The sequence below is a fragment of the Carassius gibelio genome, chromosome A22, assembly GCF_023724105.1.
Source record: "Carassius gibelio isolate Cgi1373 ecotype wild population from Czech Republic chromosome A22, carGib1.2-hapl.c, whole genome shotgun sequence".
NCBI classification, from domain to species: Eukaryota; Metazoa; Chordata; class Actinopteri; order Cypriniformes; family Cyprinidae; genus Carassius; species Carassius gibelio.
Genome location: NC_068392.1, coordinates 956,998 through 1,012,331, shown reverse-complemented (window position 1 = coordinate 1,012,331; position 55,334 = coordinate 956,998). Strand labels below are relative to the sequence as shown.

The following is a 55,334-nucleotide window of genomic DNA, read 5'->3' as shown; positions in this document are numbered from 1 at the left end:
TTTATATTTAATCAAATCAAAAATGTATAAAATGTTACAGCTATTTAAACATGGCATTAGCAAGTTTATTTAGCTTATGTACGAATCCAGTGCTATTAACCGTCCGCTTATAGTATAAAGTGATTTAGTTTGTGTGCTGCAATTCTGGTAAATTAAGTTATGCCTGGTTCAGATTAATTTACAAGATTTTTGTGTCAGTTATGATAGTCACGGTGTCTCGCCCACACACACTGTCGCTCACTCACTCGCGCACACACACACACACACTCACTCGCTGTTGCTCGCTCACATACTCACTCACTCTTGACAGAACCGTCGTGGATGACCGTTAAAAATTAAACATGCTAGTCGTGATGTCGTGAAGCATCGCACTCGCGACATTGTTTGTCGCCTATTATGAAAGTGACGTGACATTCAGTATGGTGACCCATGCTCAGAATTCGTGCTCTGCATTTAACCCATCCGAAGTGCGCGCACACACAGAGCAGTGAACACACACACACACTGTGAACACACACCCGGAGCAGTGGGCAGTTATGACACACTATACGAGATGAAACTATTGAATCTTGCGTCCCGATGCCCGTTGTGGTTTATGAATCCCCACGACACCCTGCGTCAAACTGATCTGTTAAATGTTATCGTGTAATCTGAACCAGGCGTTAATTTAACGTTTGACATTCGTTACACATACGGTTTCGTGCCTATTAAACTCTGTGCATTTCATGTTTTCAGCCCAAACCCAACTCCGATATACAAATAACGTCCGTCTTGTGCATGTTCAAAAAGTATATATCTTGCAAAAGTCCAGACAAACTTGTGACGTGTGTTCTTTGTGTTCTGCCCATCACTCTTTCCCTGTGTTTAAAATAGTGTGATTAACGTTGCCTGATTCTGCCCTATCTATAAGTCATATACATTTCATTCATTGTAAGTTTTTTGAAACTTAGCAAATGTCTCTTTGACTCTTAGATTTTGAAGTTGATGGGGAAACTGTCAGTGCTGGTCTCACGGATCACATGATAGCACAACTTTTTGAGAAGTCTTTTAAGAAGCAAGTTAAATTTATCAAACTTATCCAACAACTTGAAGAGAACCAGCGTGAAGAACCGTCTGAAAGTCTGACTACACCTTCAGCTTTGAGGCAAGTATTAGTATTGTTTTATTTATGTTCCCTTATATTTTCTTCTGATTGACTGATTTTCTTTAAGTCCTTAAATTTTGTATTAATTTTTTTGCCAGAATGACATTGATGTCAGTCTTGATAAAGCACAGTAAAACTGCACTTCAAAGTCTGAAAGATTTCACAGAAGTAACTTTATTAGAAGTCTATTAACCCAAAACTCTGATGCTTCAAAACTTCAATAAAGAGATCGTAAAATAAGTCCAAATGAATTAAGTCGGTTAATTAATTTGTTTATTTAAAATCTGGCCATCATTTTATGTTACAAAAAGTGCATAATGCTGCTTATTTTTGTTGGTTTCGACATATAACTCTGTGAAGTGATTTCAGTATATGTGAGTACTTTTTGAACATTCCAGAACATTTTATCAATAGCTGCATTTACATGGACACTTGTAATTTAATTGATGGCTCAAACGGACTAAAAAACCTTCATGTAAACACCTTAATCAATCTGATTTAGCTTGATCCGGATGAAATTTAGATCGGATTGAAATGGGCGGTTTATCCCTTTTGTAATCCGATCGAGAGAACCGGATTGAAAAACGAAACTGAAAGGACTGTGCAATGACGTTAAATAGCGTAATGACGTATGATGCGTGGAACGAGCTGTTCTTCCTGTTGAATAAAGTGTCATATTAATACGTTTCCCGTCATTCTAAAATCCTAATTTCACTTGCGTCTCTGTGAAGTGAAGCAGGACAACGTCCCACCAGTCCTTGTTTTGGATTCTTATCCAAAGATGTCTGGTTTTGGCCGTGGTGAGGGGCATTTTTCCTGCGTGATCAATAAGCAGCACGGCAAAACGGTTAATCTGCTCTAAATTATGACCAGAGACAAATTAATATTATGTCTGCTGTTTAAAACAAATAAATAACCAATAGAGGAGAATATTTATGCGCGAACAGCCGGAAACTCTGTATATTTGTGCAGTGTGCGCATGTCAAAACATCAAATCCGATTTGAAACTTGTGACACATAAACGCGCACATCAACCCGATTACTTTATTTATCATTCATGTAAACACCTTGTTCGGATTCATCAATTGTATTTATTTCATTCTGTTTATTTCCATGTAAACGTAGCTAATGCTGTTAAAATTCAGAGATCATTTTGGTCACTATAATCGTGATATGAACATTTTTATACTCTTTCATCTCTATTCTGTCTCATTCCTCTGTCTAAACAGCCAAGAGCAAAGAATTTCAGCCCCATTTCTCGTCTTCTCACTACCAAATTCCCAAAGGATGTTCAGTTAAAATTGGATAACAAAGAATCATGTCATAAGATCAGCACTTACCGGCATAAAATTGTACGAGTGCTGCACGAGACTATGGCTCAGCACACACTGTAAGTTTAATAAACACTATTTTGTTTTTTAAATTCCAAACCCTGGTAAACATTTGTAGTAAATTTGCGCACTTTTTTTAATCTTCTGATAGATATCCTTCAAACAGTGACTATGTTTGTGCAGTCAAGGCTCTTATCTCCAAATACCCTTACCTGAGAGATGCAGAGGGAAATGGATATGTAAGTCAACTGTTTAATATTTATTTTTTAGACATTGAAGTAATATACAATTTATAGACATGCTTAAAAGGTCATGAAACCTGCTGTTTCAGCACCAGTTGGTTCTTGCTACAGTTAAAAAAAATTTTTTTAATTCTATTATGGCAATATTCACTAGTTCAGTGCTGAAAAATAGTTTAAAGTTCCCATTAGAGCATGGTGTGTGAACTGTTGCTTTATACTATGGTGAGAAAAGAAATAACATTAATTTAAATTAATTGTTTTTTTTTGTTTTTTTTTTCGTATTTGTATTTGTTATTCCAGGAAATGGGTCGAATGCATGCCGTAAATTTAAGCCGGTGTTTCCAGGATTCCTTCAGCAAAATTGTGTCCAATGTTTTGAGTTTGGCTAAGGGGAAATCCGTTATAGAAGCACACTACATGGATGCCAGAAGAGAAGCTGTTGCAGAGAGTCTTTGTGGTATGCATGTTTTCCGTTTAGACAGCTTGTATTGAAAATACAAATTGAATATTGTACGTCTTTATACAGGCTGTAAGCTGCCTGGGGGGCGGGATGTTAAATCATTAATTCGAGAGTAAAACGTTCACATTTTTTAAATAAGAAATTAATAATTATTTTTTAAAAAGTAGTTTTCGGCCAAGTGCATCTAGAAGTTTTGGCCCTGAATTTATTCGGTGCATCCCTGAAAGTAAGATGATATAAAAACTATTCTGGCTTAAGTGTAGATAGACAGTTGTAACTAGTCATTGGGAATATGAATTTAATCCAGATTTACTTTTGATGTTTGTAATATTGTTTTTTCCATTCTGTTTAGGAAGAACCAGCCACACCATATCCCACTGTACAGATTTTGGGAGCGTCTAACTGGAAACAGGTCTTCAGCGAGAAGAGAATTTTCAGCACTGTGAAAATGAAGGGATCTTTGCTGAGCAGTTGGGGTGGAGGACGGTGTTCTCTCTGCTTTTTGCACGTATTTTGTATTCAACCTTTCGTCCCTCATACAACAGGAACACACTACTCTTTCTCCAAAGGCATGTGTTGAAGCTAACTGCACCTGGTGACAAACCATTGCCAACTGCTGTTGTCAGGATTATTTTATCTTAGACTGAGAGGATGCCACGACCCTATGCATGTCCAAATTGTTCCTCACAGACATTCATGAATATTGCTGCTTCCTTAAGCAAAAGACACCAATTCAAACAGTGTTGGGAGTTTTCATCAGAAAGCATGTTGAGTGATTATGAAAAAGTGACTGGAACAAGCATACGCACTCCATTTACATCTTTACCCAGAGAGCTTCAAAATACACTTAAATGTCACAAAAGTTGTCAAGCCATAGATTTTGCAGGTAAAACACTTCAACGTGTAAATAATGCAAAGTACAGCACCAAAGATGTGTTTGTTATTGATGTTGTGCATACAGAGGAAGTTCCTTTATTCTTTCAGGTTAAGTACGTTTTCAGTGTAGATACATTGTGGATACTGTGTGGGAAACTGTTGCTCCCACAATCGTTTGACTCTCATTTCAATGCATTTCGTGTTTCAAATGATAAGGATTGGTTTTGTGTGATGCCAGCAGAGGAACTTGACCAACAGGCACTTGACCTTTATGTGGTTGATGACCATTTGTATGTAAGAGCCAGATATGCATAGTCACACACCTACAAAACATTAGGTTTACATCTCATTAAAATGTTTATAATGCTATACATAATTTAATTACTCCTTTAAAACTGTTAATGTTATGTAAATTCAAGGCTATTGTGTGGAAGTTAAAAATTTAAAAGTCTTAAGTTGTATTGTGAATAGCTTGTGAATTTTTATTGTAGATTGGAAAATGAAATTGACATTTTAGTGAAATATTTTATATTATAAATGGAGAAATGTTTTTATGTTCTGTTAAAATTTTTTAAATCTTCATTGTAAAGTGTACAGATGTATTTACAAAACAAGAAATATTTGAACCTGTAACAAAGTATTCAAACATGTATTTATGTGTATTGTGAATAGCTTATTTTTTTTGTAGATGGGAAAATGAAATTGACATATTGTGACATTTTAGTGAAATATTTTGTAGCAAATGGAGAAATGTCCTGTTAAAAATGTTTGAAATCTTCATTGTAAACTGCAGAGATGTATTTTACAAAATAACCTGTAACAAAGTATTCAAATACAATGTATTTATGTGTATTGTTTCTCATATTAAATTGATTTTATTCAATAGAAAAATGGCCTTTAATAGTTCTTGAAGGAACATATTTGACACGGTTAAGGTACAAAAGGGCTTGTCACTGGGGTGGTACCTTAAAGGATCAAATTTGTACCTTAGATAAAGGTACAATATTGTACCAGTAAGTAAAAAAAAAAAAAGGTACATTTTGGTTTTCCATGGTACAAATAATGTCCTTAAAGGTACAAACTATAATGGTACAAATTTGTTACTTCACATTAAGGTACAATTTTGTACCAGTAAAAGGTACCGCCCCAGTGACAAGGGTTTGTACCTTCTTTGGTACAAAATTGTACCTTTTTTTCCGAGAGTGTAATATAAGAATAAATTATTTTCTGTTTCTTTGGTTTTTAAAGGATTTTAATCACATTTTTGTACAAAGCATCTTGAAGAAATGTTGAAAATGGCCTGTCCCTCAGTAAGATTTTTCTACTTCTACTTGCTATCGAGGCCAAAAAAGTCAAACTATCATAAAAAAACATATACTTGTATAAAGCCTTAAGTGTCAGTTCATTAGTCATAAATGGATTTTATTCTTAACGTGTCAAATAAAATAAAAAAACACACAATTTAGTCGGGTCCCTAGGTTCTCGTCAACCCTGTTACTTTTTATAAAAACACCTCTTTAAAGATAATGGACTGTTCCAAAAGTTGCATCAGTTCCAGGAAGTGACATTATCTGACTTTCATGAAGTTGATGGTAGAAGACAAGTAAGTGTTCTCTTCTTTTTAATGAATTTTCTTTGAGGTTATGTAATGTCTGAAAGACAGGGACACGCTCATTGTGTCAGCCCTGTTACCAGAAAAGCATATGTTAAAAAGTTTTTTGTACATATTTAAAAATTTACATATATGATAATATTTAAGCCTCTCATTAAGGCACGTAATGTAGTGTCATTACCTATACCTCATGGCTAGTAATGGCCGGCAATAACCTTTTTCGTCAACCCTGTTACCGTCAACCCTGTAACCATTCCAGGGTAAGAGGGTTGACCCAAGTACGCTTTTGTGTGTCTTACCCATGTTGTATACACAAGAAGGGTTAAATCAAGGGCAACTGGACTAGGTACGTCCATATTTGAAGCTATTGCCTCTCATCCAAGGGGTTTCTTCATTTCTAAATGACTGATGGGGAGTGCCAGGCATTTAACCTCTGTGGGGTTGTCACCCCTGAGCCAACCCTTCTTGGATAACTATGACCTGGATGACTGAGAATTTTAACAGACATACTTTTCTTACAAATAGTATACATAATATACATGTTTTTACAGTTTTTATCCCTAAAAATCATGTTTTTTTATTTATTCTACTGATAGATAGGCTAAAATATGTTGAGGTTACTGATCTATACTGATACACACAAGTGCATTGGGTTTTATAAATGTGCTTTATAAATCAAAAGTCATTATTTTTTTTATTATGAGAAGTCAATAAATTAACAAGCTTTTCAGTTTGCATTTGGGATACTCTCCATACATGCACTCCATCCAAATAGTTTGAAAAAGTTTTCTTGTCAAAAAATAAATCAAGCTTGTGTGACTTGTATGATTATTTGATGGCATGTGAACTACTTACATTTACAGTATGCTACACAATCATAAATAATCAGGGCTGGGGTGTAACGAAATACATGTAACAGCGTTACGTATGTAAAATACAAAATATGAGTAACTGTATTTCGTTAAAATTACATTTTAAATAAGGGGTAATCAGATTACAGTAACATCTGAAAACTATTTTAGATTACCAGTGATTACTTTTATTTTGATGTAATTTATTAATTTAATATTTAAGTTTGGGGATTTCAAACAATACCGCGACTGATTTTTTCCCGTTACAAGCACATAACGACACAAACATTCTCCTAGAAATCACACTATGCATTCAGTCAACAGATCCATACGAAGCATGCATAAAATAAAGGTTTATGAAGTCAAACAATAGCTTTATGTGGTTTACAGATGAACTTCTTTATTCATTCGAAATGTTCAGTATCATCTTTGGCTCGGTAATGCAAGTTCACGATTCAATTCGTGAACAGATGATTCTTATTCGTGAATCTTTTAAAATAATAATTTCCTTTATTTATTTAATGAAACCAGTGTGGAAACCAATGCTTCACTAACGGGATAGATCTGGGTCAGGGTATATTCTGGCAAACCGTTTACCAATCAAGTTTCTCAATTGGCAAAGCAAACTGTGGTACACGCCACTACCAACACAGAATGGGTAAATCTGTGTTTTCTCAGCACAATATCATAGAAAGTATGAGGTTTGAGAAGTAGAAGGCGGGGCAACAGTTAAAACATTTTAAAGTTAAAGTTCATGCAAACAGATACGTTTCGGTTTTTCATCATTTTTATGCTAAAATATCTCAATAGAGCCGTCTACATAATATGCTGATTAGTCATGTTGAATTAAAGGTTTATGAATGTCCAATTAAGACTCCATTACAACCATAATTGTAACTCAAACAAGCAGTATAATCAATACGGTAGCTGTTGTCAACCCTGTAACTGATGTGTCAACCCTGTTACTTGTATAATATTCTAATATAACTTAAAAAATGTAAATAAAAATGTAATCAATTAATTGTAAATGTTTAGTAAGAGAGGCTAATAATCCACTCAAAATTGAATTGAGGTGTTTAATTTTTGTTTCCATACATTTTTCTTAAAACAGAAGATGCTGGGATAGTGTAATTTGGAAATGAACGTATTCATCCCCTTAAAAAAATAAAACTTTCAATATTCTCAATTCACAAACACTCTTAATGTAACAAGGGGGAGTATATCTTCCACAGTATATCAGATTTGTTCTATACATGTATTTAAAACCTTTTCAAAAAGTAATTAATATGTTGGTAACAGGGTTGACCAAAAACACACATTTAAATTAGTTAAATGAAAAAAATGAAAAAAATAAGATAGCCTGAGATGGCACGGCACATTTTCCTGAGAGGTAAGGATCTACTTAATCCAAATATTCCTGAATATGTAGGCATTCCCAAAATATATGATAATGGTTTGCTTCATTGCATCCACAGTTTCGCCAACATTTTGAAGTGTTATTACTGTATTTGGCTGTTTGTATTGGTGTTATAAAATATCTAATAATGTTTTTCCAACAATACTCCTTCCAATCGCGAATCAGTTGAGTCAGTTCGCGTGTTCATAGCGGGATCGCGAATCAGTTGAGTCAGTTCGCGAGTTCATAGCGGGATCGCGAATCATTTGAGTCAGTTTGTCCAGTGTTGGGCAGTAACGTGTTATTAGTAAAAATAATTAATTTTGACTGAAGTGCAGCCTAACTTGCAGCAGCGACGCATTGTAGGATTGGTGGATGCCATATGTATGTACAGTACAGACCAAAAGTTTGGAAACATGACTTTTTTTTTTATGTGTTTGAAAGAAGTTTCTTCTGGTCATCAAGCCTCATTTATTTGATCAAAAATACAGAAAAAAATGTAATATTGTGATTATATTATTACAATTTAAAATCATTTTTTTTAATTTATTATACTTTAAATTGTCATTTATTTCTGTGATGCAAAGCTGAATTTTTAGGATCGTTATCACATGATCCTTTAGAATTTATTCTAATATGATGATTGATTATCAAAGCTTAATATTTTTTCTGAACATGTGATACTTTTTGTAGGATACTTTGAATAAAAAGTAAAAAAAAAAAAAAAAGCTGTGTTTTTAAAATATAAATATTTTGTAATAACAATATATACTACTGATCAGTAATTTGGGGTCAGTAATTTTTTCTTTTTAAATAAAATCAATACTTTTATTCAGCAAGGATGTGTTAAATTGATAAAGTGATAGTAAAGAAAATATATTATTAGAATATATATTAGAATTTTACCTTTTTTATTTTGAATAAATGCAGTTCTTTTTAACCTTTTATTCAAATATATTAGACAGCAGAACTGTTTCCAACACTCATAATAAATCAGAATATTAGAATGATTTCTAAATGATCATGTGATAGACTGATGTTACATGTGACACTGAAGTAGTGATGGGAAGTTCGGATCATTTTACCGACTCGGACTTTTGAGTCTCGTTCAGCAAAATGAACGAATCTTTTTTCGAGTCATTTCGTTCATTTTAGCAAAATGTTATTAAAATATTAAGTGCTACCTCCCCAACACATCTAGTACTTACGCAAACGTTGATCACACTACAAACAATACAAAACTAAAATGCTATAAGATAAAGAAAAAAAGATTCATTCTTTACCTGGGTCTTCAGTCTGTGATTAGCTCACCTCACCTCTTATCTGACAAGAAGTCTTCGGGTTTAAGTTATTCCTTAATCACGTGACGGACCCATACGCAAAACCAACGCGGTCTCGAGCCGGAAAGAGAATTGATTAGTTCATCTCATGAGTCTTTCGGGTCGAGTTTGACTCGTTCCTTAATCACGTGACAGACCCATGCGCTATTTCTGACATTTCTGTCACTGTGTTTTTGTTACTGTTTGTTGAGGATCTGTGGTTTGTTATTATTTTATAAATAAATAAAACCCTGTTATAAATAAAATTTTGATTAATTTGTCTTCTTGACTGTCTATCGGTAAATAAACACTAGGCTATATAATAATATAATAATCCAAGCTTACAATAAAAAAGTATTTATAGACTAGTTTGTTCATTTTTACTCCAATTTTGAGTTTGCTGGTATAATAATTGCTTTTCCTAGGCAGACTTGACATATTGGTGTAATATATGTATAAGAAGATTGCTCAAAAAAGGACATAATGACATACATTAAAAGCAAATAACATTTTGAATTTGAATTATTAATGTTAGTTTAAGACATTAAGGTTATGATAACTTCAGCTTTAACAGTTTTAACCCAGCTCAGAGTGAGGAGTTTCAGATCCTGGTGCGCTGCCAGTGCAGGGCCATGTTTTGGGAAGACTTTGACGAGAGGTTAAGTTTGAGCCTTCTGCTACCTCTTCTGAGACCTCAGATGCTATGATGGAGATGCCAACCTTGCAGAGCCACTCTTACCCCACACATCAGACCCTCTGGCCTGGTGGAGGAGATGTTCACCAGTATACACAAGCCTTTCTGAAGTCACAAAGACAAGACTTTGCATTGTGGCCACATCCGTGCCATCTGAAAATGTTTTTTCTAAAACTGGGCAGATTATCTCAGACAGAAGAACTCACAGACTCAGCCCATCCAAGGTCAGGGAGCTTGTTTTTTTTATTTTTATAATGCAAACATGCCTTAAAGCAAGTCCTAAAAATATAGCCACAGTGTGTTATTTATTTTAAAGCTTATTTATTTTTATTTATTTAGAAAAAGACTAGCTTGTTGTGCAATATTTTTGTTGTGATTTTAAAGGTAATTTGTTATTGTTATAAGGCTCCGTAGCTTTAGTATCTCTTAATTTTCATTTATTTTTTATTCAAATGGTTTAAAATTATTTTGGGAATAGTTATCCTCTTTGATATAAAGTTTTTATTTTGGCACAAAAGTGTTATTTATTTTAAAACGCATTCATTTAAAATTATTATGTAAAAAAAGCAAAGCTTGTTGTGCAATATTTAGTTTTTCTTTTTTTTATATTGTACTTTTAAAGTTCATTTGTTAAGGTTATTAGACCCTGTGGCTTTATTATCTTTTATCTTTACATTTTTATTTTAATTTATTTTGGAATAGTTGTCCTCTTTGTTACAAAGCTTTTCTGGCACAAAAACAACAATTGAAAAGTATGTACAGTGTTTTTAATGTTTATAAAGTGTCATATGTTACAAAAGTATGGTTTACACAGATAATCTGATTTAATAACTGCACAACTAAACAAAAACAAACAAACAAACAGAAAAAAAGATCAACATTTTAAGCATAACCAACTCTTTATTTCCACATTCAGTGTTATGGAAAAGTACCACCATGACAGAAATTAAAAGCAACAATTTGAAACCAGAAATGCATCACGTTACTGTAAGAGTAAATAATACTAATAATAAATAAGTACTACGCACCCATTTTGTAAGGAAAGTTGTAAATGAACTAATTACTCTAGCCAATGTTGTCACATCGCGGGACAAAAGAACGAAAAACCCGAAGAACAGAAAGATGAACTATTCAATTCTCTGCATTATTTTACGGTCTATGGTTTTAGCGCATGGGTCTGTCACGTGATTAAGGAATGACTCGACCCGAAGACTCATGAGATGAACTAATCAATTCTCTTTCCGGCTCATGCTGCATTGGGTTTAATGTATTGGGCTGTCACGTGATTGAGGAACGAGTCAAAAACCCGATAGACCAGAACTATGAACTAATCAATTCTCTTTCCGGCTCAAGACTGCATTGACTGACAGGTGAATTACTACGACTAGAACAGAACCCATGGAATAATGCGCATGCGCGACTGAACGAATCACTCCCCGAGACGACTCGTTCTTCCCGAATCACACTAAAGATTCGTTCAAAATGAACGAATCGTTCAAGAACGACACATCACGCTGGAGTAATGATGCTGAAAATTCAGCTTTTTGTCACAGGAATCAATTAGGAATCAATTATTTTTTAAAGTATATTCAAATAAATTTTTTATTCAAATAAAAAACTATTATTTTAAGTTATAATAATATTTCACAATATTACTGTTTTTTCTGTATTTTTGATCAAATAAATGCAGGATTGATGAACAGAAGAAACTTCTTTCAAAAACATGAAAAATGGTAATGTTTCCAAACTTTTGGTCTGTACTGTATGTATGTATGTATGTATGTATGTACCCAGCCGGCATTTCAACCTTGATTCAACGTTGAAACAACATCAGGTACCTTGCTTGAATCAACGTTGAATTACCTTTCGATTTTGCAAATTGGATTCACAGTTGAAATCGTGACGCTGTTTCACCGTCTTACCTGCATCACGGGTGAATTATGGTCGTTCTGCAGACCTTGGATTAACGCTGAATGAGGTGTTGATTTTGAAAAGTTACTCAACGTTGATGACACGATGTTGTTTCACCGTCGTACCTGGCACCATGTATAAATACACACTTGTATGTTCAATTAGATCCTAGTTTGCATTTAGATCAACAGTACATGATAAAGACTAACAATCAAATGACTGGCAGCAATGGCTTTACAATCAACTTCAATAAACTATCAAATGCTCACAACTGTAAAACAGTAGTTTTATTTTGGAAACATACTGTATAAAACAGATGAAAATAATCCCAAACTTTATGATGCAGAATATGCACGGATGTATTGATAAAAACATGTAGTAGAACAATCCAAATAGTCCAGGAAAAGATCCGTGAGAGTGATTGTGAACTTCTTTGGGATGGCACCACAAGGAGTCGTTCACTTGCAGAGCGCAAACTTCTGGAGGACACATAAGATTTAACCAGTGAGTTTAGGCATGTTCACAACGTTTCACAATAACTTGAAAGTTTACAATTCACAAATTATTCATAAGCAGTGTTTTCAGAGCCCCCAGTTACACTGTTTTAATCAGAACACTAACATTACAGTGTAGAAAAACAAGTCAAATCAAATTAAGTACATTTTTATTAAACGAAGTACAATCAAAACCTATCACAAAAGGTCAAAGCATCTCTAGCAGAAGTGACAGTGCAATGTAGCAGATGAACAATTTCTTACCAATGTTTCAAGAATAAACTGGATCCTCGATGACTCTACAAGGGGAAAGAAGAAATGGTTTACTGAAAAGTTCTTAAAAAGCAGGATTTCATTTTATACCATTTCTTTAAACCATTGGTTCTCAAACTTTCTATACCAAATACCACTTCAGAAAATATTTGTTATTAAATATTAAGTTCCACCATAATGACCAACATTAAATTTCAGCAGCGTAGTAGGCCAAACTATTCAGCTACAGCTCTACCGTTAAAAAACGTGGCAGTTTTATTCTAATAAGAATATTTATTGTTGTCGGCCACTTTACCATGGTAAATACAGTTTGAACATTAACACTACACTGTGCTTACGTACAGGTAAATAAACTTAGTTTAAATTAAAATGTGTTATAATAAACCACTAGAGAGGGTCTTACACTGAGAACCACTGCTTTAAACAATCCTCATTTTTAAATTCATTTTCATTAATTCATTAAAATTGTACCGACATTTGCACTTGCATGTTTCAGAAAACACTTTGAAACTATTATTAGAATAAAAACATATATAACACACCTAATGCATGGGATTCATATCAGGAAAATGTGGGAAAATCTCTAAAAGACAGACATTAACGCATAACTTTCCAGCAAGACAGTAGGTGAGCATCTAACTTGATCATCTGTGATAAAGCAATGCAAAATACACACACGGGTATTTATTTATCTTCTGCAGGTTACATGTCCTTTATGCTACCCATTTGTAAACTCTGGTTATACTTTACTATTTTCAAAAGATAATAAAGATGGCGATTTCCTTACCTCATTTTGCCAGTATGTTTGCAGGACCTCGCAGAACACATCTGACCCTTCTTGTGTTCACAGCTTTTGTTCTCCTTTGACATGTCACGACTCAAATTCGCTCAAAAAAAAAAAAAAAAATTAACAGGCAAATATTAAATAATTCGGGACCGACTGAGTGGTCAGTTATAACGAGCAGCAGCTGAGCTCCGCCTCACTCACAGAAACACGACAATCGCGAATCATTTGAGTCGGTTCGCGAGTTCATAGCGGGATCGCGAATCATTTCACTCAGTTCGCGAGTTCATAGCGGGATCACGAATCATTTGAGTCGGTTCGAGAGTTCATAGCGGGATCGCGAATCAATTGAGTCAGTTCGCGAGTTCATAGCGGGATCGCGAATCATTTGAGTCGGTTCGAGAGTTCATAGCGGGATCGCGAATCATTTGAGTCAGTTCGCGAGTTCATAGCGGGATCGCGAATCATTTGAGTCGGTTCGAGAGTTCATAGCGGGATCGCGAATCATTTCACTCAGTTCGCGAGTTCATAGCGGGATCGCGAATCATTTCACTCAGTTCGCGAGTTCATAGCGGGATCGCGAATCATTTGAGTCGGTTCGAGAGTTCATAGCGGGATCGCGAATCATATTTGACTCAGTTCGGGAGTTCATACCAATAGAGTCTGGCTGCAGACATGATGCACTCTCAGCCGCGCATGCGCACTTAACACGCATGCACTGTCAGCCTCACGCATGCGCTTTGAGGACATGCACGCTCAGGCACACGCATTCAAAAGTAAATAAAAAGTTTTTCACGAGGTGAAATCCTATTTTAAAAAGGTGGAGACTAATTTTTTTAAGAGTACCATTAAGTCTGGTGGCTAGGTCACGGCTCGGATTTATATAAAATTAAGACTTTGTTGAACAACTACACTAAAAATGTCCGATTGCTTTGCATATGTAACGTTACCTACATAGATGGTCCGCATATTGGCAAGATACATTATTAATGGAAATACATTATTAAAAACTTATTCCGACCTGAAATGAATTGCAATTACATAGTAATTAAACTGAAATCAAAAAGGGAAAAAAATGCCTATTTATATTTCTTAATTGTAGGAATGACAAATTTTATGTCATTGTAAAACTTTATATTGAATTATTAAATTACTGATTAACAAGCACCTGTTTATATTCCTTCATTGTAAAATGAAAGATGTATATAACATTTAATAATGAATTATTAAATCATCAATTAACAAGTCTCTTAGTCACAGCCAATGATAATATTCTTTCCAAAACTGACACACCATAAAATAAGACACACACAGCAGTTGGTGATTGTTGACTTTAATAAATAATAAAACATAAAAACATGGTGTTGCATGTGGGTTTTTCACATTTACTGTAGTTGAATAATTTTACTACGTAAAATAAATGAAATGTTACGGACTATACAAATATAAAACGGTCTTTCAATTTTGTGTTCGACAAAAAATTTGCAGATGCATTTTGTCCACCACATTCTCTAAAAATGCATGCATGTCTTGCATAAATTCAAAAACAAATGTCAGTGGCTCTACAAGATCGTCCTTGCTGAACTCGTCACAGAACAATGGTTCCAAGGCCTCAGCAGCTTCATCCTCCATGCACAGTATACCAGGAAGCTGAACTGATCCGAGAAGATCCCTAGAGTTCTCTATGCACCACTGACTGGCAGTTTTAAGATCCGTCATGACACGCACCTAAGAAACGCCATTGCAAAAGAGGATAAATAAAAATATGCTGAACAATAATGGCTGTAACCCCTCTAACAATACCTACTTTTCGTGGAGACTGAACCACCTGCTTCTTTGATGCAAATTCAGGGGTGAAAAGATCAGTTTCATCTACCTGAAAAACACAAATTCTGAGTTTGAGCCATTACCTTTAGTACTACCTTTTTAAGGTAACTGGTAATTTTCCTGAGGGGCTGCTAAAAGATAACATATGTTACCTGTACGTGGAAAGGCTCTTCCTGTTATTGGTAAAAATACAGCACAGGTTTACCTGGTTTGTCATGATAACATGCCATTTTAACCTTATGATGATTCCCAAGTATTAGCTTTTACCTGAGAGATTTCTTCAAACCTCCTTTTTCGCAACCTAAATACAGGCTGCTGCTCACCTCTCAGGAAGGCTTTGGACTCCTCAGCATAGTGGACAAACAATTTTCCATGTCTGGAAAATAGTGATTGAATATTACATAATTACTTTCTCATGAAAGCTTTAAATATTCAAATCCAAAAAAGAACTTACTGTTCCAGTCTGAAGTTCTCCATTAACATGACGCACCACCATTTCCTCAGCTCTGCCATGTCCAGCTCCTCAAAACATAAAAAATGTAATGCTCTTTGGAAGTTACATTGTCTCAAAGTTACTGAAAACTATTCTAATACTTACAATTGTGTAGTCAAATGGGGCATCCAGCACTATGTACAATGCAGACTTTAAATGAAAAACAAGTCAGTATTTCGACAAAAACAATATAAATTAACCAAAAAAAAACATAATACAGATCTTACCATCAACATAAATATACCACAGTCGTTTCCATATGGTTGTCCTGGAAAACCCTTAATTATATTGAAAGGCGGGAATAAGCACAATTTCATAGATGGATAGATTACAGATAGATAGAAGGAAAGATTAGATAGACAGCCAACCAGTAAATCAAGGCCTGTTTTTTCAGTCCATTTTCCCGGTATAATCCTACATGCAATTTCCCTGTCAAGAATGCAAAAGGACAAATACATGAATAACTGCAGTGACAAAATCTAAAGGTTGTTCAAGCGTATATATGCGCAAGGTTATTGAATATATGAATAGATAATCAGAATAGTCTTAATATTCTCTCTCTCTATCACATACAAGCATACATACAGTACATGCATGAATGCATACACAAGTTTTGGTGTAAAAATAACCTTTCTGCATACAACATCTACAGCGGTGCGTCTCATATGGGGGGCCTGTTTCAGATAGACAGGGCATCCATAATCTTTGAGAACAGTGTTATTTTGTTTCTCTGCCTTGGTAAGTCACCAACACAAAGTGATAAATCCAGAATTAAACAGAGACCCCCAGTATGAGAAACCTGCTCTAGAAATGCTCGCAAAAGAAACAAACTTTCAAGCTCCAGCAAACAAACAATGGAACTCTCATTTACAAATCAACTTGCAGAAGAAAGACTGGTCAAAAGAAACGGACCAGCTCTAAACAGCAGAACCAACATCTAAAGCAGGGGAGAACAAACTCCGTTCCTAGATGGCCACTGCCCTGCAGTGTTTTGCTTCAACCATAATTAAACAAATCACGTCCTTCAGGCTTATTTAAAAACTACATTGTTTGTGTGTTGGAGAAGGGTTGGAACTAAGATCTGCAGGGCTGAAGTCCTCCAGGAACTGAGTTGACAGTTCTCAGACCATAAGCAGAAGCTTACAAAAGTTTGTTTTTTCTCAAGTCTGCAAAAAATTGCTCAGCAATTTGGCTGTTCAGCCAACCCTGTAGTTCTGGCACCAGACTGATTTTTCTGAGAACATCCTGTGGGTCTCTTGTGTTGGATTCATGCAATTTGTCATATAAAACATAGTGTTGCGATGATCCAGTGATTGGATGTCCTTCCGAATTTAGATTAGTCTTCTCAATCAACCAAGGAAGAGATACATTGAGTTTTCCCTGTTTCGCTTTGTTAATATTCTCAGGTGTTGAGACTGCCAGCCTTCCTTCAAACGGTTGAAATGGAAGAGACGAAGGTACACGTAAATTGGCATGTGTGGCCAAGCCTCGAGCAAAGTCATATATAGTCACGTTAGGCATGTGTTGCCATGACAAATGGCATCTGCATAATCTTTTATCTAGAATTTATAAACAATAAAAAATACAATTTAAACAGAACAGTTAGATCCGACAAAGATTAAATAGCCCAAACTTCTGTTAGTATATGAGACATATTTCATACTTTGCTCTCATACATGCTATCAATCTTTCTCTCATTCGCAAGTATACTAGATCACACATTATCAAAGCTAATTTCACACATGCTCTATCAAACTCTCGCACACACTACCAAACTTATTCAGTCCGTGCATTATGTACAAATTTTACAAATTTTATACTGAAAGTCCTTTCATTTTCTCAAAAAAAAAAAAAAATTACGTTTCATTTTGTGTTTAGAAGTAAAATGAATACATACATTGAATATAAAAAACATAACGAAAAACACAATGATCAGATGATACACGGACTGAATGAGTTTGGTAGTGTGCATGTGAAAGCTTTGATTCTGTTTGAGAGACATTAATTATAGTGGTTCATGAAAGAGTGTTTGATAGTGTGTACAAGAGTAAGTTTGAAATGTCTTGAATGGTCTTCTCATACATATAGAACCTTTTTGAAGTGCTTCAAAAAGACAAATTGTAATAATTTTAAAATACACTAATCTTACCTTGGAATATGATCGCATTTTTTAAATGGACTTCCCAGTGAGCCTGGACTCTCTTTTTAATCATTGGCTTCAGTGTAGGGCACAAGGGGCAATGATACAATATGCAACAAGATGTGCACTTTGGTATCAGGTGCTTTACACCTGCCAAGACTGCTGATTGATGCATTTGTAAGCATAAATTTAGGAGACATAAGTTAAAATAAATCTGATGTGTATAATTTTCCTTTTGTCAAAGAGTCGTATTCTATATGTCACTCATTTTAAAGAACCATCGTTAACAACATTAAAATTACTTGTTATTTTAAAGATTCCATTTTCATAATAAATAATGTAACGGAACACCTCACCCAAAGTCAGTAAAACACTTTTTCCCCCAACAAATTGAATTTAGATAGTAGCGGGATCGCGAATCATATTTGACTCCGTTCGGGAGTTCATAGCGGGATCGCGAATCATTTGAGTCAGTTCGCGAGTTCATAGCGGGATCGCGAATCATTTGAGTCAGTTCGCGAGTTCGTAGCGAGATCGCAAATCATTTGAGTCAGTTCGCGAGTTCATAGCGGGATCGCGAATCATTTGAGTCAGTTTGTCCAGTGTTGGGCAGTAACGTATTATTAGTAAAAATAATTAATTTTGACTGAAGTGCAGCCTAACTTCCAGCAGCGACGCATTGTAGGATTGGTGGATGCCATATAAATAAATGTATATGTACAGTACAGACCAAAAGTTTGCAAACATTACTTTTTTTTTAAATGTGTTTGAAAGAAGTTTCGAAGAACTTTTGGTCTGTACTGTATGTATGTAAGTATGTACCCAGCCGGCATTTCGACCTTGATTCAACGTTGAAACAACGTCAGCTACCACGGTTGAATCAACGTTGAATTACCTTTCGATTTTGCAAATTGGATTCACAGTTGAAATCGTGACGCTGTTTCACCGTCTTACCTGCATCACGGGTGAATTATGGTCGTTCTGCAGACCTTGGATTAACGCTGAATGAGGTGTTGATTTTGAATAGTTACTCAACGTTGATGACACGATGTTGTTTCACCGTCATACCTGGCACCATGTATAAATACACACTTGTATGTTCAATTAGATCCTAGTTTGCATTTAGATCAACAGTACATGATAAAGGCTAACAATCAAATGACTGGCAGCAATGGCTTTACAATCAACTTCAATAAACTATCACATGCTCACAACTGTAAAACAGTAGTTTTATTTTGGAAACATACTGTATAAAACAGATGAAAATAATCCCAAACTTTATGATGCAGAATATGCACGGATGTATTGTTAAAAACATGTAGTAGAACAATCCAAATAGTCCAGGAAAAGATCCGTGAGAGTGATTGTGAACTTCTTTGGGATGGCACCACAAGGAGTCGTTCACTTGCAGAGCGCAAACTTCTGGAGGACACATAAGATTTAACCAGTGAGTTTAGGCATGTTCACAACGTTTCACAATAACTTTGATATTGTCAAAAATATTTAACTGAAAACTGAATGCAAAATAAATCACACAATATTTTCACTTTACAGTTCAGTAACAGTGGAGTTGGAAACAAAGTGGACAACACTATTCATTAAACATTTATTAAATGTATTCAGATGAAAGTTTACATTTCACAAATTATTCATAAGCAGTGTTTTCAGAGCCCCCAGTTACACTGTTTTAATCAGAACACTAACATTACAGTGTAGAAAAACAAGTCAAATCAAATGAAGTACATTTTTATTAAACGAAGTACAATCAAAACCGATCACGAAAGGTCAAAGCATCTGTGATGGAAACGAACTACAAAGCCCAAAATGCAATGCATCAAGTGGAAGGAGTCAGTCAGCTGGAGGAAATGGAGTAATCAAATCCATTTAAAACAGGTGATCGTGAGTGTTGAGTGTTTGTCTGCTGAATCGATGGTCAGAAGTTTGAACTGCCTGGAGATAGATGTTTAAAATCTGCAAAACAGGAAGAAACCAATGAGAGATGACTGTCTTAAGTAAGCTTCGTTTGCTGCGCTATGGAGGAGTGCCTGGGTTCTACAATTCCTGCAAGCTGCTCCTTTCCTCGTGGTGTCTGGGCCGTATGAAAGCTGAATTAGCAGACAGTAGGTGCTGTGAAGTAAAGCCGCTGACAATGAAACTACAAGCTTGAAGTCTACGGTGTTACAGAAGTTTCTCTGGCTGCACAGTGGACGAGTGTTCAGATGTTTGGTATGCCATTCGTTTAGGAGCTGTGTTTGAACTACGCCGGATTGGAACGCTGTAACTTTGAGTGAGTTTGTGCTGTTTCGGCTGGACTGCAAATCCCCTGATTGTGCATTGGACTCCAGGTAGGCCTTGAAAAGTTCATTATCTCCAATAAGTTAATTAATCATCAATGACTCTGGAAAAAGATGGGTCTACTGGACATCTAACTCTCTCTCACACACACACACACACACACACACACACACACACACATCAATCATTTCCACTTTAAACTCTTCATTTAAGAACACACTCATTCAAAAGAGTCATCAGAACTGTTGAGAGAACCTTCTGTAGATGAATGAATGTGATCTGAGTTGATGGGTTATGTTTGGTTCACTCATGGACTTGATGCACTGAAGTAATGTTATTGTGTGAAGATTTATTGATGTTGTCTTGAGTCATTGACCCGGGAATTATTCTCACTCATTTGAAAGACAAACGATCCCTTGATGCTGTCCTATATGGTGAATTAATTCATGAGATGGTTTTATTTATTTATGATATTTATTTATCTTCTGCAGGTTACATGTCCTTTATGCTACCCATTTGTAAACTCTGGTTATACTTTACTATTTTCAAAAGATAATAAAGATAGCGATTTCCTTACCTCATTTTGCCAGTATGTTTGCAGGACCTCGCAGAACACATCTGACCCTTCTTGTGTTCACAGCTTTTGTTCTCCTTTGACATGTCACGACTCAAATTTGCTCAAAATAAAAAAAAACTAACAGGCAAATATTAAATAATTCTGGACCGACTGAGTGGTCAGTTATAACGAGCAGCAGCTGAGCTCCGCCTCACTCACAGAAACAGACAATCGCGAATCATTTGAGTCGGTTCGGGAGTTCATAGCGGGATCGCGAATCATTTGACACATTTCGGGAGTTCAGAGCGGGATTCGCGAATCATTTGACACATTTCGGGAGTTCAGAGCGGGATTCGCGAATCATTTGACACATTTCGGGAGTTCAGAGCGGGATTCGCGAATCATTTGACACATTTCGGGAGTTCAGAGCGGGATTCGCGAATCATTTGACACATTTCGGGAGTTCTGCCATTTATATTTCAATTAATTTATCACAAAATACTACAATTAATACTTCTAAAGCGTCACTTTGGAAACTTAACAATTCTCTTCTTAAATTTGAAAAGGTTAAAGAGCAGATTGTTGAGTTAATCCAAACTTACTGGGAAAGAGCTGAATTAGAAAAATCTTATGGACGGAATTGGGAGCTTCTTAAATATGAATTAGGGAAATTCTTAAGAAAATTTGGAAGTAATATAGCAAAACAAAACAGATTAATTGAAGATGAAGTTCTTTCACAGCTTTCTTCTTTATCAGTTGGGGAACCATTGACAGAGACTCAAAACACTGAATACTCTAATCTACAGAATAGATTAGATGACCTGTACAGATCCAAAGCTAAGGGAGCATATGTTAGATCCAGGAAAAAATGGCTGGAAGAAGGAGAACAGAACTCAGCCTATTTCTTTAGGTTGGAAAGATCCAATGCTATGAATGTCTCTATAGATCGTCTCCAAACAAATGATAGAGTTCTTGATAATCCTAAAGAAATAGCTACTTATTGTTCCAAATTCTATAATAACTTATATACATCAAGATATTGTGATAATTCAGCCAAATTGTTTTTTGATTCTGTCAATCAAATTAAAGTTATTTCATTAGACGAAAAAGAAGCTTGTGATGGTGATATAGCTCAATCAGAAATTGAACAGGCAATTAAGAATTTAAAACATAATAAAAGTCCAGGCAGTGATGGTCTAACCGCTGAGCTATATAAGATGTTTGTTAAAAATGTATCCCCTTTCTTATTAAAAGTGTTCGAAGAAAGTCTTGAATTGGAAGCACTTCCACCAACCATGACACAAGGAGTCATCACCCTGATACCCAAACCCAACAAAGATAAAGAGTGTCTAGAAAACTGGCGGCCAATCACCCTCTTAAATAATGATTACAAAATTTTAGCTTCAGTTTTAGCAATAAGAATTAGAGACGTCCTTAACTCTATTATCGATGAATCGCAATCAGGTTTTATGGAGAAACGTCATATTACAAATAACATAAGATTAATCTTAGATCTTCTAGATTACGAGAATCTCATTCCTAATAACAGTTTCATGCTTTTCTTAGACTTCTACAAAGCCTTTGATTCGCTTGAGCACAAGTTCATATTTCAAGCTCTTGACAAATTTGGGTTTGGAGATCATTTCTGCAAAGCCATCAGGACATTATACAGAAATAATAATAGTGTTATTAAGTTAAAATTTGGAACCTCACCAAGATTCAATTTGTCACGTGGAGTAAGACAAGGCTGTCCTATATCTCCATATTTATTCTTACTTGCCTCTCAGTTTTTAGCTCTGCATATCTCTACTAATAATTTGCGAGGTATCACAATTGACGATAGACAAATTATTATTAGCCAGCTGGCTGATGACACTACTTTATTTCTGAATGACGCCTCTCAGATACCTTTAGCTCTAAAATTGATTGAGTCCTTTTCCAGAGCTTCAGGTCTCTGCTTAAATATCAACAAGTGTGAGTTAATGTCAATCAAACGCTGTGATCTTCCATTTATTTGTAACATTCCTGTGAAAGATCAAGTTACATACTTAGGAATTTTAATTAATAAAGACCAAAAAACAAGATGTAAAATAAATTTCGACCCTTTAATAGTGAAAACCCAAAGAAAACTCAACTCGTGGCTGCAGAGAGATTTGTCAATAAGAGGAAGAATTTTACTCTCTAAAGCCGAAGGATTGTCTCGACTGACTTATGCTGCTCTTTCCTTGGAGGTTGATAAAGGAACATTGAAAAAAATTGATAGCATGTTAAACAATTTTGTTTGGAAAAATAAAACTCACTATATTAAGAAATCTGTAATAATGAACCAAACTAAATGGGGGGGACTGGATTTTGTAGATTTTACTACCCTAAATAATACTTTTAAAATTAATTGGCTCAAGAATTTTCTTAAAAATCCCCGCTCACTTTGGAATATTATCCCTTTTTATATTTTCTCTAAAGTTGGTGGCCTGAATTTCCTTTTACTTTGTAATTATAATGTTTTAAAAATCCCTATCAAACTTTCTAATTTCCATAAGCAGATGCTCTTGGCCTGGTCCTTAATATACAAACATAACTTTTCTCCGCACAGATATTATTTATGGAACAATAAGGATATTCTTTACAAGAATAAATCACTTTTCTTTGACAACTGGTTTGAAAACAATCTTCTTTTAGTTGGACAGCTTTTTAATTCACAAGGCAGACTTTACAATTACTCAGATTTCTCACAGAAATATAATATTCCTGTATCTGCTGATGAATAAGCTGTTGTTTTCAATGCCATTCCATCTGGTGTGTCTTTTCTGTTCCAAGGTACTACTTTTCCATGGCCATGTACTTACACTCTGAATTTAACTGACACAATGATCGGAAATGTTTGCTTTTCTGCAGATCAACAAAAAAATAACTATAAAATTAGAGCTCTTTTTCAGAGAGAGATAATAACAATTCCTTACATAATACCTTATTGGAATGGCATTGTGGAGAATATACCTTGGGAGAAAGTATGGACCTTGCCTCATAGATATCTGCTTACCAATAAAGTAAAAGAAATAACATTTAAGTTAATTCACAAATGTTACCCAACTAAAGCCTTTCTTAGGAAATATAAGTCAGACATTGACGTGAGTTGCTGTTTTTGTCATTCTCCTGAAGAAGACTTTATTCATTTATTTTGGCAATGCTCCTACACTGAAAAATTTTGGTCAGACTTTTTGGCATTTATTCAGTGTAATTTTGTAAGTGACTTCTCTTTTTGCTTTCATGATGCTTTCTTTGGATTGTTTGACTACTCAAAAGAGAATACTGGAAAATATTACATAATTAATTTATGTTTCCTATTAGCTAAATTTCACATTCATAAACAAAAGTTTACTGGCTCTAAACCTCTTTTTTCTTTATTCAAATTGGACTTAGACAAGTATGTGGAAACTATCCGAAGTTCTGTTAATTTGAAAGCTATGAAAACAGTCTCTTTATATTCGTCCTTTGTGTCCTCTTAAGATGTAGTTTTATTACCTCGTTTTTCTTGTTGTTACCCTGGCATAACAAACAAATCTGTGTGTATTGTTGTTTTTGTTTTTTGTCTTTATTATTTTAAGTGTACTGTATGTTTGTATTGTTTAATAAAAAAAAAAAAAAAAAAAAAACATTTCGGGAGTTCAGAGCGGGATTCGCGAATCAATTCATTTCGGGAGTTCATAGCGGGATTCGCGAATCATTTGACAGTTCGGGAGTTCAGAGCGGGATTCGCGAATCAATTCAGTTCGGGAGTTCAGAGCGGGATTCGCGAATCAATTCAGTTCGGGAGTTCAGAGCGGGATTCGCGAATCATTTGACATAGTTCGGGATTTGTAGCGGGTTTGCAAATCATTTGAGTAAGTTCGGGCGTTCGTAGTCATAGATATCAGATAGGTAGATGCTCTATCGAAGCTACGGCACGAACGAGCCGTGGAGCCGCCATCTTGGATCGGTCGCCAGCTCCACTCAGTGTAACTTGTTTGCCAGGTGCCATGAGCTGTCAGCGCATTAAATTAATCATATCTCACTGAATACCTCACTGATTTTGACGCGGGTTTTTTTTGCTGGTCATTCATGCAGTTATGATACAGGACACATGGTTCAGTGTATTTTAATATTCATAATAGGCTTTACAGTTACATATTCCCAGATAGCACAGGTACGTCGCGGGGACGTCTGTGCGATGTATGCTTTTGCATCTGGGAGACGTCGTTTTTAGGGCGTTTGCTCATCTGGAAGACGTCGCATAGACGTCTTTTTCCGATGTTCCAGCGATCTCCGGGAGACGTATTACAGACGTTTAATATTTGAATGTTACGTCTATTAGACATCTGATTTACATAGCATAGACGTCGTTCTTAATTGTACGATTTTATACGTTCCTTCATATTTCCTTTTATTGATCACAGCTTTAGTTACACTGATTATGCATGCATCTTCACATATGAGAAAAGTATAATAACTAACCCCAAGTATTTTCCACTCAGAATGAAAGAACACAACATGCTGTTGAATGATTTGTATCCTTTTATTAACAGTGAATGAAAATAAGCAGTCGTTTATGTTATTATTATTATTATTATTTTAATCCTGAACCAACCAACCAAACAACAAAAAATCAAGTTGACTAACAAGGCATTCTCCCTGGGGCCAAGCGGAGATAATCCTTAATGTGTTTTTCAGCCTCTGCTTCAGTTGGCGACGGAAGCACGGGATTCTTCATAGCTGCTCCTGCATGTTAAAAGGTAAAACTTAAATAAGTTTAACAAATAAAACTTTTTTCACTTATTGTTTAATTAAATCCTCAAAATATGTTTTTTTTTTTAAACTGGGCTGTTATGAATTTAGACAATGATAAGCAAACTATAAAAAATGATTGCAACATCCGTCCTTCCCTAAAGCTATAATGTCTGTATCAGTATCAATTAAATTAATTATTCTATTAGTCATGTAAGATAAATGCATGCCGATCCAAACAAATCCATTTAAGAATTATGCATTAACTGCGCAAAATAATGTAAAATAAGACATTTATTTAGTCTTATGTCTGTTTAATTGTTCATATGATCCCGATGCGAGTTACTAGCTGAGAATGATTAGCCTGCCTTAATATTATCTAATTAATATAAATAATTGATGTGCAATTAATGTTTGTCTACTGTTTTTAATGCCACTCAGCGTGATGTAGGCTAATATAACATACAAGTAGAACGTTTCATGTCTGTGCTTTCTATTTGATTGGTCACTGTTCATTTCCAGTGGTGCTGAAATTCTGCTTCAGTCATAAAAACTTTAAACTGGTACCGGTTTCAGGTTCTTTTAGAGTGACTCCCAGATTAGTGGAGACACAGCCTGAGTTGAATATTAATAATTTTATATCAAGTCTACTTCGAAAACTGGGCTGGTCAGATTCAAGGAATCGACTCTTTTGGAGTCGACTCCTCATCAGTACTGCGCATGTGCTTACAAATCATCACATCGACGCGCACGTGGAAGTGATCGCCGCGGGAAAACTGAGGTACGTATCTAGATTCATTGTCATTAATATGTGTGGTGTACGTTTGATTTTTATATAAAGTAAATTAAACAGATAAGTATTAGATTAATATTGACGAATAGTTGTTTCTGTGGTTTAGTCAAGTGGCGGTAACAGCTGATTTTGTGGTTCATCAACAGTTCTTCGTCACAGCCTAACTGTTAATCGTAAAACAAAAGTTAACATTTCTAAAACGCTCTTGTGAGTGTGAAACCGCGTTTTACACTGTTAAAACGGCATGTATCTGCTGGTAGGAACATGCATAATATATATTATGTTTTGTAGGCCTAATAATCTGTATGAAAAGCTCACGAGGGGTAATCGTGCTTTAACGAACAACGTATGATTTTAATAATGCATTGATGCATGCATTGATTCATGCTGAAATTAACATTAAGATTAATAAATTATGTAGAAGTATTGTTAATTCTTAGTTCATGTTAACTAATGTTAACTAATGAACCTTAATTTAAAGTGTTCCCGGTACACTGTGCATTGGAAAACATTTTGGACGTAATTTACCTATTAGGAGTGCTCCTATGTTTGTTTTCCTGATCCCTCGCTTTTCTCCCCTACCACACCAGTTTAGCTGTTTGGCTACAGGACCAAACACCTTGGAGCATATTCTCCATATTGTTTTCTTCAGTGTGTGTCCTCCACTGATGGATAACCTGTTCACCTTAAAAATAAAAACACATTTCAAAACATTATAGACAATGCCCAAACATTATGGTCCTGTTTCACAGACCGAGCTGAGTAGTTACTCACAAATTGTAATCTGTTTCTGATTCCAAATTACATTAGAAAATTGTAGTTAGCAATGAAATCCATTACATTACACGTTTTAAATAATGTAATCAGATGAGTTTGGTCAAAAGTAATCTAAAAGTAGTCTATCAAATTTAAATAGGATATTTAAAGTACCATATGACATAAAAATACAAAGAGTAAATATATTTTAATTGTTGTTATTTATAGTATGAAATGCATTAAATAATATATTATGTCAAGTTTTCTCAAACTGGTGTTTGTGAATGAACTGTAGGAGGCTTGTGAGTTCAATTAATGAGAAGCTAATAATTATTTAAATCACAAAAAGATTTTAAATTAAAATAAAGCATTTAAAAAAAAAAGTTTAATTTGTTTACCTGCATGTCATGTGAGCATAACCAGTGTCGCAGAACCAAAGAACATAGAAATGTGACAATTATTAAAAATATATATATTTTAAAATCTCATGAGTACTTTTAAATAAATATATTAGGTGATCAGACGACACAATTTTTTTTTGTAAAAATCAATGTGTTGATGCAGATGCTATGTTCTTAAACATTAATAATCGAATGTATAATAATCTATTACTATATTGTAAATATTTAATCATGTAATCCATAAAAAGTAACTGTAGTCTGATTATGAGTTTTATAAAATGTAATTTTATATAATTACAAGTTCTTTATTTACTAGAATCTGTTTACGTAATCCAGATTACATGTAATCAGTTACTACTGAGCTCAGAACAGGGATTAGTTTAAATCAGGACTATAGGTCCTAGTTTTGCTTTTATAAAAATGCTGCATGTGTGCATCTTGAGATGAAACAATGGCACTGACATATTGTACGAAATGTTATTTTGAGTTAAGACAGCTCACACATGCATTTTAGTCTGGGACTAGCCTTAAGCCTGGTCTGTGAAACCGGGTATATAATAGATATTATTTACTTCATTGCAACTGTTAAACCTTCAAATGGCAATGATTTTTACCATCTTTTGCATCATTGCTTTCTCTGATAATTTTCTTTCCAGTTTGTCTAGTTCCTCCATGGTTGTGAGAGGAAAGACCTCATCCTCGCTGTCCACCACTGGAGCACTGGAACGGTTGTTTGCTGCAAGGGACTGGACCACTGAAGTCAGATGATTGATCTTCATGTCCAGTTCATTAAGTGCCTCCAGAATTGTCCTCTCAACAGCTGCAACACAGTAAGTTTATCTGGGAGAGTATTTTAATTGAACTATAAGATGTATAATTTTACAAATTTAGCACTTCAATTTAACGTACGTGTACATTGATTAGTGATGCAGCTCCATCGTCTCACACCAGAAGCACCTGCAAGCACATAAAGCTCTTAAATGTGATTAAACTAACACGTCATGAAAAATTTAGTTTCTGAAGATATGGCTACATGCTTAAAGCCTTAGGCTGATGATACACATACTTTTTGAGCAACGATGCTGTCAACAGGCAAAAAAAAAAATTACAAATGACTTACTATTTGTTCTTGGCTGGTGAGTACTTGAGGATCTTTGTTCAGAGATTGTGTTCTCTGATGGATTGTACAGAAAATGTAATGTTAATAAACCTAGTGTTATTAATTTGCAGTGTATGTGTTTACTGCATGTGTTTATGAATGTTCTTTTACCTTGAAAGTTAGATGGGTGTTCATCCAAAGCATCTTCTTGCTCATTTTCATTGGACAAGCTCACTGGAACAGCTGGAGTTAAGAAAGGTGAAGTTGGTAAGTTGTATTTGCTACATTGACAGTGCATGACACTGATACAATATGGGCTAGATTTACTAACAGCTTGCACCAGCACAAACCTTCTTTTGGTGTTAAAATAGTACTGTCAGGATTTACTAAAGAGGCGCAGTAAAGTATTAGTGCTGAAAAAGATGTGGACAGTTGTTTTTGCGTTTAACCTTGAATATGCATTTGTAGTAGTTTTCCTTTGAGACATAAAATTTACGGGAGGTGAGTATTAAGATGAATAACGCAATGATTTAATAACATTTGTGCTCTTCAAATTATTTGTATTTGCTATATTTTTAATGCCCAAAAAAGGCACTTCTTAAAGCAGGTGGTAATTTGCGCTGGACTTGGTAGATTGCACTGGTTATTGTGGGAATGATCTGGCTTCGTCTGTTCTGTAAAGTTTGCATTGTCAGTAAATCGCATGCATAATTTTCCCTCCCATCGGCAAATTTATGGAATTGTGCTCTAATGCTAATTTGGCCTGTTTAGTAAATCTGGCTCAAGGGCTCCTAAAGGGGTCATATAATGTGATTTCTATTTTTCCTTTTCTTCAGTGTGTTATGTAGGTATTTGTACATGTATAAGATCTACAGAGTTACAAAGCTTAAAGTCTCCCACTAAAGGATTTATTCTATCTAAAAGATAAGGCTGATCCAGACCATGCTAAACGGCTCATTCAAACACGCCCCTACACATCTACGTCAAGATGTGGAAATATTTGCGTAATGCCGCCCAAATGTTCACTCAAAAAAAAAGGTGTGGTTTCAGGAACCGCAGTTAGTGTTAAAGCAGTCATGTCAGGGAGACGCTTTGTGTTTCTAAGCAAAAGCTCTTTATGTGGCCTTCCGAAAGTATATGCAATGAGGAATCATTGTTAAGATTTATTTACAACAGAACAGCCCAGATGTTCAAATTTGTACAACACATTTAATGGATGACAGTTTTGTGAACCTAGGAGAGTACAAGGCTGGCTGTGCGCTATTTCAAAAAAAAAAAAAAAAAAGGTAAATTCCGACTTTGCTATGACAATCTTTGCAACGATTGTATAGTAAAATGCGCTACACAAATAAACTTGAATTGAATCTGGTGCTTATTCTGAATCAGCTACTTTAAGTATGTTTTCTTAATAGTTTAAGTGTTTGCTATTGACTGTTCAAATGCAGAGTTTTGCGCAGCGTAGAGTAACATGTTGTGTGATTACGTGTGTGTGTGAGGGTAACATCACAGCAGAGTAAACAGACTGTCAGAAATCATAGCACATAAGCTGTCTTAACCGTGGCTTGTGTACTGCATCATCACTGTGTCTGTCACGTGACTCTGTTCCCCTTTCGGGCTTGAACTGATGGTAAAACGAAGGACATTATTAACAGTCTTGATATTTACTTTGAAAGATGAAGCTTGCAATTATGGAAAGGGGCGTTGCATTTCCGACGAGTGCTTGCGATGTTCGGCCAATAACAATGCATTGGGTCAGTTGGCCATTCAGAGCAGCGTGTGCTTGACGGAAGGAGGGACTTTGTTGAAAATGACGTTTTTGAGAGAGGCGGGACATAGAGGAACTACAATAATGTACAGTATTTGAAAAATGTTTTCATGTCAACATATTCTGTTACACCAAATATACAAAATAATGGTCTTTAAAATAGCATATGACCCCTTTTAGTGATACCCTAGTAATGACTGAAATTGACTTTTTTTATTTTTTTTACTTTGCATTCTTCCTTGTTGTGTGGTTGATAGTCTTTGGTCTTGAGAGAGTCTTAAGGCAGAGAATTTGTTCTCTAATTAGAAAAAGTGAAAAAAACTGTATTAGGTTGTGTTAGGCCATGACTCATTTGCAATTGTGTTTTTGATTTCCTCCATATACTAATGAATGTTTTTTACCTTGAGTGATAGATGGGTGTTCTTCCCAAGTTTCCAGCTGGCGGTCTGAATGAGAGAAGCTCATTAACATTACACAAGGTACTCATTCTGCTGCTTCAACTGAATTGTGCTCTCTATTTCTTTGTATTTTAGCTTATTTAGCTTTAAATTTTTTGCTTTAAACAAGCACATTTTCTATAGTAAACCTAGATGAAATCCTACAGTATTTACCAAAAGTGAGTCATACAACTTACGCTGTGTTCTTTCTTGCTTGGAACTTGAAGGTCTCAGCAAAGAAAATGCATTCTCTGACAGATTGTACATAACATGCTGAATTACCTTATGTGTGTACAGTAATTGTCCTTTTTGTTTTCTTTTACCAAATACTAATTGTTTTTTTGTTTTTTTTACCTTGAATGTCAGGTGAGTGTCCACCCCAATGATCTTGTGGCTCATCTGCCTGGGAGAAGCTCACGGGAACATCTGGAGCTGACAATGATGGAACTGGTAAATTTAAATAATTTTACATGACACATTCATTTTAATGGCTGGTTTTTATTCATTAAAGGAATAAAAATATGATCAGAAAATCAACTTGAATAATAAGTTTACAAACTGCATGTCATCTATTTATTCAGCAATCGGAAACTTGACCCACCCTGTTATGGAGTCAGGCTTTTGAGTTGTCATAAATGCTGTGAATTTACAGCTTTTACATTGTGTTTACAGTACTCATGTAGAGCCTGTTACCTTGACAGCTGGGGAAAGTCTCAAAACGGGCCTGCTCTGGCTTCTCCATGGCCCTTTGGTGGTGATTAACAAGTGCTGTTGAAAGAATTGGTATGTAGATGTTATGTCTGCCTCACAAAACAAGATTTTGTACTACACAAAGCCTTACTAAAGCTTGAGATTGCTATCACTTCTAATTGGCAACCAAATGTTTATTATTAAATCATCATTAGTATGTAAATCCTCAAGTTATGAATGTAATGATAGTAGTTCTGTCCAAACTGTTAAAATGGCAACAGAATTGGGTGAAGCTGAAAAAGAAAAGTGATGTAAACCAACAAATCACGAGAGCCTGTGCTATACATAGATCTTACCATGGCTAAGGAACATTCTTGAGCATGGAACAAAACATCCACAAATATCAGTTTTCTCAATTTAAAACTCACAATTGCTGAAAGAGTTCACTGCTTTGCTTGTTGTAAGCAGAGGTCGTACAACAGGACCTGAAAAAGAATAGCACTCAGCAGTCACACACTATTATGCCTTAGTCATTTAACTGTTTTATTGTATTTTTACCTTTTGTCTTGATGTATTTTAGAGGTGCTGGAGGTTTTGGTGCAGGCGGGACTTTTGGTGCGGGCTGGATTTTTGGTGTAGGTGGATTTTTGTCTCTATTCATTTTAACTTTTTTGTTGGGGGTTTCATGAAGCTCATCATCTGATGAGAATGTTTTCTTTCTAAGAGCAAAATCAGGGAATTAGATTATTTTACAAAAATGGATTCTATAGGTAATAAACTAGCATGTTTGTCAATTTAAAAAAAATGAATGTGGCAAAAAAATTGGCAAAATTGACCCTTTGCAGAAAGTTTGATTGACATGCAGGCTGACCATTCATATCGCAAAATCTGTGATTTTAGTCTGACAATTAAACCAGACCGGAGATAAATGACCGGATTAACGTTGGTGGACTAAAATAATTTTAGTATAGACTTTGTTAAATAGGGGTGCACGATATATATCGGCCGATGATTAATGCACATCTCTTCAGTAAAGCTGGTTCTCTAATCAGCGGTAAATTTCATCAGTAGCGTGATTTCACATAGAGCAGCTGTTACTACACAGAGCCATGGTTCACAGACAAGCTGCGCAAATCCAAGTTCATTATATGCTAGGATTTGCACAGCATGTCTGTGATCAACGGCTCTGTTTAGTAACAGCTGCTCTATGTGAAATCACGCACCTGATGGAATTAGAATATTTATGTTTGTTCACATTTGTTTCTTTGTGTGTGCTGTTGCGCTTATAGTTTTGATTTCTCCACGAGTCAGACAGGCTGTACGAGCCTCAACTTATGTGACCTTAATCAGAGTTTACACTAAAAGTAATACAATCGGAGTCATTCTAGCCAAAGTTTCCATGCTGCCCTAGTTATTGTTTATTCAAATTTTAATGAGGTTAATTGTCCTGTCGGTCAAGTACAATTCTTTCACTTGCCCCTTCACAAAATCCACTTGTCCCGGACAAGCTGAAAAGCGTTAATGTCGAGCCTTGCATTAGAAACTGAACATGGCTGGTTACTAATTGTGAGTGAAAAGGTAGGGCTGAATTCAAGATTATAAGTAAATAACTTAAATTTATCTATGTTACTCACATAAACTTTCTATAGTTTCAGAAGACTGAATATTACTGTTTGTTGAAATTACTTTTCAATGTATCTTTTTAAAGTCAAATATGTATTTTTACAACTTACTTGTGAATTCTTTTTATAGAATTTTCAGATTCTGAGATGTCAGAAGTGTAGCATGCCCTTTTCCATTTTTTGGAAATGTTGTCAAATGATGCTGAAATGATCAAAGTATGTGAACTTAATTCATGAAAACATTAAGCTGTGGAATATCATGTATTAGTAATTTTGTCATCTGTTTTAATGTTTATTTAAAGTGTATTTTAACTTGCTTACCCGACTCATGTAGAATTCTGGCCTGATGCTTGGTCCAACCCTTATCTGGCTGTGGTGCCTCCATCAACCTGACACTCTTTAGTAACCGGTCCAAGTCTTTGTATGGAGGCCACCATGAGTGGCCATCTGAGTACCAGGACTTTGCTACAGGACCGGTACTCCCTTCTCCGGCAAACTCCACTATCAGGTACATGTTCTTTTTGTTGTTGTTTTATTTTAGCTGGAACAACCTAAAGCCCCATAAAGTGTAACGATTCTTATTACATTTCAGTTGTTCATATTCATGATTCAGTTACCCAAAATAAAAGTAGCAAGTCCAAAAAAAATAAAAAAATAAAAAATTAGTGTGTGTGTAAAAGAGGGACTGAAACAAAATTACGGTCATAAGGAACTAAGAAAGCTTTCGCCTCAATGTTCTCAAACTTGCAGAAATGTGTTGGTCCTGAGATGCCATGAACTAGATGAATACCAAGCTCTGAGGATGGAAGGGGATAATCAAAAAAAGGTTCATGATTGTTGAAGGTAGTGTAGGCCACGTAAATGTCATCCTTCGCTGAAATTATATTTTGCAGCTTTGCAACTTTCCCATCAATGTAAACATAACTGTTGGCCTGGTCCAGTTTAAGAGTGTAAGAGCAGGTTTTTATTTCTTTGTACTGTGAAGATCCATGAAAACATTCAGGTAGAGGGCCAGCCGTGTGTTGTTTCTTAATTTGTGTTTCGAAAATAGAAATGACGTGGAGGTTGAGTAATTAATGACAGATTTAACATTTTTGGGTGAACTATCCGTTTAAAAATGTGAATTCCTGGTATCAAAAATCAATTGTTATGATAAAACTGGCAAATCAGAGATCAGAGACTAGCAGGATGCTAGTATTTATGTATGTAAGAATCTCTTTAATGTCTTCATTAAGACATTACTAACATGCTGCATGATGTTGTAATTGATCTAAACCCAAATACTGAGTGGTCATTTAAAATATATACTTACAAAGTTAAAAGATGTTCTCAAGATGTGGCTCTTAAAAGAGCCGTTGTGGTGTATGTAGCTGCTGTAGACAAAAAAGAAGAACGCATACGAGTGAGATATGTCTGTACACATTAAAATGTTTTCACTTTCATCAGTGGTTATTGATTAATTAGGATGTTATGATGAATCTGGCAAATCAGATGCACAATGCTAGTTTTGTTTCCATTTCATTCATACATGCATTTAATAATTTTTTTTATTTTTATTCCTTTATGTATTCCTTTAATGTCTTCATTAAGACATTACTAACATGCTGTATGATGTTGTAATTGATCTAAACCCAAATACTGAGTGGTCATTTAAAATATATACTTACAAAGTCAAAGACGTTCTCAAGATGTGGCTCTTAAAAGAGCCGTTGTGGTGTATGTAGCTGCTGTAGACAAACAAGAAAAGAGAGAAAAAGAACAACGCATACGAGTGAGATGTATCTGTACACATTATGTTTTCACTTTCATCAGTGATTGATTAAACATGTTGTGATAAATCTGGCAAATTAGAAATGGCGTTGACTCCACTTACAACAATAAGACGGCAATCGACACTGAAAAAGAGAGAAGATAATTAATTTCACTGTAGTCTATTAAATCCCAAAGTTTATAGTCTCTGATGGATATGTATAATATTATTTAATAAAGCATGATAAGAAGAAGAATGCAAAGCAATGTTTCTGATGAGACCTTACAGCCCACTAACAAATAAGCCAAAGTAAAAATGCATTTTCATTCTTGAGAATCACCGATTTCTATAAAGGTGTCAAGGCTTATGAGTTTTATCTCTCTCTCTCTCTGTCTGTCTCTCTCTCGCTCTCTCTCTAAGTGCACGCGCCAGCGTGTGTTAGAGAAAGGGTTTACGCGCTCGCGGTTAAACCTGACAAGTGACAACGCACTACTTTCCATACAATTGTGAATAATGAAGATATTATTAAGAATAATTGTATGATTGGTCTCTTTTAAAGTAATGTTAACATGACATAACTCTAAAATGAAAGAGCGTCTCTCAAACGGAGCGGATTGGCTCTATCAGCAATGACGTCACACGGATGTAACGGCATTTCGGTGTTTAACGGCGCTGATGAGCGGCCTGTAACTATATATTAAACGACGGAAAATCGTCTTCGTGAAATGTGATACAATTAACGGAAAAGAAAAATTTCTATAAGTCCAATTTTTACTACAATTTAACTGGTTTCATGAGTTAAAACGTCTGCTATTTATTTTAGTAGTATAACCCTCAGAAAAACGAACTGTTCCCTCAGACGGATTGTTATTATAATTACAATTTATTACTTTCTTTCTTCATAGTTTTAAATGTCATTTACTTTTGTTGTCGGTCCATACTTTTAAAAAGTCATTTAACTAAATGGGTTAAGTAAAAAGTAATTTACCTCAGGAAAACGCACTGCTGGGGATGTCACTCAAAGTTGAGTCAGGCTGTGCGCGCGGTGGGCACAGACCCCTGCTTATATAGGACCGCTGCCCGGTTTCGCGGGCTTGGCACGCGAGTAAGAATTTAAGTTTTAAGAAAAATAATTATTTTCATTTTTTTATATATGTTTTATGTACAATGATATAATGACACACAGCGTTAACTTTGCATTAAACATAATAATAATAATAATAATAATAATAGTGTTTTCCTATTATATTCAAAGCAATGGTGTTACCAAAAATATAAGCCATATAATTTTTTGTTTTGTTTTACTTCTTTATTTTCTTCCCAGACTGAGAGTTCCTTTTTTTATTATTATAAATTGGGCAACCCCATAGGTGGCGATGTACGCGCGCGAGTCGCCAATGAGCCAAGGGATGAAGAAGTCCTCAGGGCAAGATGTGGTGGAGTGATGGTTGAGAGGTAAAGTATGAAAGGTGGAAATGTATAGATTTATGATAGTATGTTTGTCATTGGTGAGATTGTTGAAAGGTTTTTAATAGTGAACTAATTTTAAACAGTTTTAACCGACCATATGTTGAAGCAACGCGTTTTGGAACCAACCGCGGTGCATGTTCAGTTAGCAACAAACAAATTTGATCCCAAATCAACTGCGATACACGTCACGTTAAACGCATGGCAAAATAAAAAAAAACAAAGAATATTATTTTATGTTCTATAATTGTTAGAAATGTAAATGTATGCAATACTATAAATCCATAAAATTCCAAACCTTGTGACCTAAAGACATGCATGTGCACATTATGCACAAAGTTTTTCGCTCAGCCTTGTGCAATATAGAGAATAATCATAATAATAATGATATTTATTGCCTTTTGCTATAAAAGTGACATTTTCTTGAACATTTCTTAATGAAGACATTGAAGGGGTAATTTAAAAATAAAAACTAGCATCCTGCATCTCTGATTGCCAGATTTCTCATAACACGCATAAATATAAACAAAGAGACTCAAGTTATAGCTCTTAAAAAAACCTGTGTGTGTGTGATAATGTCATATAGTTAGTTCAAAATTGCTTTGATTTATAGGGATTTAATTTAGTGACTTTACCATTTGTTTTAATGATGTTTATTTACAGTGCAATCTATTCTGCTTACCCGACTCATGCAGACTTCTGTCCTGATGTTTGGCTGTAGTCCTTCCATCATCCAGTCTTTTGCAACCGGTCTATTTATGGAGACCACCATGATCTAATCTATACAGATCTAGTTGTCTCTTCTCCCACAAACTCCTCTTTCAGGTATATATTTTTTGTTGTTGTTGTTTGTTGTTGTTTCAACAATGTTGACTGTATTTTTGTATACCAAAACAACTTGGGGGTGTCAAACAAACTTCCATTGAGTCCCATTAGACCACTCAAGAAGAATTACCTCATATAACCAAGATTTGATGTTGTAAAGCAGATTTTGAGCGGATCTCCTTCATTCTGCAGCCAGCTCACCAGAACCTCTGGGTGCACCAGCTGTGGATATTACAGGCCAAACTTTGGGTGAGGATCTTTCTCCCACTGTTCACCACCAATCCTCTTCCTATATGTAAACAGTTGTTTAGCACACTGTTGTCTATATTTGAATGGGTAATTTTTAGGCTGCAACCAATTATCTTAATTAAATAATGTTCTAGATTAATTTGATAAAATGCCACATTTTTTCTTTATTTTTATTTTCCGCATCTACTTACAGATGTGAGTCTCAATGTTCTCTGCACACAACTGCTTACAATAGTGTTTCGATTGCTGTCTGTGTGAAAAAGTAACTATATGAACAAGTAACTAAAGTCAAGCAGTATTTAAATTGTATTTGTTTACAGAGGTATATGAAGTCACACTTGTCTGTGTGTGAATATGTTGTGCAGCACAAATCCATGAATGAATGTTCTTGAAGTGAGTTAAACTTCAACAGATATCCCCTGCTAAGGGAGTAGGGAGCAATGAACACTTTGTAGGGACCATGTCAATGGGAACACAGGTTATGCACAGAGCTCTCTTCTAACGAGCTGATTATCTGAATCAAAAAGAGAGACTTACAAAAATATGTAGAGCTGGTGGGCACGGGGACTGGAACTGAGAACCGCTGCTCTAATTAAAGGAAAGTAGTATAGTAAAGTATTATCAAAGATGGCGACATCCATACAATTAAAAGTCTTCTGTTAAATCTGAACCAGCAGCATCTTTTATAACTTGGAGTAGATAGGATTATTTGGGTCACATACAGAGTACAAAACTTGAAAGTAGCGGAGAAAATGCTTCAGTAAAGAAATATTATTTGCAGTTTGCTCTGACAGATGCTTTGACAGATGTGTGTGGACCTGAGTCATGTTTCTCCAGAGCACAACTTACATTTGATGGTAGAGTCCTTGTCTAATTTTGGAAATAATTGAAGAGAATAGGAGTGCAATGATTCTGACTACAATTTACGTTGTACTAAAATATTTATTTTAAATGTAGGTTTAATATTCTATGTTATATTTATGAGAGCATTAAATGTAAAGGAGTATACATGTAACTACTACAGTTACTACACGTAAAACAATTGCTATGTTAAATTTATTATTTTCAGAATATACGGGTATATTAACGTGAATGCATGTTCCCCATAACAGTTAACATTTAATGGGTGTTTTGTTTTTAGGATTTTTTATATGTTTTATGCTTTAAAATGGCAAGCAAAGAGTTTTTTTTTGTTTTACAATGTCATGTTTGTATTTTAACCCTTTTTTTGGCTAATGTGTAGCACAACTTACATAAATACATTCACTATATTTGTTTTCTTTGACTTCAGTTTTCACATTGTTTGGACGACAAAATCGGGAAGGATGTAGGGGCACACAGTTTGGGCACACATACACAGTTCATCTTTGGGTTTGTTGCTCTGTGCCGTTTGATTGTATGGTAGTCAGAACTTTGTTCAGTTTTATTCATTACTGTCAGCTTTCACAGCGATACTGCTTAATGAGCAATTATCTCTATCAAACATGGACCTTAAAGGGATGGTTCACCCAAAAACATTATTCAAATAAATATTGTGACAATCATGTTCATGAATCTGATTTCAGTGGCACAGCTGTGTAGTATCTAGTACAGAGGTCGTTGACAGTATTGTGTGCATTGTACATGATGTTCACTGCCCAGTATCGTATTATTGTTTACACAGTAAGTTTTCAGTAACATTATTTCCTTATAAAATGCTCTAACATTTTTTTCCTCCTCTTTTCTCCACCAGACACCCTAGGACAACATCCTTAGCACAGATCTACCTATAGCCCTCCATCATTCCCACATCCATCTTGCAACAGTTTCATTAACTGCAGTCCATAACCAGTTCACAGTCTACACCTTGTCCATTGCAAATGTTATGGATTATTCTAATAAAGATCTTTCTATTATTTTTTTTGAGACCGTTATTATGTACTCTGTTATGTTGTGAATAAAGTCAGCCCCCCCCCCCCACCTCGATGCTTTCAGCAGTTAATAGATTAAAGTGTGTCCTTAATGTTTTATTATTTAAAGATTGTTTTAAAGTTTATTACAGGCTCAGTTTATTTTTTTTCACTAGAAAATAAAGTGGAGTATTAACTGTCATAATCAAGTATGAGACTTTTGTCAGTATCATTAATTCTATGAGGCAATATGAATCAAATTAACATTTGTATAGGGTTTTCATCCGAAGGCTTCTTCCTTATTTAGTTAAACATCAAGGGTTTTCTATGCCTTTGTCACCTTTTACTTTCTCATTGGAAATTATGAGCATCATTATTTGGAAGAAAATAAGAATATGAAAATGGCTTTGATTTCAATGTATTGAATGGAATCAAAGAACCACACAAACCTTTGACCTTCACAAAGACATTGTATAAATTAAAGTGTTACTCAAATTATCAAGCTTGTAATGTTTGTGTTTGTGTTTAATGTGTGTTTATAGTTATGGTTGTATTTGTATTTTATTATAAATGCATTTGTCTAGTTGGACGCGAGCGGAGCGATGCAACGCAATAAGATAATCACTGATATCGCCTACACACACTGGAAGTGGGCGAATTGACAAATCACCGTCAGAAAAAAATATTCCTCTTTATATTTCTGGAATAGCTCTTTGCAACAATGGTCGCGTCTGTGTGACATTGTAGTGCTTTAAAAACTCTAGTTTTCCTCATTTATCTGCTTGCTCCGATCGGCGCTGCGTGGCAGCATGTAATTTGAAATGTTGAAGATTCGTCGTATAGACGTCGTATAGAGGTAAAGGAGACGGCTCATTAACAGCTAAAAACATTCGATCGAATGCGATGTTCACCAGATGCTACGATCTTTCATAGACGTCTCCGCGACGTACCTGTGCTATCTGGGATCTGACCCTTCTGCGAATCATTTGACTCAGTTCGCGAGTTCGTAGCGGGATCGCGAATCATTTGACTCAGTTCGCGAGTTCGTAGCGGGATCGCGAATCAATTGAGTCAGTTCGCGAGTTCGTAGCGGGATCGCGAATCAATTGATTCAGTTCGCGAGTTCATAGCGGGATCGCGAATCATTTGAGTCAGTTCGCGAGTTCGTAGCGGGATCGCGAATCAATTGAGTCAGTTTGCGAGTTCGTAGCGGGATCGCGAATCAATTGAGTCAGTTCGCGAGTTCATAGCGGGATCGCGAATCAATTGAGTCAGTTCGCGAGTTCGTAGCGGGATCGCGAATCAATTGAGTCAGTTCGCGAGTTCGTAGCGGGATCGCGAATCATTTGAGTCAGTTCGCGAGTTCATAGCGGGATCGCGAATCATTTGAGTCATTTCGCGAGTTCGTAGCGGGATCGCGAATCAATTGAGTCAGTTCGCGAGTTCATAGCGGGATCGCGAATCATTTGACTCAGTTCGCGAGTTCATAGCGGGATCGCGAATCATTTGAGTCATTTCGCGAGTTCGTAGCGGGATCGCGAATCATTTGAGTCATTTCGCGAGTTCGTAGCGGGATCGCGAATCAATTGAGTCAGTTCGCGAGTTCATAGCAGGTTCGCGAATCATTTGAGTCAGTTTGTCCAGTGTTGGGCAGTAACATGTTATTAGTAAAAAATTAATTAATTTTGACTGAAGTGCAGCCTAACTTGCAGCAGCGAAGCATTGTAGGATTGGTGGATGCCATGTATATGTACAGTACAGACCAAAATTTGGAAACATTACTATTTTTTAATGTGTTTGAAAGAAGTTTCTTCTGGTCATCAAGCCTCATTTATTTGATCAAAAATACAGAAACAATGTAATATTGTGATGTATTATTACAATTTAAAATAATTGTTTTTAAATTTATTATACTTTAAATTGTCATTTATTTCTGTGATGCAAAGCTGAATTTTTAGGATCGTTATCACATGATCCTTTAGAATTTATTCTAATATGATGATTGATTATCAAAGCTTAATATTTTTTCAGAACATGTGATACTTTTTTTAGGATACTTTGAATAAAAAGTAAAAAAAAAATGTGTTTTTAAAATATAAATATTTTGTAATAACAATATATACTACTGATCAGTAATTTGGGGTCAGTAATTTTTTCTTTTTAAATAAAATCAATACTTTTATTCAGCAAGGATGTGTTAAATTGATAAAGTGATAGTAAAGAAAATATATTATTAGAATATATATTAGAATTTTAACTTTTTTATTTTGAATAAATGCAGTTCTTTTTAACCTTTTATTCAAATATATTAGACAGCAGAACTGTTTCCAACACTCATAATAAATCAGAATATTAGAATGATTTCTAAATGATCATGTGATAGACTGATGTTACATGTGACACTGAAGGCTGGAGTAATGATGCTGAAAATTCAGCTTTGCGTCACAGGAATAAATTATTTTTTAAAGTATATTCAAATAAAAAACTATTATTTTAAGTTATAATAATATTTCACAATATTACTGTTTTTTCTGTATTTTTGATCAAATAAATGCAGGATTGATGAACAGAAGAAACTTCTTTCAAAAACATGAAAAATGGTAATGTTTCCAAACTTTTGGTCTGTACTGTATGTATGTATGTATGTACCCAGCCGGCATTTCAACCTTGATTCAACGTTGAAACAACATCAGGTACCATGCTTGAATCAACGTTGAATTACCTCTCGATTTTGCAAATTGGGTCAAAATTGAAATCGCGACGCTGTTTCACCGTCTTACCTGCATCACGGGTGAATTATGGTCGTTCTGCAGACCTTGGATTAACGCTGAATGAGGTGTTGATTTTGAAAAGTTAATCAACGTTGATGACACGATGTTGTTCCACCGTCGTACCTGGCACCATGTATAAATACACACTTGTATGTTCAATTAGATCCTAGTTTGCATTTAGATCAACAGTACATGATAAAGACTAACAATCAAATGACTGGCAGCAATGGCTTTACAATCAACTTCAATAAACTATCACATGCTCAAAACTGTAAAACAGCAGTTTTATTTTGGAAACATACTGTATAAAACAGATGAAAATAATCCCAAACTTTATGATGCAGAATATGCATGGATGTATTGTTAAAAACATGTAGTAGAACAATCCAAATACAACAATATTTAAAGGTTTTTGTAAAATAATTTGGCATATAAATGGATAATTTCTGCGGCACATGCAAGAGAAACCCTTGTACCTTTATGACTGAAACCAGTTGATCTTTTATTTTGGAGGAAAACTACGGTTTCTGTCAAAAAACATGTTTTAGTAATGTGTCTCATGACGAGAGATGTGTACATTTGTGCAGTGAAAATGTGTTGCACAGTTTGAGAAGGGAACCTTCAACCAGGACCGCTGTAAGGGAAGGGAAGAATTAGGACAATTCCAAGGGCCCAGCGTGAGAGAGGGCATGGGGAATGCAGAATGAGATTTCTACCAGAGGAGACTCTAAAATGTTAGAACCAACAGCCTCGTGCGTATAGTGTGGTCGTGCTTCGGGTGATCCTTGAAAGAGTCCCAGCGCTAGGTCCATTCTGACGCCGTCCCCTCCACTCTCTCCCACTTGTGTACTTTCTGTACCGTCCCGTAGAAACATTTACATTTAATCATTTAACAGACTTTGATGTTGTCAAATATATTTAACTGAAAACTGAATGCAAAATAAATCACACAATATTTTCACTTTACAGTTCAGTAACAGTGGAGTTGGAAACAAAGTGGACAACACTATTCATTAAACATTTCTTAAATGTATTCAGATGAAAGTTTACAATTCACAAATTATTCATAAGCAGTGTTTTCAGAGCCCCCAGTTACACTGTTTTAATCAGAACACTAACATTACAGTGTAGAAAAACAAGTCAAATCAAATGAAGTACATTTTTATTAAACAAAGTACAATCAAAACCTATCACAAAAGGTCAAAGCATCTGTGACGGAAACGAACTACAAAGCCCAAAATGCAATGCATCAAGTGGAAGGAGTCAGTCAGCTGGAGGAAATGGAGTAATCAAATCCATTTAAAACAGGTGATCGTGAGTGTTGAGTGTTTGTCTGCTGAATCGATGGTCAGAAGTTTGAACTGCCTGGAGATAGATGTTTAAAATGTGCAAAATAGGAAGAAACCAAATGAGAGATGACTGTCTTAAGTAAGCTTCGTTTGCTGCGCTATGGAGGAGTGCCTGGGGGAGTTCGGGAGTTCAGAGCGGGATTCGCGAATCATTTGACAGTTCGGGAGTTCAGAGCGGGATTCGCGAATCATTTGACAGTTCGGGAGTTCAGAGCGGGATTCGCGAATCAATTCAGTTCGGGAGTTCAGAGCGGGATTCGCGAATCAATTCAGTTCGGGAGTTCAGAGCGGGATTAGCGAATCAATTCAGTTCGGGAGTTCAGAGCGGGATTCGCGAATCAATTCAGTTCGGGAGTTCAGAGCGGGATTCGCGAATCATTTGACAGTTCGGGAGTTCAGAGCGGGATTCGCGAATCATTTGACAGGTCGGGAGTTCAGAGCGGGATTCGCGAATCATTTGACAGGTCGGGAGTTCAGAGCGGGATTCGCGAATCATTTGACAGGTCGGGAGTTCAGAGCGGGATTCGCGAATCATTTGACAGGTCGGGAGTTCAGAGCGGGATTCGCAAATCAATTCAGTTCGGGAGTTCAGAGCGGGATTCGCGAATCAATTCAGTTCGGGAGTTCAGAGCGGGATTCGCGAATCATTTGACAGTTCGGGAGTTCATAGCGGGATTCGCGAATCAATTCAGTTCGGGAGTTCAGAGTTCTTACTGGCTGCTAAGAGGACGCCCATTAGATATTTGTTATCTACTGCAATAGTTTCTAAGCTAACACAACCAAAATACCGTAGCCTGAATTCTAGAGGTATGTCTCTTCTAAAAATGTTCAAGAGCATCCTGTAATTCTTTCCAATATTCCTGAATATGTAGGCATTCCCAAAATATATGATAATGGTTTGCTTCATTGCATCCACAGTTTCGCCAACATTTTGAAGTGTTATTACTGTATTTGGTTTGTATTGGTGTTATAAAATATCTAATAATGTTTTTCCAACAATGCTCCTTCCAATTTAGTGACCTAGTTGATTTGTAGAGTGTTTTTTCATATTTATTAAGCTCTTGTATATCTGAGAGACTATATCTTATATCTAATACCTGATGTATATGCTTTTTTAAGCAATTCTATTAGTGGATTAAGATTATCTTTGAATTTCCCTTTTATTTTTTTATCATAATAACTTCGAGCCTGAGGATATCTGTAAAAATCCTGATTTTCTGATGAGATCTTTTCCTTCAATACTTGAAAGCTTAGGATTACACCTTTCTCAATGATTGTGCAAGAAGAAGTTATTCCCTTATTTGTCCACAGCTTGAATCTATTATCCGACTGATTCGGAGTGAAGTCTGAATCATAAGCAGGGCTCTCAAGTCTCACGCATTGGGCGTGAGACTCACGCATTTCAACCCGTTCACACGCTCACACGCCACACCTTGTATTTCTCACGCAGAGACATTACGAGGACAACGCCCACCAAGTTGCGGCGCTATTTTTTTAAACAGTGAAACAGGTAACGTAGAGGAATCAAGTGAGTTCCCCGAAGGCCCTGACACGCACCTGCTAATCGAATAAAAAAAATATAGCTACCGATCAGCCAATCAGAAAATAGCATTGCTGTATCCGGGTAAGATTTTTACAGGCTCGTGTGCAACACAGATCCAGACGCTCGCTGAAGTAGGTAACGTTACGGTTACAGACTTGTCAAGACAATGACACAGATTTTCACTATATGTTTTTTTTTATCAATATATTAATTTAACATTTTTTAAAAACAGTCTAAGATATGTTTTGGTCTGATGGTTATTATGACCCCGACACGCACGCAATTTTGGCCATTATACGTGGTCGGCCGTAGCTTTTGTGCCTATTATTAGCCCACTATTATTTTTTTATTGCCAAAGTTACACGTTGAAGAGGATGCGGGGCTACTCTGACAGTTTTATATAAGAGACTTCTATAATAGGCCTATCCATAATACTTGTATGGCAGTATCCATAATAGTTTAAAAAAAAAAAAATTTCTTTCCTTTTATTTTTACTGCACCTCATCCTGGTCCCCATTTTCAAAACGTTTTGCCTAGGCTATTTCATTATATTTTATCCAATGTATAATATTGATTATTGCATTCGTCTATTTCAAAGATGTCAGGGAAGAGGCAAAGGAGCAATCTTTCATGCTTTGTTCTAAAAGATCTGGGCCCGTATTCATAAAGAATCTTAATGCAAAAAGTAGTTCCTAGTGACAAAATTCTAAGAAAATTCTTAGAAATGTGGGCGTTTACTTTTAAAATTAAAGAAAAAAATCCTAGTAAAGAAAAAAGTAATTCAGAAAGCATCTTATCCCTTAAAAGAGGTCTTAAGGTAAAATTTGTTATGAGCACAGACGAGGACTTTTAAGAGGCTTAAGAGTTTCTTTAGCAGAGGAGAAAATGGCAGAAAGATGAAGAGGCAGAAGAAATGTGTTGCAGACAATGGATGACAATGAGTTAATAAGACGGTATAGATTATATAATAATTTAATATAATATAATTTAATATATAAATTAAAGTAATCACTACATTACAATATTTGGCAACTGGGAACATGCAACAATGCAATAGTGATGATTTGGGTCTGTCACAACCTTCTGTAAGCAGAGTGATCACACAAACAATTACAGCACTTTCAGAACATCTTATTGTGTCACAGTTCATTTAGTTTCCACTGGAGATTCCCACCTTGCAAGCTCTAAAAACTGCATTTATGAATATAGCAGGCTTAGGTGCGCACAAGCAGGGGGAATGAACCGTTAATAGTTTGTCCCATGTCTGCTTCTTGTCCCTTGCTGTGTCTGAATTTTCCTTTAAGAATGGCCTTGTGTTCATCCATTAACTGGGCTAACAGTAAACACTGTTCCTCTGTCCAGTTTGGCTTTCTCGCTCTTCTTGGCTTTGATTCCATGTTTGATACATTAAAACCAACACTCAAACCGCCACTTACATAGGACAGCAATCACTGTAACTGGAAAGAGTGGAACAATTTTTATCATTCTAAGCCAATCAAATACCTTATAGGAAATTAAAAGCATGGTAAATAAAAAAATAGAATTCATATACACACATATAATGTGTGTGTGTGTGTGTGTGTGTGTGTGTGTGTGTGTGAGAGAGAGAGAGAGAGAGAGAGAACGGTCAAATAGGAAAAATTACGCATGTAAATTTAAAGTGAGGATTAGAATAGACCCTATACTTAAAATCACTCTTTTTTTTCCTTCTTGGACAACCAGCCAATCAGAGTCTTCAAAAGATTGTGTCATACATAGCAACCGGTTCAACCCCGCCTCCTCACTAAGATAAACGTTTTTGTCTTTTCCTTACTCAGAGTTGCTCTCAGATCGGTCCCGAATCGCTTTTAAGCTAAGACTCCTACGTAAAAGTTTTTAAGCTAAATTAAGAGTTTTCTGAGAGGATTCTTAGAATCTTTATGAATGCGGGCCCAGCTCCCTAAAAAGGTGGCTAGGTCAGAGGAGGAGGCTGTGGAGAATACAGTAGGGGAGGGAGTTAGGGTGCCAGTAGAGGATGGGTGCATGGAAGAGACTGTGGAGGACCATAGAGGAAACAGTGGAGAACCCACTGGAAACAGGGAAAAAGAGAGGGTTATGTAGAGCAGCCACCTGTAGGTGTTCCTTTAAGAAGGAGTGGTCAACACGATCACCATTCATCACAATGGGAACCACCAGCTCTTTTTACTGGTGCTTAGTCTGTCTGCAGACAAGATAACTCCTGTGTCCATCAAGGTGTGAGGGACATAAGCAGGGAGGCTTTCTAAAATAGCTGCATTAGTGTTAGTGCTTGCTCATTCAAATACCTATGCTGAGAGGGTTTTCTCCATGGTGGGATTAAACAAGACCAAAACCAGGAACAGTTTAGCACTTGATGGAACTGTGAAAAATGGCTGGCCTGGAACCACAGTGATTCAAATGGGAGCCACCAACCCCTGGCCTCAAAACCAGCTACCAACACCTACTATAAACAGCACTGACCATTTTTTTCTCTCTCTCTCTCTCACACACACACACAAATAAATGCTGAATTAAATAAATATTATTTTATTTGTAAGAATATGTGTCATTTATGAGATCAGACACCCGTCCCCATCAAACCCCTGCCGCCATCGCGACCGCGGGCAAAATCTCACTCTGAACTCAGTTCAAAACTTGAGAGCCCGTATAAGCAATCCATTTAAGAATGGAAGTATATTCCAATCATTTAAATTCTTTTATCACAGATGCCCAAACATTTAAAGTAAGCTTTGTCCATGGGTCTTCTAGCGTATCTATATATTGTCTTAAATTATTATCTGCTAATATTGCTTGTACAGGGATATTGTTTGTAGTATAGTTTTCCATATCCTTCCAAGGAGCATTATAATGTGGGTCACACCAATTCACCACTGTCCTAATTTGTGCTGCTGTATAATAATCTTTTAATGAGGGAAGAGCTCACCCTCCTTTATCTTTTGGGAGCTGCAATGTTTTAAAGCGTACTCTGGGCTTTTTCCCTTGCCAAATAAAACGTGAAAGCAATTTATCCCACTCTATGAAGTGTTTTCCGGTTATTTCTACCGGTAGGCATTGGAATAGGTAAAGATATTTTGGTAATACATTGATTTTAATTGCTTCAATCCTTGAGCTAAAACTAAAAAAGGGAATTAGATTCCATCTGGCTAAATCTTCTCTGATTTTTACAGTTAGTGGATCAAAATCCTTTCTTTGTAATTTTTCTATATTTTTCGTCAAATGGATACCTAAATATTTAAATGACTTTGTATGCCATTTTAATAAATACGTATTTTTTATATTTACAGGGGGATTATAATTCTATGAAATTATTTCCGTTTTATCAATATTTAATTTATATCCAGAAAGAGGGCCAGAACTCTGAAATTGATGTGAAAAGTCTTTTGGAATAAAAGAAGGCAAAGATAAGCTGGAATGTGGATCGTATAGACCTTTATCAATATTGAATGTCGATTATAGACTTTTCACATCAATTATGTCCAGAAGGATGGAAGAATTCTTGCCTAAACTAATAAATCGAGATCAATCAGACACAGGTAATATTAGGCGTACACTGCAAGTTATGAATTATATCAAGAAAAATAAATGAAAATCAAACTAAAATCTAATAAATCTCCAGGACCGGACGGATTTACTGGAGAGTGGTATAAAGTATTCCAAAAGGAATTAATACCTATTCTGCTCCGCACTTTTAATTGGGTTTTAAAGAATGCAATCGCTCCTCCATCCTGGAAGGATGCAGTTATAGATATTAGATTTTAGTTTAGTAATAGCCCCTTTTACTTCATTTGCTGTTATTTCTGCTATCAGTGTTTTATTTTGCTCATCAGTAAGGGTAGGTAACTCCAATGCATCTAGAAAACAATCAATCTCCTGGTTTCTATCTTCTGGTATTTTAGAATAGAATATTTTATAATACCTCTCAAAAGTATCGTGAATATTTTCTTGTTTAGTTTGTATTGTACTGGTAATAGGATCCTTGACTTTGTTTATAGTTTGATCTGCTTGTTGTTTTTTTTTAATTTCCATGCCAATATTTTCATAAATTTAGATCCATTTTCATAATCTTTTTGCTTAGAAAACATTTTTTTTTTCTCTATTTCTTGAGTATACAGCATATTAATTTTGTTTCTTGTTTTCTTTATTTGTTCTAGTATTTTTGGGGTTTGCTTGTCCTTATGTTCTTTTTCTAATAAATGTAATCGATGCTGTAATTTGTTTAACTCGTGTTGTGGAGTTTTCTTTTTAAGTGAGGCTAGTGCTATAATCTTACCTCTTAATACTGCCTTTGCAGCATCCCACAGTATTATCATTAGTTTCTAAAGAAGAATCAATCTCATTTTTAAGACCTGTTTTAAAAGAAGGATCATTAAGAAGATTCGAATTAAGTTTCCACAAAGTATCGTTAGGTTTATGATCTAGTTTTACTGTTCGGTAGATTGGGGCATGATCACTAATATCTATCGTTCCAATATCACAGTCCTATCTCTATTAAACATGAGGTAATAGTCTGTCCTGGTGTAGACATTATGTGGAGGAGAAAAATGTGTATAATCCTTAGTATTCGGGTATAGATCTCTCCATACATCAATTATGCCAATATCATTCATCAATGTGTTAATTTTCCGATGGATGGATTCAGAAAAAATAACTTTTCTGTTTGAAGAGTCAAGCTCAGGCTGTAAATGTACATTCAAATCACCTCCACAGATCAATATACCTTGTGTTTCAGAGGATATCATCTGAAAAATCTTTTGAAAAAAGGTGACATTACTACCTGGTGGGAAATAATTGTTAAATAAAGTAATAGATGTTCCATTCATCACTCCATGAACAATAGTAAATCCACCCTCTTTATCAGCATACTCCTATTTCTTTTCAAACATAATCTTGTTGGATATCAAAATAATAACTCCTCTTCTATGCCCTGTATGATATGAAGAATAATAGATCTGGGTAAATCCCATTCTTTTCAACTTTTCATGCTCAGTGTTACTCAGATGCGTCTCTTGTAGATTTACAATATGAGCGTTTTTTTTTTTTCCTTTTAATTGGGTTGAGCAAACCATTCACGTTGAAAGAAATTACTTTTACTTCATTATTTGCCATGTCTGTTCAATATAACATTGCAATCTAAAGGATGATAGAAGGCAAGACACAATCCCTGGAGAAACAAACCGAGGGGTCAGGAACATACGACCCTGTAACAAGTTAGTATGGCGTCTGGCATGGGACAACCTTCTCTTCCATAGTGGAGATTAGGGCCTTTACATGAGATATAAGAGAACATAACTCAAGATTTAGTGCACTTCTTAATTAGATCATCGGAGGAGGAGACGATGAATTACGCTGCCATTCACTCGGTCGCCGGAACCAGTTTTCTGCAAAAATACCCTTTAAAATCCAATATGAGTTTATATTCATTTATATTTATATTAATTTTTTTCAACTATCTTTGAGTTGCAAGGTGTCAGGTCCAGTGTTGGGAAGGTTACTTTGGAAATGTTATAGGTTACAGATTACAAATGACCTGATTTAAAAAGTAATATGTAGTGTAACTGATTACATTTACTTTTTAATTACTTTTCTAAATTTCTATTATTTTCAACATTTATTTATTCTGAATCATTTAAAGCAAGCAGGGTTAATGTTACAGCGGGACTCAACACTGATTTCTCTCAGATTTCAGAATCCTTCTTCACTTGAATTAAGACTATAATTTAATTGTAAAGTACATCCACCTCAAAATAGGACTTTAGCAGCTCTTTTTACTTTGCAATCTTTTTTAGGTTAAATACAGATTTAAAATCATAAGATATAGTTTAATAGCTATGATACGGTTTTTGAAATCAAATCTTTGCATAGCTCTGACAGGAAACATTGTCATCTAACAATGCCTCGGAAAAAACGCAGTTAATCTAAAAAGAAAATAAATCAATAATCATTTACATAAACCAAAATCAGAAATAAAACAGTTATGGAATAAGCAGGTGTCATATTCTGTGTCTTCAACTCCAGAAACATCGCTGTCTCATATTTTAAATATGTGTGAAAATATTCAAATGTAACTCCCTTTGTAATCATTAACAATATCATAATTAACTGTAATTTAATTAGTTAACATTACATTAACAGATTACAGCTACATTTATTTTGCAATTAAATTACGTTTAGTTACCTGTAACTAGTTACTGCCCAACACTGGTCAGGTCTGATGATAAAAGATGAAGGACTGAATTTGTCAAGTGTTGGAGTGGAAATGGCAGATGAAGGACGAAACCGAGACGTTCACAAACTGTCTCAGACCAATGTCCTCCGAACGTCCGCCAGCGAACCAAATCCAGCCGTCCTCCTGTTTGCTGGGTAGCGGGTTCACGAATCATTTGAGTCAGTTTGTCCAGTGTTGGGCCGTAACGTGTTATGTGTCAAACATTAATTAATTTTGACTGAAGTGCAGCAGCGTCGCATTGTAGGATTGGTGGATGCCATATGTACTGTATGTATGTACCCAGCCGGCATTTCAACCTTGATTCAACGTTGAAACAACATCAGGTACCATGCTTGAATCAACGTTGAATTACCTTTCGATTTAGCAAGGTGATTCACCGTCTTACCTTCATCACGGGTGAATTACGGTTTTATTTTGGAAACATACTGTATAAAACAGATGAAAATAATCCCAAACTTTATGATGCAGAATATGCACGGATGTATTGTTAAAAACATGTAGTAGAACAATCCAATTACAATAATATTTAAAGGTTTTTGTACAATAATTTGGCAAATAAATGGATAATTTCTGCGGCACTTGCAAGAGAAACCCTTATACCTTTATGACTGAAACCAGTTGATCTTTTATTTTGGAGGAAAACTCCAGTTTCTGTCAAAAAACATGTTTTAGTAATGTGTCTCATGACAAGAGATGTGTAGATTTGTGCAGTGAAAATGTGTTGCACAGTTTGAGAAGGGAACCTTCAACCAGGACCGCTGTAAGGGAAGGGAAGAATTAGGACAATTCCAAGGGCCCAGCGTGAGAGAGGGCATGGGGAATGCAGAATGAGATTTCTACCAAAGGAGACTCTAAAATGTTAGAACCAACAGCCTCGTGCGTATAGTGTGGTCGTGCTTCGGGTGATCCTTGAAAGAGTCCCAGCGCTAGGTCCATTCTGACGCCGTCCCCTCCGTGTTAATTTCGTTGACTAAATATTTTCGTCATTATTTTCGTCACAAATATATTTTTGCGGACGAAAACGAAACGAAAACTAAAAAAGAAGGCACTGATGGAGACTAAAACTATGACTAAATTGACTGACATTATCGTCAACGAATAAAGGACGAGACGAAAATAGACTGTGACGAAAATCAAATCAGCAGATGGGAGAGATGCGAGGAATGAGCAAAAGAACCGGCAAAACATAACAGGCGAGACTGCATGAGAGAAGAGAACCAATGCGAGCCTGACTTATTGAGATGTGAAGCGAAGGTTTTCAGTTTTTAAATGAGCTCCCGGGAAGACGGCATTCGAAGAGGTGATGTCTAAAAGAGCGACAAAATGTCCACAGCTCACTTCACGTTTGACGACGAACAAAACAAAACAAAGCGTAAAGCACGCGGAGCGCTCATTCGTGGCAACACAACCAATTTGAAAAGACATTTACAGACGAGCCACCCGGACATTTTCTCAAATGTTATTTCACAACGATGTTCTTTTGTTAGATGAGAGCACAATACTAATACGTAATATTATGATACATACATTTGATTAATACTAATGTTTAGTATATTTTATAATGTTCTGCTTGTTGACAATATCACAAATATTTCTATATTAGTCATGTGAAACGTAAATGTTCCCATCCTATCATTATACATACTAATCTAGCAATATTGTAGTATTTAAAACATACAATATTGCTAGACAAATGAATACCTTATAAAATCTTGTTACTTTTTTTATCCACCTAGCTGCCAACTTATTAAATATTTACTTTAAATGTATGCACTTATTGTTCAGCTCCGCTGTAAGCTTTAAGGTCCTGGACCTAACTTTATTTTTCTTTTATTGATGGTCAATTGGCAGCTAGTAATTGTTTACATTATCATGACAGTGTTTGTTGCTGCATAAAAGCTTTTGAATCGAAATAAAGACACAGTTGTGTTGAAATAAAGTTGAATTTGTGTTTTATATATTTTGGTTAAGTTTGTTTCCTATACCAGCTGTAAAAAATTGTCTAGTAAATCTGTTATTGATTTTAGTCTTATTTTAGTCGACTAAAATACCAAGCAATTTTAGTCGACTATAAGACTAAAATTAAAACAAATCAGATGACTAAAACTTGACTAAAACTAAAAAGAATTATAGTCAAAAGACTAAGACTAAAACTAAATTAAAATTTTGTGTCAAAATTAACACCGGTCCCCTCCACTCTCTCCCACTTGTGTACTTTCTGTACCGTCCTGTAGAAACATTTACATTTAATCAGTTAAAGAGCCAGTAATTCTAAGCTTCCTATCACTGTTTATAAGGCCTGTACATTAGGTTTAAATCCATCCAAGGTTAAAAAACATTGTAATTTTGTCAAAATATCATTTTAAAATTACCTCAATTCTCAGAGATCCCAAAACGGTTCGCACAAAGCTGTTCAAAAGATTCAGTTTCCTTAAACCCCACCTTTCGGTAGCATACTGTGTTCTGATTGGTCAACTAACATAGTTTTGATTGGTTGTTCCGCACACACCTCCACGGTAAACTATGCGTTAGCATCTGTTTGGGGTGAATCATGTCTTATTCCTCTCATCGCAAAGCAAACAGTAAAATAAAAAACTTGAACAGTCTCGCTGCTTTTTCTTCTGTGTGTGTGTATTCAAGCCGCGCTTCAGTTTGAATCTGAATAGAGCGTTCAGCGCGGGGGCATGGTCACGAAGGGAGACATGAAAAACAGATATAGCGTTGTTTTCATATGGATTACCTTAAAACTAAACAAGTGCTGCCGAAAACAGATATTCTGTGATAAAGTAGACATGTCAAGCTTTCTATAGATATCTCTCTCACGTCTCTTCGTTGAGTATTCACGGAGTTACACTTCATTTAAATGACGTGTTTGTACATGACGATCAGCACAAACAAAGCCTGCAGACAGCACACATACTGATAAGACGCTCGGGAGAAAACAGACACACAACTTCATAATCATACTTCGCGTGGTGATTCGGAGATGCTCGTTGGTCTAAATAAAGTTGATAATGAACCCTCTTTTATGGCCAAACGCTTTGAAAATCCCGCTGTACTCACCGAGATTAGAAAAGCAGTCATCAGTGAAATGTTGTGAACCGAACAAAAGGGATTTGTTGTAATGCTCGTGTGGTGAAAATGAATTTTAGCCATTGGTTCTTATAATTTTCATTATTTGGCAGTGAAAATGAAACCAACTTGGCTTTACAATTAAAAACACACCGTCTCCTCGACATGATGCTCTCACACCAACCAGAGCGTCTGTGTGTGTGTGTGTGTGTGTGTGTGTGGGGGGGGGGGGGTCAGGTCAGAGGTCAGTTTCTCTCCAGACGGTAGGCGGAGATTATTATGCAAAGTGTTCTAGTGACGTACATAGAGATGGGCAAAAGATTTGAAATCTATAACGACTCGTTTCAACGATTCAGAGTCGACTCCTTACTTTAGAAGCCAATAACTTTATAAATCGTGTACTTTTTGGTTTAATTACTTTGCACATTGTTTACACTGATGGACAGCTACATCACACACTGTAATACAGGTCATTTTTGATTCCCCATCTGTGTGGCTCTTTAACAGACGCTTTTATCCAAAGCTACTTACAAATGAGAACAACAGAAGCAGTCAGGTCAACAAGAGAACAACAACAGTATACAAGTGCCATATGATACATTAGGACTTATGTTTACTGACCTAATAAACTCCTTTGGAGACCTGCTCCTTGCGTCAGATCAAGGCTGCATCTCATTTCTAGTCTTACTTGATCTTAGTGCTGCGTTCGACACCATAGATCATGACATACTCATAGATCGATTACAAAACTATACAGGTATTCAAGGGCAGGCTCTAAGATGGTTTAGATCCTACCTGTCCGATCGCTACCATTTTGTTTACTTAAATGGGGAGTCATCTCATTTATCATCAGTAAAATATGGAGTGCCACAAGGATCCGTCCTAGGTCCTCTTCTATTTTCAATATACATGTTGCCCCTTGGTAATATTATTAGAAAATACGGGATTAGCTTCCACTGTTTTGCTGATGATACTCAGCTATATATCTCAACGAGACCAGATGAAACTTCTCAATTATCTAAGCTAACAGAGTGTGTTAAAAATGTAAAAGATTGGATGACAAATAATTTTCTCCAATTGAATTCGGATAAGACAGAGATATTAATTATTGGACCAAAAAACACTACACAGAATCTTGTAGATTACAATCTGC

General features: G+C 35.7%; 2 protein-coding genes and 1 long non-coding RNA gene across 13 annotated transcripts; 1 reads left to right on the top strand and 2 right to left on the bottom strand.

Annotated features, from left to right (window-relative positions):
* Positions 1-14,252: 14,252 nt before the first annotated feature.
* LOC127943106 (uncharacterized) lies at positions 14,253-17,556 on the bottom strand. 2 transcript variants are annotated; one of them, XM_052539300.1, is made up of 8 exons: positions 16,076-17,556; positions 15,935-15,985; positions 15,813-15,857; positions 15,669-15,733; positions 15,482-15,590; positions 15,367-15,387; positions 15,195-15,263; positions 14,253-15,115 (listed from the first exon to the last, which is right to left on the bottom strand). In XM_052539300.1, the coding sequence occupies exons 1-8, from the start codon at positions 16,163-16,165 to the stop codon at positions 14,846-14,848; spliced, it is 720 nt and encodes a 239-aa protein (XP_052395260.1). In that variant the 5' UTR covers positions 16,166-17,556; the 3' UTR covers positions 14,253-14,845. The 2 variants fall into 2 exon arrangements, with proteins under 2 accessions (XP_052395260.1, XP_052395259.1); XM_052539299.1 differs by having other exon boundaries at positions 15,935-17,556.
* Positions 17,557-24,947: 7,391 nt separating this feature from the next.
* Positions 24,948-39,700, top strand: LOC127943108 (uncharacterized). 8 transcript variants are annotated; one of them, XR_008149550.1, is made up of 14 exons: positions 24,948-25,242; positions 25,406-25,467; positions 28,066-28,239; positions 28,688-28,775; positions 30,687-30,752; positions 31,077-31,160; positions 31,383-31,493; positions 31,981-32,035; positions 33,153-33,238; positions 33,357-33,530; positions 36,143-36,227; positions 36,903-37,064; positions 37,228-37,313; positions 39,046-39,700. It is a non-coding gene; the product is annotated as an uncharacterized LOC127943108 (long non-coding RNA). The 8 variants fall into 8 exon arrangements; XR_008149552.1 differs by lacking the exons at positions 24,948-25,242; positions 25,406-25,467 and adding an exon at positions 25,654-26,240 and having other exon boundaries at positions 30,681-30,752; XR_008149553.1 differs by lacking the exons at positions 24,948-25,242; positions 25,406-25,467 and adding an exon at positions 25,655-26,240 and having other exon boundaries at positions 28,739-28,775; positions 30,681-30,752.
* Positions 25,301-31,473, bottom strand: LOC127943105 (uncharacterized). Of its 3 annotated transcripts, none has more exons than XM_052539296.1 (10): positions 31,404-31,473; positions 31,065-31,142; positions 30,908-30,961; positions 30,675-30,719; positions 28,680-28,751; positions 28,530-28,583; positions 28,319-28,366; positions 28,024-28,229; positions 26,781-26,937; positions 25,301-25,453 (listed from the first exon to the last, which is right to left on the bottom strand). In XM_052539296.1, the coding sequence occupies exons 1-10, from the start codon at positions 31,450-31,452 to the stop codon at positions 25,350-25,352; spliced, it is 867 nt and encodes a 288-aa protein (XP_052395256.1). In that variant the 5' UTR covers positions 31,453-31,473; the 3' UTR covers positions 25,301-25,349. The 3 variants fall into 3 exon arrangements, with proteins under 3 accessions (XP_052395256.1, XP_052395257.1, XP_052395258.1); XM_052539297.1 differs by having other exon boundaries at positions 28,325-28,366; XM_052539298.1 differs by lacking the exon at positions 30,908-30,961.
* Positions 39,701-55,334: the final 15,634 nt, after the last annotated feature.

Bases quoted from the DNA above. Each gene is read 5' to 3' on its own strand.
- LOC127943106 (XM_052539299.1), bottom strand. From the start codon at position 16,165: ATGTATTTGTCCTTTTGCATTCTTGACAGGGAAATTGCATGTAGGATT. The intron at 15,388-15,481 runs GTAAAAGCTAAT...TACCAATAACAG, and splicing joins GGTTTGAAGAAATCTCTCAG to GAAGAGCCTTTCCACGTACA. The intron at 15,116-15,194 runs GTAGGTATTGTT...GGCGTTTCTTAG, and splicing joins TGGTTCAGTCTCCACGAAAA to GTGCGTGTCATGACGGATCT.
- LOC127943105 (XM_052539296.1), bottom strand. From the start codon at position 31,452: ATGGAGAAGCCAGAGCAGGCCCGTTTTGAGACTTTCCCCAGCTGTCAA. The intron at 31,143-31,403 runs GTAACAGGCTCT...CATCATTGTCAG, and splicing joins GACTTTCCCCAGCTGTCAAG to CTCCAGATGTTCCCGTGAGC. The intron at 30,962-31,064 runs GTAAAAAAAACA...ACAATCTGTCAG, and splicing joins ACACTCACCTGACATTCAAG to AGAATGCATTTTCTTTGCTG.